Genomic DNA, 72,089 nt, shown 5'->3' on the forward strand with positions numbered 1-72,089 from the left:
GCTTGTTGGAAAGCTCCCCACCTACCTCACAGACTTGTTGGAATGGATTTGCGGATCCTATGGGACTCGCTCTTCCAATTGGCTCATTCTGAAAGTACCACGAATAAATACTGAACTGGGTCGATCAGCATTCTCCATTGATGCTCCTAAATCATGGAATACCCTCCAACAGACTTTGAAGCTGAGATCCTTTCCATCTCTTGCAGAGTTGAAGACCTTGATCTCTGACCACTGTGTCTCAAACTGTATCTGTTTTCATTAATCTATTATTTTGTATATGATTGTGTTTGTTTGTTTGTTTGTTGTTTCTAATCTAACTGTGATCTCGACGACATTGGAAATGAGGGAAACCTCAATGTATTTTCGAGAATAAATAAAGGTTTTGTTGACGTCAGATCTTATTTTACTTAACTTTGTGACATCACTCTGTTATGGATTAAGCTAAACTTGAATAACAAGCCGTTTGTTACAACTCTCTCAATAATCAGTCATAATAAGCACAGCCAGGCCTGGAGTCAAAAATTTAGATATTATTCAGAAGCCAAAGATGAGCAAGTAACACGGATGAGGAGTAGTTCAGCGACGAGGTGGAAAACTGTTGACTCAGTCATTTCCGAGGGAAATCCTCAGTCTTATGACTCCTTGCTGCTGCACTCTGAAAATGCAGCTGGTGGGTGTTGAAGTATGGGGGAGCGCACAGTCAAACCACAGTAGAGTGGAAACAGACCAGCCATGGATATGGTCAAAGGCTGGGATAACGTTGAAATAATTCTCTTCTCCACTTGCAGGTCAGGTTACACCGGTGGTGCAAGTCTGATGCATACATGTTAAAATATTATTTACAAAGACCTTATGCATCTAAATGTATTTGACCACTCTGCTTGCATGATAGCTGTTCCAGATGGTGGAATTTTTCCTCCACCATGATGGATGTACGGACAAATTTGGTAATACTTTGTTTTACTTCCTTAAAAAGGACTTCCTGAATAAGGACAGTTTGAGAAAAGGTATTATATCAGAATTGTATGATTTGCTGGCGTCTAACTCATCCGAAAATTCAAAGTATAAGTTGAATGCTTGGAAGGAAAATTTGCAATCTGAGATTTCGGATAAAGGTTGAAAAGCAGCTTGTGCTGGTGCTCATAATAGGTCTATAGATGCACGTCTTAAACTAATACAGTATAAATGGTTAATGCGTACTTATGTGACGTCAGTGGATTAAAATCGATATAACAAAAACATACTGGACATATGCACAAAATGTACAGATACTAGAGGAACCCTGTTTCATTGTATTTGGCAATGCAGGTAAATAAAAACATTTTGGGAAGAGGTAAGAATTATAATTGAGAAGATTATTTCAAAACAAATTGTACTCGACCCGAAGCTTTTTCTGTTGGGCTTATATCCTGAGATACATAGTTACAGCAAGAGTGATCGAACATTTATAGACCTGAGCTTGCTTTATGCTAAAAAATGTATTGCAATGTTCTGGAAAGACAATCAAAGTCCAAGTACTGCTCAATGGATAAGACAGATGTTGTCAAGCCTTCCACTAGAAAGGATAACTTACATATTAAAGGGTAAACAGCATATTTTTGAGAACATATGGAAACCTTTCATCAATTGTATTAAGGATTTAGAATTAATAGATGATCAAGTGAATGACTAAATTATGTGGACATTGCAGTTTCAAACATGTTGAATCTTTCTTTTTTTCACTAGGTGCTTTTCACATTCTGTATTTAATGTATTTATATACTCCAATTTGTATAGATTACCATCTATTGTAACAGGAGAAGTGTTCTTGTATTATTATTATTATTATTATTATTACTATTTTTTTTTTTGGGGGGGGGGGGGGGGGGGGGATGTAAAAAGCTGTAATTCATGCTGTTGAAAACTAAATAAAAATATTGTTGAAAAAAAAAAAAGGACTTCCTCTTCCACTCTGCAGGCTTCAAACAGCATAATCACACAAAGGAAGATTTTTTCATGACGGATCAATCAAGGGTGAGCACATCCAGCATGCCGAAAGTACGCAGGATCAGAAGTGGCTGGCATATGCAATGGAAATCCAGGGGGACTTACGAAAGGAAAGGTCAAGTGTGTGTGTGTGTGTGTGTGTGTGTGTGTGTGTGTGTGTGTGGGTGCGTGGGTGCGTGCGTGCGTGCGTGCATGCGAGCGAGCGAGCGAGAGAGAGAGAAAAGAGTGTGTGTGTGAGTCTGAGGTAGTAACAGCAGTGCGAATCCGAGTGGGATGAACTGAAGGCTGGAAGGTGCAAGTGTGTGGTATTTGGGGGTGTGAGACGAGGCAGGGGGAGAACTGATCTAGGTTAAAAAGTGTGTACACGTGAGCTTGCCTGCATGTGTTAGTGCCTTTGTCTGTGTCTGTTTGGTGTTCTCCATTAATTAGCCACAAAGGATACAACAAAGGACACACCCAACACGTTTACATGCACAGAGAAGTCGAGCTATAGTTATGGCTCAATTAGGCAATTTTATTGGACTGCTGTTCTTGTGCCATCATACACCAGCACAAGGTGCATACAAAAGTATGTCTGCCTCTGCTACGGAGGGTGGTGATATGCCTTAAGCTATTTATGGCACACATTTTGTGGCGTTTCCATTGACTAAAACCGGGACAGGTCCCCAAATTACTGAGCCGTACCGTCCCACTTTTTGGTACCCTTCTGTTGGGGTGTCAGACACACCGATCCAACCCCAGAAGGTGGAGCTAGAAACACTGCAGTCCGTTGATTGGTCAAAAGAATCGTCACTTCCCGTGCGACAGCGGAAATAACAAACATCACATAACCCCGCCATGTTTAAATCTCCAGTGGACTTCGGGAAGAAAACTTTTTTTTGGGGGGGGGGAAAATGGCGTCAAGAAACAGCGTTCCATGGTCAACCGCAGATGTGCAGACTTTCCTCCCGTTTTTCTTCTACGTTGCATTTATTAGCGGGGTACACTGTGACACGCCGCCCACCAAGTAGGGCACGGTTGGCTGTGGAAACGTAAACCGGATCAGGTGTTACAGATCCGACCCGTTCCAAACTGTACTGATCCATACCAGACCGCTTGGTGGAAATGAGCCAAAAGACTCACGACCCCCCTGCCCCTTGAAGTGATTTAATGTGGCTTCATTTAGCTGGTCTGCAGAAAATTTGCCTATCTATATGTAACCAAGCTAGGGCTGGAAAGCACACTCATGACAACACACATCTAGTTAATAAATTAGAAGAATGCTAGGAACATGAAAAGGCCTGACAATAAACTGTAGCTACAGCCACGGTTGCCTACACAGCCTGGACGGGGATACCTCAACACTGTTACTGAGCAGAGTCTTTAAATCACACTGTTACTGAGCAGAATCTTTAACTCAAGGCAAAAAGAACAAAAACATAGACAAGCTAAATAGAAAGGCAAAAAGAGACAAAAAGACACCAGAAAGACAAGCAAAAAGACAAGCAAAAAGACAAGTCAAAAGTGGCAATCTGTAACAAAATACATGAACGTTAACCACTTACATACAACAACAAACACACGGCACATTAAGATAAACAAAAACCAGTTGAGGTTTACCTCAGCTGTCCGCGACCCTATCACTTCGCTACCCCACGCTCGTACCGCGTACTATATGCGTTGCCGGCACACAACGATCCGCCAACCCGAAAGGAACACCGTCCTGCTCTGCCGCAGGTTAGGTTCAGGATAAGAGATCAGTACGTATAAAAGGCCCGCCTACTGACCAATCAATTCACTAGGAAGATGGCATGCCCATTTTTGGACAACCCCATAGAGCTAGGAGCGCAAATTGTACGAGGATCACTGAGGAGAGCAAGGGTCTTCATAGACCGGCAAAACCCTCTGTCTCTCCCGCAGGAGTCGTGCGCTGACCGTTCAGCAGACAGTCTTCATTGCATTACGTTTTTTTGCCACAGGCACATTCATGTATGCAGTCGGAGATGCCGAGAATTTAAGTAAGAACACTGTGTGTTCGGTAATTCACAAGGTTGCAGGTACACTTGTTGATACGTTGGATATGTTTGTCGTGTTCCCGGGACACTGGCTGACGCAGGCTTTAAAAGAAGGCTTCTACAAGATCGCAGGTAACCTGTACATTTAAATTTAAAATTCTTAATGAATAATCAAGATCATTTGACATACTGTTGATCATTAAATCCAGATTACCCTTTTCATAGGATTCCCAAGAGTGATTGGAGAGATTGATTGCACACACATCCCTATTAATGGCCCTTTGGGTGAGAATGAGGCAGACTACGTCAACCGTAAATCATTTCACAGCCTCAACGTTCAGGTGAATCATTAACTGGTAATTTGCAGAATCAAATGTATTTTTATCTTTTTTATAATACTCTTTTTTATTGATTTTTCAATTTTATAAACACAAACATTAGAACAAAATAAAACAAAACACATAGAAAACATAAAAAATCCCACCCCAAACTAACAGAGAGCGCTGCGCTGTACATATACATAAGACAAATAAATAAATGAAAAGACGACAGGAGACAGGTAAACATAGAGCACATGTAAGAAATAAATGAAAGGGCAAACAATCCTCATCCTCCAGGCACAGATGATAAGTTATGTCTTCAGCAAGAAGGAGTGCAGTGGTTCCCAGATCCTCCAGAACTTGTCTGGTTTTGGATTAAGGTCATGAGTCAACTTCTCGAGAGGAATAAGAGCAGAGATCTGTGATATCCACATGTCAACCGAAGGGGCCTGGGGAGTAGACCACCGCAGTAAGATACATTTTTTAGCTAGAAACAAAAGAATTGTCAACAAAGATGTAGTGTCCGAGTCGAAGGAATTGTCTGGAGTATGGTTAAGTAGACAGAAAGAGGGAGTCAGCAAAAACTGTTTACCAATCACCTTCTGGATTACAGAGTGAACCCCCTTCCAGAAAGTTTGAATGCGGTCACAAGACCAAAATAAATGGATAACTGTACCTTTATGAATGTTACATTTAGAACAGAGATTGGAAGTGTCAGGGAACATTCTCTGGAGGCGAACCGGTGTGTAATAGGTTCGGTGAAAAAATGTAAAGTTCTGTTCATGAATAGAGATTGAGGTACATTTAGGAAAAAAAACCTGCTACAAATCTTGTCCCAGTCCACATGGTTAAATGTCACCTCCAGATTGCCTCCCATTACGACTTTAGAGGGTCATAGCCTGAAGAATCAGAATAAAGTAGTGAAGTATATATCTTGGAAATCAGTCCTTTAAGAGATTTTGCCAGAATTACAATGCTTTCCAGCTCTGTCAGTCTCATGCAAACTTGCCTGTCCTCAAGAGGGACCCCACAAAGTGACGAATTTGGAGATATTTATAGAAATCTTTGTGGGGAATATTAAAATCAGCCTTGATTTGTTTGAAAGACTTAACAGAGTCGGAGACCATCAGATGTGTAAAGTTTGACAGGCCCTTAGATGTCCACTCCATCAAACCAATACTTCTAATCTGTACTAGTAAATCTGGGTTCAGAGCCAGGGGAGAATGCAAAGACATGACAGGGGAGATACTTAAGTATTTCTTCACATCTCGCCAAACCAGTAGTGTGTTATAAACCATTATGTTATTTTTGAGATGGTTTAGCTGATCCACATTATTTATAAAAGGGAGGGAGTTAAGCCTTCTGGGAAAGCAAGATAGGGATTCAAGGTCCAACCATCGAGAATCTTTTCTGTTCATAAACCAGTTTGACATTGTTTTAAGTTGAGCTGACCAATAATATAGTTGTAGATTAGGCAGGGACAAGCCTCCCAGATCCTTTGGCTTAGTAAGTAAAGAAAATTTAACTCTTGGGTGTTTGTTATTGATGTGTGAATTCAATGACTTAAAGAAGGCAGGGGGCCAAATAGCACGGGAGATTTTGAAATAGATAGTTCAAACGAGGAAGAATATTCATTTTTATAGTGTTGATTCTCCTAAGGAGGGAAGTTGGCAATGAGGCCCATTTTGTCAGATCATTCTTAACCTTTTGAATTAGAGGTGAGTAGTTAGTTTCAAACAGATTATTTAAGTCAGGGGTGACAAATATACCTAAATATTTGAAACCCCTCTTGGACACTTGAAAAGGCGATTGTATTGACATATCCTGGGGAATATAAAAATGTGTAGCAACCGACTTCCCTAGGTTAATCTTATAACCCGACAAAGCACTAAATGTGGCTATAGATTTCAGGACTGCTGGAATTGATTGCTCAGGTTTATTCAGATATAAAAGGACGTCAAATCAAATGTATTTTTAATCTGCATGCAATAGTGATAACTGAATAATTCTTGGACTACTCTGTGGAGCAGCCTTTTTGATGCTACAACCTGAAGCATTACTAACCATAAATTATTTTCCAGATGACTTGTGACCATAACTACCTTGTCACAAATGTTGAGGCAAAGTGGCCCGGGTCAGTTCATGACTCCCGGATCTTTAGGGAATCAAGGCTGTGCGACAGACTTGAGCAGGTTGATTATTGCAATTTTGCGAATTAGATTTTTTATTTAAACATTCATTGTGTGATACTGATGGTGGCATGTTTCTTGTGGTTTTCAGGGCTGTTCAGTGGGGTTCTGCTGGGAGACAGGGGCTATGCCTGCCAAGCATCACTAATGACCCCTTACCCTGACCCTGAAGCAGGACCACAAACGGCATTCAACGCGGCCCTGGCAAAGACCCGCTCCAGAATCGAGAATACATTTGGGATTCTCAAATCTAGATTCACCTGCTTGCGGGGGTTGAGAGTAGCCCCTGAGAGGGCCTGCAAAATAATAGTGTCATGTGTGATTCTTCACAACATTGCCACAATTCGAAAGGAAAGGGCCCCTATTGTGAACCCCCACCCCCCTGATGTTGTGGACCCAGTAACCTTGGACTTCCCCACTGGAAGGGCAGTAAGAGCAGCAATAACCGAACAATTCTCCACTTGAACAAAAGGACTTTTTCTTTTTCTTTCATTTATGCATCTTTATTTTTTTCTCTCATTTTCCACTCTCCCTTTCCTGTGAAGACAAACAGCTATGCATTATGTTGTTTCCTTAATTTAATTGTGCAGAAAATAGAATCAGTTATACCCTCTTCTCATGCTCCAGCTTCTCTATTTCCAGTTTTTTTTTTTTTTTATCAACAGTCTTTTATACCCCATGTCAAGCTCCAATTTTCTTTTGTACAGAGTCCTCACATTGTCAGCTCCAACCTGAAACGCAGCACAGTTTCTGCAATTCAAACACAATGCAGATCAAGCAGACAATCCTCATACAACAAGTTGTGCTTCATTACCACCTATGATCCAGTCTGCCGAGAGGTAGAGGCCTGATGCTCACTGGGGGAAGGATTCACCTCTTCCAGCTAAATTAAAATCATTGACATTGATTTAATATGACATGGGACAGTGCAAACCACAACCACCTTAGCAAGTCATCAGAGATAAATATAAATATATGAACATCCAGCCAAGTATCCACATTCCCAGGGTGTGAGTCATGTCAAGCGTCTACATGGTAAATACTTGATGAAATTTGAATAAAGAGTACCTCAAATGGTCTTTCTGAGCAAACAGACAGTGTGTCCTCATTAAGAGTTTCCACCTGAGAAAATCAAACATCTTTAGTGACACATTCAATGATCAGCAACATGAGATTACACGCAAGTGTGTGTGACATGCTGCCTTCACGGTTACCTCCAAAGGATTCAGGGTATTGGGTGGTGGCAGCAAAATTATCGAATCCCCATCAACTGCAGAAAGACAAAAAAGGTCTCTTCATGTCTCATTAAAAGCCAAGTAGCCCAATGATTGAGTAATTGAAATATATGTTAACCCCGTACAAATGCAGTCCGTCGAGAGCTGCCAGTTCCACCAGGGTCTGATGAAACCTGCACCCCTTCCATCAAGGGACAGCCTTCATTATTGTTGAGGGCAAGCTCCTCAGCAGGAGTGTAGTCCTGTGAGGGAGGGCCCCCTCCTGCCTTCCTCATGTCACTCTTTTTCCTGTTGGCTGCAGGTAAAGACATCATTGTATCTCCTATTATTCATGAAAAAAAACGTATGTAAGATAGAAATAAGTGTAGCCTACTTACCGCTTTGAATGATGTTTTTATATTTGTTCTTAACTTGTTCCCAAGAACGTTTTACACCTCCAGGGTTGCATCTTTAATAATGGGGTTAAAATATCATACCAGTGGCAATACTGCATGTGCAGAACATATTTATTTGATGTGAAATTGTAAGTGTAATTTGAATGGGATCTTGCATAAACTTTAACTTACGCATTCACGTGGTCTGCAATTTTCTGCCAACACTCCTTCCTGCATTTTGCGGCTGTGACCGTATTGCTTTTCGCAGTGATGATGTGTTTAAAATCCTCGTATTTGCGTAGAATAATTGTTTGCTCCTCGTTCGTAAAATATGCTGCTCTGCTCCCAGTGACTTTGTCCATGTTTGCGATTGGTCACAAGCTGCAAATCCCTTCCCTTTTATGTGAACGCGCTTGTGGGTTGATGAGACATATCTGGATTGACTCAACATGTTGATAACCAGCTTCGTGTGACAGTTTAGCGCGACCTCCTTTGTTAGGTTCAGTGAAGCCGGATCAGGAGAAGATATCTAGGATATGCTGAACTCGCTTCGTAGTATACCCCTCTGATGCTTTTGATAAGTAACTGTTTACTAACCCTAAACTTAGGAGTCATCGGGCAACAGAGGGCGGGAAAACTCATTAGATTTTCTATTTTCAAGGTTTTATTTCAAATTTAGCTACTATTTTTGTCTATTTGTTTTTTTGGATAAGACAGATGTTGTCAAGCTTTCCACTAGAAAGGATAACTTACATATTAAAGGGTAAACAGCATATTTTTGAGAACATATGGAAACCTTTCATCAATTATGTTAAGGATTTAGAATTAATAGATGATCAAGTGAATGACTAAATTATGTGGACATTGCAGTTTCAAAGCATGTTGAATCTTTCTTTTTTTTCACTAGGTGCTTTTCACATTCTGTATTTAATGTATTAATATACTCCAATTTGTAAAGATTACCATCTATTGTAACAGGAGAAGTGTTCTTGTATTATTATTATTATTATTATTATTATTATTATTATTATTATTATTATTATTACTATTTTGTTTTGTTTGTTTGTTTGTTTGTTTTTTTTTGGGGGGGGGGGGGGGGTTGTTTTGTTTTTGTTATGTCTTGTTTTTTTTTACTATAATAGGTAAAATGTACTATTTTTAGGTAACTTGAAAAAAAAAAAACATTCTGGAAGACATATCCCGACCCACACTTTTGGAACCCCTGCCCTAAATAAATGTTGTGTAAACTGGCAATGCACAGATCCTGAGAAAAGATGGCATCACAGCCCTATTTGCACCACAAATTGGACATTGAACATTGTGCACAAGGGTATTTAGCATCTTCTTATGCAAGCAGCAATTGTCAACAGTGTTCTTTACAATTTGTACAAAGGGATGAATTCAGAACATTTGAGTGTGATACACTAATTCGCCCATACACCGTAGTATGATCATAAAGTATAGCTAGGTTTTCTCTCTGAACATGCAGTTAAAGTTAACAACAAAGAGCAGACGTAAACAAACTAGTAGCCTGTCATCTTGCCGCATACACTACATACATAAAAATACAATACATATAACGACAAAGTTAATGGAGTGGTATCAATGTTTTCCAAACTGTCTCCATGAAAACGGACATAAGATTTAAAAAAAATCTCTACCTCTGAAGGTGTTTCCCAAAACTTCAGTTTTCTGTGATATAAAACTGTCAAATACAAGGTTTTATTTCCTATAAAAACAACATGATATGTTGAATTTTTTGACTCCCAGGAGTCATCACTAAGTTGCTGCTACTGCTTCTTGCTAATGCATTATTACAGGTTTCTCCAAATGTGTCTTACTGCACTGAATACAGCACTAGCATTATTGTCTTAAAAAGTAAAAGGTAAACGTCTGAATCTTGTTGAAGATGTTGAGCCCAATATTGAAGATCCAACCCAAACCATGACTTTCCATCCACCAGTTCATATTACATTTATAGTAATCTAGGCTTAAAGACTGATGAAGTTCAATTTTAAGCATCACCCTCAATACATAGAATAGAATACAAAAAGGCCTCTTCTGTCTTAAGATACCAAAATATTAGCTTCCTTGAAATGTACAAAACTGATCTACCACTCTAAACTGGAAGTATTAAATATGTGGATTAACCAGAAGCAGATCTGTGAAAGCACCACAAAGCCAGAAATGAAAAAAACATCAAAGGCATGACTCAACATAATGTAACATTGGATCAGCATGTTCCCAGCATGAGTCACTTGCTTCGTGTGGTGTCTCTCTCCTTATTCTGTTGTCTTCATCTGTTTTTTTCCTTTGACATTTTTAGCAGTGAGACTTTTCGTATCCACTATTCTGCTCCCGAAGCTCATAGGACACTCCAAGTTTCTCTTTACTTTTAGGTAGCACTTAAAATCTGCTCTACCACAATATTTGAGAGGACTGAGACATTCACTGAAGCACCCACACTCACACTTACAAACACTACGATGACGCCCCACCATTATCCTGCTAATGTGGAGCCTCAGTGTGGCCTAATCATAGAGAGGCAAGGGTGACTTCTATCTTTGGCATCTGTGTCAGGGATAAAGGTACAATTGATCTCGTCGTCTGGACAACAAGCACAGCTCTTAGTGTTATTTCTCATCACTGTGAAGATGTTGACTTGTAAGAGTGATGCAGGACTTTCATGTTTCTGCATCTTTTTCTTACAGAGTTGATCAGCTGAAGGAGTAAAGGGTTCTGTTGGGATCTTTTTCAGAATATTTGTACTACCATATCATTCATTTATATATGTAATCCCTAAGATTCTAATCGTAGTGGTGTTATCCAAATGCTTTTTTTCCCCAGTCTCTTTCTGGTATATTAATCTAAGAAAAAGGATGCTTTAGCTAGCAATGAAAAGAGAAAGCTCTACGTAAGGCGAGGGCTGACTATGCTAGATTCATACGGGTGACTCACAGGTAAGAGATTCCTTCCCCCATCCAAAGACAAAGTAGTAGGAGGTAATAGGCACGAAGCTGTAAATCACATCTACTTAAAAAAAGATCCAATCCATAATCTGGAAGAACACCAAGTGAGTCAAAACAAACACCCACGATGTTACATGCCCAGCAGGTACATTCTATATAGACCATTCCTAATGCCAGAATGCTAAAGTCTCTTAGAATGATATGGATGTTACTGTATAGGAAGCAACGGTGGAGCATTAGGTCTTAAGATTGTTCTCTGTTCCTGCTTTTGCATCTACAGCGGCACTGAATGATTCTGGAATGGGTTTATGTTACAGAATTACACGCATAACAAATTACTAAAAGCATTACTAGTAGACACGCAATGCTGGTTTGGTGCGTCAGCTGTGCATGCCCTCAAAAACGAATGCAATGCAGACGTGAGGTGCAGTACTGCCTTGAACTCATCATCAACATACTGTGTGAGTAGCCTCCTCGATTGTTGCCATGTCTGTTGTTTGCATCCTTTTAATAGTCTTTAAATAGTGTATTTCACTGTGCTCTGAGGTTTGTCACGGGTTGCACACGCCTCACTCACCACTGTGAACTCTACGTCAAAGCTGACTGGCCATCTCTGAGTGTGCGCAGGCATACACATTGGCTACGTCTAATTTATAAATGTCTTCTTGGCTTGGTCCCAATGTATTTATGTGTTTACCTACAAAGATCAAAAAGCCACTATGCCTTGCGCTCCTGCGACACTTTACAAATGTGTGTTCCCCGTGGCGGACAGAGTTCGGTAAGAGAGCGTTCAGTTTTGCTGCTCCTACTGCTTGGAATAAACTTCAGAAGGACTATCTCACTGGACACCTTTAGGTCCATCTTAAATGAAAGACAGACCCCAGAACAGTGCCTGTGATTCTAAATGCTGTTTTGTAATCACAAATTGCACTTAAATTGAAAATAAGTTGCACTTTTAAATTATTGTTTTCTTCTACATACTGTCTGTGTATATGTTCCATTTTGTTGAGTTGTGCTATTTATTTTGATGTGTGCTGCTGACCTCTTGGCCAGGTCGCCCTTGTAAATGAGGTCTTTATCTCAATGGGACTTATCTGGTTAAATAAAGGTTAAATAAAATAATTTTAAAAATCCCATACATGCCCTACTTACGTATATACAGCACAAGCTTCACGAGCTGCCCTCTGGAGGAATCCTCCAACAACACATGTAGTGCATAGTCAAGTTAGCATTGCACAGCTGAATGTGTCCGTGAACGCAAGGCTAAATACTCACTACACACTCTATATACGCCCCTTGTGGACCCCACTGGTTTTACCCTGAACATGTGTCCTGTTTTCTGCCAAAAATTCTCATTCTGCTGAATATAAAGTGAAACGTATCACTCACTGTGAATTATGGGGCGTTCACACAAAATGCGAATAAAATCATTTGCACAAATAAATTACATGTAGAGTCAATGTGAAAACAATATATGCGAGTAGTGGTCTGCTGGCATGAATGATGAGATTTCATTTGCATGGATGAAGCAAATTATATGCATGAAAAATGTGTAAAAGTTGAAAAATTCAAACTCCAGCAAATCTATCGCACCACTATAGCCAATCAGCGTGCCTCCAGTTAAGTATGGTGTGATTTTTGGACCAGAAAAGTTTCATTCACCGGGAATATATAGGACAAATTGATACATCTCTGTGCTGCTTCCCCGAACTTTGGGACACTACCTTCTTTGTATGGGATCAGGAAGAAACAGTCGCTCACTGTAAGGAAAGTGAGTGAGGAGTTCAGATATCTGGTAAGTTGTGAAAAACTTTGTCCGTCACTTGAATCTAGCTATTGGTTGTACTAGTAAGTTAGCTCTGCCCCCTTTAGCATAAACAGCTTCCCTATTCAATGCACTAGAGCTCAACCTTGTTTGACAACAACAGACTTGTGTGGCATGGGAGCCTCACCCCTCATGAAAATTTGCATCTTGGGCACTCGTGTACATGCAATTTTTTGATTTCAGCGAGTCATTCGCTCAATTAAGCAAGTAATCACAAAACATGTTCGAGTTTGTATTCTCGTGAATAGTGTGGTCATTTGAGTCTGGTCCGAAGCGCAGTTTTGAAGCCAATCATTGGCGGGGGCCATATTGGAAGTGCTGAACTCCATCTAACTTCTGTCGAGCTAGTGTGAGGTAAAGTGGCGGGCTTTGAGCCTCTTAGCCAACTGCCACAGTGTCCTGGCCCTTCAATCAAGTCAGCTGTGCCTCTCATAATGGAAAACTCGTCTTCGAAATTGCGGCATTAAAAAAAATTCAACCCCCCTACAGTGTGTGCCGATCAAGAGATGAGCTATCCAGACTACACTCATTTTTTGTACCAGGCTGAAAACATGTTTATTTCTGCTGTAAAGATCGTCTGTTTTGAATTGTTGTGTATTTGGTTTCCAGTACTTCTGGAGACAGTGTTGGAGCCATGAAGGGACTTCAAGTGTTTATATTATGTTATTTTGAGGTTTAGGGTAGGATATTGTTTGTATACTTTTTGTGGTGTTATTTATGGTGATTGTTTACAATATAGTTTATTGTGGGATTAGTTAATTAGGTTATTTACGGGTCATGTGTTAGGGGCGGGGATACCAAGTTAATTTAGGCCACCTGTGTCCCATTGTTGGAGAGGTAGAGAGAGAGGGGGTGAGCAGGGTCTCCGTACTTTTTGTTGACCGCTTGCTTTGCGCTTGCTTTACGCTTGTTTTTCGCTTAATGAACGCTTATTTATCACTTACTTTTCCTATTTATGTTTGTGCATTTTATTATGAGTTTATCATCCTTTTTTGATAATAAATGGTTAAACTTATTTTTGTGCATTAGTGTTTTTTGCTTTAGCGCGTCTGGCAATAACTCGGCCCAGCGTCAGCCTCTCAGCGGCTTTTGGCTCCTAGTAGTCGCTACAGACAGCCTCAAGTAGACACTTGGAAAAACTGCAGTTTCTAACACTTCCACAGTGGCCTCATTTCTCGTGGCCAGAGGTTGCCGCATGGTGTGAATGTAACATAAGCGGCATTAAATGTTACAATTAAGAAACTGTCGATCTTGTCATTGATATACTTTTTTTTTACGTCATAAAAACACATCACTGTTGATTTCAGTTTGTTTCATTACCAGCTGAAAAGTCCTAACAGGAGCTTTAAGCTGAAAATTGCCATATTAAGACATGCCATGTTGCACAGTAATCAAGTGGACACCTCAAATAAAATCTCTAAAAAGTTTAAATATGTACCTCAAAAGTTGTAGCTTACTTCACCTCACCTGCAAAAGATGGATGTCACTATAAGTTTACTGTGCCCTATGTGCTCTTCTACTTTGCCTTTATTCTGCCTATCAAAAGGTCTTGCATCCAGATAAAGCTCCTGCAGTGATGTGCATTCTCTGTTCCCTCCATTCCTTGGCTTAACAGCTGCATTGTTAAAATGTGTTATATTGTCCCATATGTTTACGGTAAACAGATAATTACTTCAGATGCTAATCCACCTTTTGTCCATATACATAGAGCCATGGGTTTTCCGCTTGGAGCTGAACACTGTCATTTCTCCTTGCTGGTGTGGCAGTGCGTAGTGAATGTGTGCGGTGAGAGTGAGGAGTCGGTAAATGCCAGCTCAGCTGTGGAAAAGGCAGTGGAGTTGTCATTCTGGCAGTAGGTCAACTTTTAATACAAGACTATATTCAAAGTTTGAGGCTTAAGCGAGTATCTGCTACAACATTGCACCTTCATGATCTTTGTCTTCAGCCAGCCTGCATAGACACACACACACACACACACACACACATTCACACTTAGGTTGTCTTATCTCTAGAACACAGAGGCTATTCATGTTAAATACAGAGGTTTGACAAACTGACACTGCAGCGTGTGTGAAACCACAACAAAAAATGTCATGGCAAGACTGAATCACACACACACACACACACACACACACACACACACACACACACACACTAATGAAATGATTATAAGGAAGGTATTTTTGGAACATAATAGTTACCGAAACTCTGACATGCTACACTGAAGAACAATGTACTGTGTGTGTACCAGATTACGAGATCTAGTGTGTGGGAAAAAAAAAAATTCTATATATATATTCTTGTTGAAATTCTTGTACAGTACACCTTTTTGTTTGCTGCTGTAACTCCATGAATTTCCCCGTTGTGGGACGAATAAAGGAGTATCTTATCTTATCAAAGCCGTGTGTGTGTGTGTGTGTGTGTGTGTGTGTGTGTGTGTGTGTGTGTGTGTGTGTGTGTGTGTGTGTGTGTGTGTGTGTGTGTCTTCTCCTGTTCTCTTTTTCCTCCAGGTGTTTCAAACAAAGAGGGATCTGTTTTGACTAAGAGAGCAAGATTAACTTTCTTTGCAGATCATCTGATTTTCATCTACTGAAATCAACAATTTAGTTTCATATTAAGTGACCTGAAACTGCAAATAAATGGAGTGACGCCTGTGAGCTAGTTCAGGCAGACAACTCGAGCTGCAATGCCATACACGTCACATGTCCCACTCTCTTATCCATCATCCAATCCTGCCCTCTGCCTCTCAAATTGGCGGTCTATTTAAACTGGGAAAAATCTCCCATCTCTCCCTCTGCCTGTCTACGACTCTGCTGCTCTGCATGCCATTGCTGATATTTCTTCTATTGTCTTGTGTATTCTCATGTGGTCACCGGCTTACCTTTTGGCTTTGTTGGTCGCGATGTCTCTTGCCGTCTCTGATTCGGAGCTTGAGTCTCGGCTTTCTGGGGAGGATGATGGGTTTATTCCCGAAACCCAGGCTCAGCCTGCCGGGGTTCGCTCCGGGAATGGATCGGATGCGCCACGTGCTCGCCGGAGCTCCCGCAAACAACTTGCTGGTTGGCCCGTGCACCGCATCCTGGGGGAGCTGTACGCCCGTTGCGTCACCGTCCCGGCCGGCCTCAGCCATGAAGAGCTCTTCGATTTTCTGCTGGTCCAGCAGGACTCCGTCGATGCCCCGGAGCTGAGTGCCGGAGGCTCTACGAGCGGCGGTCCTCCCAGGGGTAAAGGTAAAGCCCCAACCAAGAAGCGCGCTGCCCCTCGCCCTGCTTCTCCCGAGCCAAAGTTCAGCGCTCCCTCTAAGAGGCCGATGCGGCCGGATTCCGGTACCTCCGTCGACGCTGCTGTCTTGTCCTCACTTCTTGAAGTGAAGTCAGCGCTGGCCGTCATGAACTCCAGGCTGCACACCTTGGAGACCACCGCTTTTTCCTCAGCTCATCCTGTCAACATCCCGGGTCCTTCTTCCGCGTTTCCAGGTGCACCGGCTCCACCTGTCCCGGTCCTCCCTGCCGACGTCATGCCGCAAAGGTCCCTGGGGACTGCAGTCCCGGCCCCTGCCATGGGTTCCAGGTTTCTGCCCCCTGCTGCTGCCATTTCTGATTCTTTAAGGAGCCACATTCTGGCAGGAATTGACGCTAATTTGGTGAAGATTCTTTTGTGTAGTTCAGAATCCGCTGACAAAAGATTTGTGGATTGCGGGGACTTTTCGGTGGTTCTTAAGGATAGTGATCCGAGACTGTCGAAAACACTTACTCTGGCGGAATTCAATGTGGCCTTCTGCGTGTTTCGAGACACCATCTGTGAAATATATCCTCAACGTAGGGAGGAGCTCGATACCTATTTGGCAATTGTATCGGACCTCGCACTCACCTATGGAGGCTCTCTCTTTTGAGTACCACAAATCTTTTTCTGCTAAAGCTGCCATGTACATCCAGAAGTTCAACCAGAGGCTGGATTGGTCTGTACTCGACCTTGCCCTCATAAGCAGACATTTTACTGGGCATAAAACTCTGGCCTGCTCCATCTGCAGTTCCTTCTCCCACACGACCTCTCTCTGTCCAAGGACTGATTTGCCGCAACTCTCGGCCCCGAAATATCAGGCACATCCTTCTTCTGGCTGTAGGCCATCCTCCGAAGGGTCATGTACCTAATTCTTCAGGATACATGTCTCCCATTTGCAACAAATTCAATGAAAGTGTTTGTACTTTTCCTAATTGTAGATTTATGCATGTGTGTAGTTGGTGTGCGGACAGCCACCCCTGCTCTGTGTGTCCCAGGAGGCTCCGTCCTGCAAAATTGGGGAAATAAATGCGAAACATCCTTCAACTCCAGTAAATGTGCCAGCTCTTTCCAAAGCTCTGTCTAATCACCCCAATAGATGTTTTGTTAACTATCTGATCACTGGTCTAGTTCAGGGATTCCTAGCAGGACTGTGCTGGCTCCCGAAAGTAACCCATGTGTGTAGAAATCTTCAGTCGGCACTTACTGAGCCAGATGTAGTAGATGGGCCTCTGGCAAGGGAAGTTTTGAAGGGCTACATGGTGGGTCCATTCTCAAAATCTCCCTTCTCCAATTTCAGAGTGAGCCCTATAGGTGTTGCAACGAGGAAATATTCTCTCAAAAAACGACTCATTGTAGATCTCTCGGCTCCTCGCGACTCCTCAATCCCGAGTATAAACAGCTTGATTCCCCGTGAACCATTCTCTTTGTATTACGCTTCGGTCGATAACGCTGTGCAGATGATTAAATCTGCGGGGACTGGCGCATGGCTGGGGAAAGCGGATAGTTCAGATGCCTTCAAGGTCGTGCCGCTTCACCCCTCACAATGGCATCTTTTCTGTGTTAAATGGCGTTCAAAGTTCTATTTCTCTGTTAGATTAACCTTTGGTTGTCGTAGTAGCCCTCGCATTTTTGACACCCTATCCGAAGCCCTGTGTTGGATTCTCTATAACACTTGCAAACTCCCCTATGCCTTGCATCTCCTGGATGATTTTCAGGTAGTTGACTTCCCTTCTTCGCCACCCGCCCGCAGCATCTCCACAGTCAGGGACCTCGTTCGTGAGTTAGGTGTGCCTCTTTCGGAGGAGAAAACTGTGGGACCTGCCACGCGCTTGGAGTTTCTGGGCATAACTCTTGACAGCGTGCTCATGCAAGCCTCGCTTCCGCAGGACAAGTTGAGTCGTATTAGAGATGCGATTAGATCTTTGTCTGCCTCTGCCGTTCTCTCTAAGCGGGATCTTCTGTCTCTGTTAGGTCACCTTAACTTCGCTATGCGCATCATCCCTCACGGTCGCTCGTTTATATCTCGCTTGCTGGTGCTAGCTAACTCGGTCCAGAATCTGAAAGACACGGTGGTATTGGATGAGGGCTGCCGTTCAGATTTGCGTTTTTGGTCTTTGCTCTGTGATGAATGGAACGGTATTTCTTTCTTTTACAATGACTTTGTGGAGTCTTCAGATTCTCTCCGATTGTATACCGACGCTGCTCCTTCTGTTGGTTTTGGGGGTTTCTACAATGATGAATGGTTTGCAGATGTCTGGCCAGCTGAAATTCAGTCCCTCGAGGACTCTAAATCCACCACTTTCTATGAGCTTCATGCGACGTTTAACTTGGACATGCATTCTAAATAATTTTATCCTGAGAGCTACCTTTATTCCTGGTCATGCAAATCGCATTGCTGATGCTCTCTCCCGCTTCAAATTTCAGGAGTTCAAAACCATGTGTCCCCAAGCCAAGCCTTCCAGCCTGCCATGCCCTCCTTTCACTCAGATGACACTAGATTGAGTATGTCCAAGCCCCTGCAGGATCTCCTGTCATCAGCTTCCAATTATATGAGACTTGGGTTAGCTAAAAGCACCATCAAAGTTTATGATTCAGCTTGGTTTTTCTTTTCTTCCTTTTGTGCCAGTCTTCTCCTTAGCCCTTTTCCAATAAACATTTCTGTAGTCTGTGCATTTATCGTATTTTCATTTGAATCACGCAATCTTCAAATGCAAAGTATTAAAGCCATGCTAGCAGGGATTCAGTTTCATATTCGATGCCAAGACCCAACATCCCAGAGCCTCCTAGGAAATCCTTCCATTCAGCTGCTCCTCAATGGCCTCAAAAAGGCACGTCCTGCAGGCAATGATAAAAGAATGCCTCTCACCATTTCACTGATGCACAAGTTGGTGTTGAGATTAAGACAAGGCTGTTTTTCACTTTATGTCGATTCTCTGTTAGAAGCAGTTCTCTTAATGGCTTTTTATGGTTTCCTAAGGTGTGGCGAATATACAACAAGGTCTCTCTCCTTTAATCCACAGCATGATCTCACCTTTTCTGATTTGAACATTGAAGAGCACATGTATTCCATATTCTTGAAAAACTCTAAAACTGACAGATCTTGCCAAGGCACTCATGTCATAATTGCTAATACTAATACTACTTTTTGTCCTTTCTTTTCTATGATGAAATATCTGCATCTTCGTCCCCCTACCCAACAATCGTCCCCCCTGTTCATCATCAATGGTCGCAAACCCATCACGAGATCCTGGTTCTTGTCAAAGCTGCGTGTTCTCTGCCTGAGCTGCGGCCTGGAACCCGAACACTATTCCCCTCACTCCCTAAGAATTGGCGCAGCTACAACTGCAGCTCTCCATCTGCCTACCGCGACACTCAAATCCCTGGGTCGTTGGTCATCTTCTGCATATCAACGCTACGTCAGGTTTCACAAAAAAGAGATCCTGTCTGCACAAAGGCTCATGAGTTCCTGTGTCTAATGCTTAATAAATATTGCATCTACTTCGCTGCCTAATTCTGTCTTTGCATATCAGGTGGTTGCTGGGTCATAGTACTTGTCCAATTCGGCGTGCATTAAGTCTGCATTCTCTAGCTTGAATATTCCCTTGCAGCCAGGTGCTCACGGGGAATGGCCACACGGTGGCTGGAGCCAAGGCCTACACATAGTAGCATACCAGATAGTATATTCCTCTAACAGCTGAGGTGCTCTCGGGGAATGGCCACACGGCGGCTGGAGCCAAGGCCTACACATAGTAGCACACCAGATAGTATATTCCCCTAACAGCTGAGGTGCTCACGGGGAATGGCCACACGGCGGCTGGAGCCAAGGCCTACACATAGTAGCACACCAGACAGTATATTCCCCTAACAGCCGAGGTGCTCACGGGGAATGGCCACACGGTGGCTGGAGCCAAGGCCTACACATAGTAGCACACCAGATAGTATATTCCCCTAACAGCCGAGGTGCTCACGGGGAATGGCCACACGGCGGCTGGTGCCAAGGCCTACACATAGTAGATCCCACATCGGCTGCGCCAGGCTTTAAATCTTTTAAGTTTTGGGGGGTGTTTAGTATGTTTTGCTCATCACTCCTCAAGTCTGCATGTAAACTTTCTGCAGGGAGTGATGAGGCCGGAGCCTGGGCGCCAAACATGAATATGTTTTTGCTGCTACAATAAACAATTTAAACGTGAGTTGTCGCAGATGTATACCATGGGGGGGGGGGGGTTCTGAGAATTATTCATTCCAATTGGAACAACCACTAAAATCACAAGCGATTAATGGATAAGGGGTTCCTTTAATTAAACAAAGCTTTTTCATAGAAAAGTTCTTCTAATAAGAACAAGGGCAAAGGGGAAAAACGCAGAAGGCATTTTTTGATGCTGAGGCAACCAAACAATGCTGAGAACATTCAAGAGATCCACTCAGTCACTCAAAGGGAGAGCTAATAAGTCAGCAGTAGGAACTGGAGTCCAGGAGTATATATACGCTCCCAGCACCTGCTCTAAATCAGGAGCAATCAGGCACACACACCTGACCCTGCACCCTGATGATTACCTCACAGAACTCTGAGAACAGCCAGATTGACCACCCATCACACCATGCTACAAATTAAATTTGTGCAAAATGTTCATGAAAATGAATAAAAATGTTTACATTAACAAAAAAAGTTTTGCCCATCATGTTAATGACGTACATGACGTCAAGCCGGTAAGTCGGGAACCATATTCTTGCCGAGTTTCCGAGTTAATGTCCCGACTTGAGCAGGTGTTCACATGCGTCTTCCATCTTGGAAACTAATTTTTCCTATGTATCTGACACCCCCTGAATGCAGCACATTTTTAACAGTGAGTACAGCGAGTGTAACAAACTTAAAAATGCTCCCCTGTGCCTTCTTAGAACAAAATCAAGAGAGGAAGCTTTTAAAAGCTTTTAATTCATTGCCAGTGTATATCAAAGCAGGAATTTTGGAGAACAAGACAATCTTAGATAACTAAAAGCAGTCACACGTATAAGATATTGTTTGAAATTTGTAATAGTCTAGTAGTAAAGTAATTGTGTCACAGCATGTCTGCCTGTGTGATAGATTGCTGTGAAAATAATCTGTTGTATGTGTGTATGTTTGTGTGTCTTTTCCTCTGGACTCATCTGCTTGTTAAATCAAGAGTGAATATTTAAGCGACAGTCTAGACTGTTTGGGCGACTGAGGCTCAGTTTCCACTCCACTGATGTAAAAATCAGACTGCCGCTGAGCCGACAGGAAAGAGCCGTTCATTTCAGGGTGACATATTTAATCTTACATGAACAAGCTCACTGAGCATTCAGGTCAGTACAATAAAATTGCCTTTGTGCCTGCTCAGTGTCACAGAACATTATATTTTCTGCAGTGTACAATACTGAAAAGAAGATGAATAGTCAAGTCTTCGTGTTTGCCAATGAAAGTTTGCAGCTGAGACATTTAATATAGTGAAATACTGATGGGACTGTAATCACCAGATAATGCAGACGAGAAATTTCAGCCCAAAATAAAGCTCTAAATAAAATTAATGAAAAATATTTTTTGTCTAAATATCAGTGGGAGTGAAATTTATAAAAATATGTAGTTGAGGTGAAGACTACAGGCAGAGCATGGGTGGCACAAGAAATACCTGTTACAAAACAACAGGGGCAGCTGAAGAAATGTTGTGTATAAAGATAAAAACTTGGGACCTGAATATAGATTTGAAAGATGAGAGATCTGGTAAAAGTAGCTAAGTGTTATTGAAGGTAAAATACAAACAAATGAAATGTAGATCAAGGAGAAAGAGATAAATAAAGAAGAGTTTCAGGACCAGGGATGAGATGGGGAATGAAAAAGATACTAAAATAATAACTTCTGTTTCGTTATGCACTACGTAATGCACTGACACCCAATTCTGCATCAAAGTGTTTCTGGATCAAAGCTTTCTCACTCACTGGTAAGTATTAGCTCTTCCTTGCTCTTTGTGTAAATGAAAGTCAATGAATTATTCAAACACACAGTGAGCATGTAGAAATTCAACATGTCATCTGCTCATTTGTGCTGATGGTCATCCAACATTGTTTCAGGTTTAGCACAAGACGTTAGCTTGGCTAATAATGGGCTTATATCAATCACTCACAAACACGATAAACAAAAGTTGCCTAAGTCTTCCTTTTAGAATCTATTTTCTTCCAGTCTTTAAATTAAGCATCTTTTTGTAGACTGAGCAGCTGGCTGAGGTGTAGCAGCCCCTCCAATGAATGACAGTACTGTAGAAAAAGGAGAGAGAACATTGGCACAGACTGTGTGATCTTTGATCATTTATACATCAACTGTGTATGCTATTGTGGCTATTTGTAAGGCAGCCTAACGTTTAAAGATTGCATTTATTATTATTGTTTACGACTCCAAACCTTACTTGTGCTACAGTATGACACATCACTAACTGGCGTATATTTACAGATTAACCCATAGGTTCATGTTGCCTTCATGGAACCTGATTGAATTCTTATTTTCAGTCATTTTAGAATGTATCTAAAATGATTTACAAATTAACCCATTGCTTCATGTTGCCTTCAAGGAACCTGATTGAAGTCTTGTTTTCAGTCATTTTAGAATGTATCTAAAATGATTTACAGATTAACCCATTGCTTCATGTTGCCTTCAAGGAACCTGATTGAAGTCTTGTTTTCAGTCATTTTAGAATGTATCTGAAATGCGTAAATTCAGCCATCTCTTCTTCTTCACATGGATATCTGAAAATAAATACTAATGAATGTCCTTTTAGAGTCTGATCTGTTAAAAACAGTGATACAGCATCAACAATTAGCAGCCATCAGCTTTTTTTCTCAAAAAATATTTTTACTTTCCTCAAAAATGATACAAACTTTGTGGGATTTCTAAGTCGTATTTGACAATAACGTGCAAACGTGGTGGCAGGAGGTGACAGGATTGGTTGTTTGGTATTACACAACTTATCCAGACACACACCTACAGTCCCCATGGAAGGTCTCGTTATCAGCATATCATCAGCTCCCCTTGCAGTCACCAAGACCTCATTTTGTCATGCAGTTTCATTTCATCTTGAGGTGCTTGACATTTTCTGGCCTTGGCTTCCTCTGCCTCTTTGATACTTTATATTTTTTTACATCAATATGACATCCTGTCTTTCTGTGTTCAAGATTTTTTTATATAAGCCTCACACTTCAGTCTCCTAAACTGACAAAATATTACTATCTAGGAAAACATCTGCAGAAAAATGTTGACTCCACATATATATATCCAAGTGTGTTAAGAGAAAATGTATGAACTGATTGTATTTAGAATTGAGCAACGCTATGAATCAAAAACATGGAGGGAACAGAGTATTTTCAGTTTTCAGTACTTTTTTCATATTCCCAATCAAGCTGGTCTGTTATGATTGAGGTGATGGGGTTTTAGGGTGAGATATTCTTTAAGAGAATCAATACCTGCTAAAGATTATCAACAAAAACACCAAATAACTTATTCTTGTTAAGCGTAATGATAATATATTTATTTTGATTAGTTATCAGTAACTCTCCTTTACTTTGGTCTTCACAGATAAAACTATGAGCTGAACTAAAAAAGGAAACCGCATCTACACACATTAAAGGTTTCATTACTTGTCATGGGACACCCTTGTTTAGTTTTTGTATTTTCCTTGCTGTGTATTTTTTGTAGCACTTGTCTTGTGTTGTCTTGTTTTATATCTGTTTGTATTAGTATCCTTATTTAGCTTAGGAGTTTCAGTAATTATTTCTAATGTTATACTGTCAGATTTTACCAGTGTGTTTTGGTATTCCTTGTGGGTGAAGATTTTCCTTTTATATCTTGTTGTTCTTACTACTAGTGTGTCTAGTCTTGTTTAACTTCCTGTCTTTGTCTGTGTTCTCTCCCTTGTGATTGTGTGCCAAGTAGTTCCACCTGTGTCTCATTGTCTCACCTGTGTCTTATTGCCCCTGTCAGTATTCAGTCTCTGGCTGTTTTCGAAACCGCCTACCATACTAGCAGTATGTACTGATTTGGCCAAAATTCAGTATGTCGTACTTAGTATGTGAAAAAGAGCAAAATCTGCAGTGAGCCAAAACTCCCCGGATGTCTTACTGATTCAGGAAAATTTCACAGTATGCATCGTACCAGTCTGCCTCGCGTACTGTTTCCCACAATGCACAGCGCTCGTCCCGCTTTTTATTGTTTCTTATTTTTTGACAAGAGGAACTCAGTTTTTAGGTGCTGTGAAAATTATTAAATTACATATAAACCACCTCTTAACTATTGAAATTATAAGTCATGCTAAAGAAGCAGTTTCTCTATCAGCTTGGCCGTTGTTTACTTCTGCTTTCCGAAACCTGAAATGGTAACACTGTAAAATGATTGAACAGGAACGGGCAGCTTGTTAAGTAGTATACTTCATCAGAATAGCATGTCTGGCTATACTCTTCTACTTTGGCAGTTCCCTTTGGCATTTAAAAGCATTCATGTCTTATGAAAAAAGTCTAATTAAATGTGGGCCATAGATTGCACAGCCAAAGCAAGTGAGCACAACTTTTTGACTTGGCTGTTGCTGAGCAGATTCCCCTGCATACTATTCTGGTCCTCTCCTACCAGTCATGAATTTTTGATAGGGAGACCCATCAAGTCTCACTGCATTATGATGGAGAGAAATCCACTGTACTGGGATCAGCTTAAAACCTCCTAAGTCCTTTTTCATGTTTGTATTTTACCAACAAGCTATTTGTGGCTTGAAAACATAATGAATGTAATTTTTAAAACTGAAGTTTGCTGAAAAAAAAAAGTTGGTAGTGCTTAATTGTGATTATTTCATGTGAAAAAAAGTTTGAGAAAAAATGTCTGACAGCTGTACCTCCACTGACAGCCATTCAGAAGTAGACAGTCCTCTTAACCATTGACTTGTGACTATTTCTGTATCAGACACCCACGCATGCTCAATTTTAAAGAGTTTTAGCGCATGCTCAGCTGAGAGGGGGTGTCTTGCCAAGTAGTAGGCAGAAAAGTTATCTTTAGTTTTTGAATATATGAGCAAAATAAGTGACAACACAGCACATTTAAACCTGCAATGATATCACAAACGGGGGATCCTCATGAAGGCCACTTTGGAAAACACCAGTGGGAGCAACCTAACATGGTCATCAGTCCGAAAAATTCCACCCACAGTGCAGTGGTTTTCAATGTTGCCTTCAACATTTAATGATTTGACTTTTCTTGTTTGCTGGCTTTGACTCTTTGCCTGAACTACTACTTAACCTACTTAAAACGGTTTTGGTCAATGATGTTATATCTTTTGTTAGATTTGAGCTAGTTCTAATACAGATGGTTGTTTTGGGGTCGGCACCATCACTCTGCCATTGCCCATGTTGATACCACGTATCCCCAACAGGGTACCATCTCTGGTTACACCTTTTTTCGTTTGAATTGGCACAATTAAACCAATCACCCAGACCTTTGGGGCGACACTGGTCTAAATCTTGTTAACCCTTGTGTGGTGTTCGGGTCACAGTTAGACAAGGTGAAAGGAACTTCTGTAAGTATTTTAATGTCCAAAGATTTACTCCAAGAAAGTTCTCAGACATCCTTAATAATCTGCAATGCATATATAACCGTTATTACTTTCGTTTGTGTGTATGCATTTGTGTGTGTGTTGCCGCAAAGACCTCTGCTTCCTGCATTCTGTCATAGCTGAGCGGAGCAGTAGCACGTGGGAGCATGATTCCTTGTGACTGCTCTGCCTGTGGCATCCTTTCAGCATTTCACTGCCAGATACTTAACCACTCTCCATATGAACTGTGTGTGTATATCTGTGTGCACAGACTGTATTACACAGCATGTTGTATTATACAGCATTTTGAGGTGACAGAGCAATCTACCATCTGTGAGCTCTTACAGATAATTATATGTATGGTGTGAGGTTGTTCAATAGCTCATAAAAATGTGTCTATGTACTCATGTGGCAGAAGGTTGTTAAAAAGGGAAGACAGCAGAGTGCAAAAAGAACATATAGAACGAAAGAAAAAAGAGAGCAACTTAAGCACATTTGATTTATAGAGCCTTATTTTAACAATCTAACATGCATCGTCTAAAGCACATGGCACACTCTGAGTTGTCCCAGTACATTTAGCTATTTAAGCGCCACATCTAGGCACTTAGTAAGGCACAAGGCTAGAAGATGTTGTATTAAGTCCGATGGTTACTCAAAGGTGTGTTTTGGGCTGAAAATGAATCAAACCAATCAGTGCGTCTGCTTTCATTCCCTTTTTGAACCAGATGGGTCTGAAGGCAGTTAGGTTACTTTTTGTACTGTGGATTTCAGTCTTTTCACTCAAAAATACTGGACCTGAGTTGACGTCTACAACCACAGTCCATTTACAATAAAAAAAAAGAACGTTTTAAATGTATCTGATTGTGGTGAGTCTCAGTTTCACAGTAAGTAGTAAGTTACACTGAGGTTTCTGTACTAAACTGAAATATCAAGATGATGACTTCACAGCCTGTAATTATCGTAAAGGTACCTTAGGAGTGCGAGTACACATAAACAGGACATATAACAGCACAGTATGACAAGTGTAACATTTTTATCCTTGTAAGTCACAAAGTTGATTCCACAGGTCTTTCAATTGGCCAAATATGTGACCAAAAAATTATTAAGCGCAACCCTGCCCTCACAAAGTCCTTGAGTCTGAAGGCAACACCCATGCCTTTTTCCTCCAAGGTCTGTACTTAGGGAGAATTCATGGTTTACCTATTCCAGGTTAGTTGCCAGTTAGCAGATTTTGTTAGCTAAGCAGAACCAGACAAGCTTTTTCACCTTTTTTGGTTGCTTCCTGGAGATGCTAAACCCGTAAACCAGCAAATTTGTAATCTACAGCCAGGGGTCCAAAAAAATGGTGGAGACAGCTACAATTAAAATCCCTCCAAGTTTTTTTTCAACTTTAACAATACAAGAGGTGCAATCACTTCTAGTGTTAAACCTACAAGGTATAATCAGCAAGATCTGCAGCATACCTATGGGTTACAGAGCCTGGTGACTTTCAGCTGAGGGTGTAGCTGTCAAGCTTCAACTTTGCTGTGGTGTGGTGCACATTTAGCAACCAGTCATGATCAGAGACTAACATGTGGCATGGTGGACTATTCAAAAGCAAAATATATTTCCACTATGAGTTGGAAAGAGCCAAACTACAATTTAAAAACTGAATATTATACTAACATTTAGATTTGGTTTGCTTTTTATTTTTAGCTTTTGGAAAGTCTGCTACAAAAATATGAATCTGCTGAAGGTCAAAATATTATTAAGTCAAAAAGTTTAATATAAAGTTGATTACTCTAAAATGTAAGACTTGCAGTTTGTACTAGACTCACACAAAAGTCTAACTGACCACATTTCACTCTGCTCAACTCTACCACTGTCTCATTCTGGACTCTGCACTGGGACAGCCAGTAATTACATGGTGAAACATGATGACATCCAAAATCACAAACCACAATGGAGTCTTTGTAAAGGATAGTCAGATCAAGCTACAACTGAGCCATAGTTTACTGTGACTGACAAAGGGCAAACACACTCCAACAGTTAAAGGTGACATATCATGCAAAATTGACTTTTTAATGGTTCTTTACCTGAAATATGTGTCCCTGGCATGTCTACAAACCCCCCGAGAATGAAAAAAATCCATTCTGCTCCTGTTTTGATTTCTACACCTTTCTGTAAATGTGTGTGAAACGAGCCGTTTCAGACTTCCGTGTTTTTGTTACGTAACAACAATATCCGGTCTGTCACGGAGTCAGAGCTCAGAGCTTGTTCAGCCCATAGACTGTATAAAATAATACTGAATCCCTCTCCCGTTTTTCATTACCTGCACAAATGTGTGCTAACAAGGAGCTTAGGAGGGAGGCATGCTAGTTGTAGGCTGTCTTAATAAACACAAATGTCGGTTTTACTCCCCACGTCTGCAGATTTGAAGATCTAGTGGATGATTTGTATTTGTCATGGATAAGTGCTAGCGCTAATTAGCATAGCCACATAGCTACATGTTCATAGCTGTAGCTGTAGCTGTGTACCAAGACACACGTCGACATACTGACAAATAAAACAACAAGAAACACTAAATCTGTGACCAATCCTTCATAAAACGTCCTGCTGCCTTTCTGGCAGAGGTCGGTTTTAATCCCCACGTCTGCAGATTTGAAGATCTAGTGGATGATTTTTATTTATCATGGATAAGTGCTAGCGCTAGTTAGCATAGCCACATAGCTACATGTTCGTAGCTGTGTACCAAGACACACGTCTACATACTGATAAATAAAACAACAAGAAACACTAAATCTGTGACCAATGGTTCAGAAAGGTCCTGCTACAGGCGCCTCTCCGTCAGGATCAGATTCAGAGGGTTGAAGTAACGCGATCTCTGAGCAGCCGTGTATATTCAGCCAACATGTAAACATTAGATCAACGTGCTGGAGAGCCGAGGCACATCCACTTCCGGAGGGGGCGTGGTCAGAGGGAAAACAGAGTGTTCTGAGGAGGACTGAAGAAAAGGACTTTTCAGGCATGCCAAAATCTGTTTTCAAAGTGTTTTTTTGAGCATAAACTTTAAAGACATGTTTTGGGGACCTCTTAGACCAATATATATTGATGAAAAAAGAATGATATGTCACCTTTAAAATGGAGGAACAGGCTGCAAATCCAGAAACTCATGCTACAGTCCAACACCAATGCAACTGGAGTTCTGACAAAGGAAGGATGGCAAAGACACAATAAGGAAAGGGGGGAGGATTGAGAGGGATGTTTGGCATCAGTTTGTAGCCCATATTCTGACCCGTACCGAGCCTTGGTGGGTTCAGCCAAAGGATTCAGGAGCCAAACCAAACAAGAAAACCACAGTACCTCTTTTTCTCATTGTCGAACTGTGCCCAGCTGGTTTCATGGACTGTATTGGTAACGGCTTTGTCTTTCCCATGTGCCTCTTACTCTAACCCTAAACTCCTGGTGGTCTGAGCCCTGTACTCACAGCTTGACAGAGTTAATTAGTACTGCTAGCTGCACACCAAAGACCTGTAGCTAACTGAAGCTATACCTAACAGCTGTTACTAAAGCAAAGCTATCAGAAAATCACAATACATAACTCCACTTCAGTTGTGTGGATTTTGTACATGTTATGAAGATGTGTTTTTCACAGTGGTTGCTGGTGCATTAACCTCAGAAAAAGCATCATCTGGTATGTGGTCTGGCAATAAATATATTAATTTCTTCATCTCTCTCTTTTTGCCTGTCAGTAATGTGGTTGTTCAACTAACACCTCAAACAGACCTGGTGTACTTATGCTTGTAAATATGCATCTTTTGTCTTTTTTTCTGCATTTGTTTTCTGTGTTTGTGTTTAAGACTTTGCATGGCTTTAGAGTTGCAATGTGTTTGCTGTTGGTGTTGTTGCATTTTTGTTTTTATTTGTTTGTAGTTTATCTGCTTCATTTCTAAAGATAGATTAGAGAACTCAGATCAACAACAATGGTACTAAAATGTTACTCTCTTGCTACACGACAATAAATTTGAGATGTAAAAACAAGATATTTTTCATTTCATTCATTGGGGCTGCTGTGGCTCAGTGGTATAGTCGGTCATCTCTTAATTGAACGGCAGCTCCTGCAGTCACATGCCGAAGTGTCCTTGGGCAAGACATTGAACCACAAAGTATGAATGTGTATGAGTATATTAGCTAATACTGATGGTCCCTTACTATAGCAGCCTTTGCCACCAGTGTGTGAATGGGTGAATGAATGATGGTTTGTATGTGAAAAAAACAAGTTCCAAAAGTGCAACAATATGTACATTACATAATTTTAATTTGTTCAAATGTTTTGTCTGTCTTGCTTTCCTTTTTTGTCCCAGCTGAATCCCTACTTCGGTTTTTGTCTCCCTCTGTCTCTCTGTTATCTGTCTGTCTGCTCATGTTGTGAAACCAAGTCAAGGCTGACAACTCCTGCTTTGACTGAAACAACATCAACAAAGTATAATTGTATGTGTGTTTCCATGTTTTCAGGGCTGGGGATTTTTGACCTGTTTCATTGGGATTTTTCAGCTTGTAAACTTACCATCTGTTTATGACTCATTAGTAGAATACAGTACGGCATTTAGATTAGGAAATGTTTAATTGGGGACTTCTAGCATAGGAGGCTCTACTTAAGCCTGATTTATACTTCTGCATTGACCCTACGCAGCAGTGGTCTACGCGGACATGAACACTACATACTTGTGCGTGTTGTGCAGCAATAACCCGAAACACTTGAGGGCAGTTGTCTCTATGATAGTTGGGTTGCCTGTTTCCGGCCTGCAACGTTCTCTGTTTACTCTTTCACAGCCATTCCAAGCAAATTAAGTTAATTTACAGCTGAAACACTTTGCTGTTTATCATACAGCAATGATTACAGGGATAAAGAGGATAGAGAGGAGACGTCAGAGGAGATTAAATACAAGGCAGATCTTGTGAAGATCTCATGAAGATCTTGCAGTATTTTAAGTACGGACTGTTCTGAGCAGTTAACACACAAATTCAGAGATTACTGCTTGATATGCATACCCAGCCATTTGAACATTTGCCCACGTTTAGTATTGACTTTGAACATAGTTACTATATATTTAGTTTTGAAATTTTATAAAGCATAATACCCCCTTCTTAAGTTACTTTCTTTTGTTTGTGTTTGTTATAGTACAGTTTCTGTTCATTTTCTATAAGTAAGATTGGACCTCAGTAAAAAAGCTTCAACAAGAGTTGCTTAGTTATGCTAATAAGGACAAAAAAAAAAACTGATCACTGAACGCACTGTTTTTTTAATGAATGCATGGGAATATCTCCTAATGCAGTAATTTTCTTTCCTTTGTGTTTCTTTCTCATCATCCCCTTTAAATGCTTCTCGAACCCCACACATGGTGGGCACCTCCTGCTGTGACTGAAATTACTGCAGGAGATTAATTTAAGGGGTGGGGAATAATCATGCGTAAAAAACTCACACAAACAAAAAAGGCATCTGGCTATGACGAACACTGTCTCTTTCCTTGTAGACGACATTACATGTCCTTGTATCCTCGACAGAATTCTCACTGACTGAGTAAAGGCCAATATAGCCAATAAAAATCATCTGTCAATCAAACAATACATGTCAAGTGTTAATGAGTGGGACCTTTTAATGTTGCAGCTCTAACTGCAACAAAAACAGAGGCCTTAGACAAAGACAAGAGGGCAGCAGGGGAGAATAGGAGGTGTTGCTCTCTAATAAAGCTGTGGCATCAGGGTCCCTCACTTTATGACCTGTGGGATTTGGAGAGTTTGGACGAAAGAGGCCTTTGTATATGACTGTCACAGGATGTGAGTGTTTTGTCATTTCAGAACTAGGCCAGTGTGTGAGGTTCAGAGTTTATCAGAGGTCACAGGAACCTCTGAAGGAGGATGAAGCAGGCAAGCAGACCTTTTGTCTGCTGTGTAGTTAGTGGGCCTGGTTGTCTGTGAGGAAACAACAGTTATTACTTTCACAGGAGACAGGATGTCTCACACAACTGCAACAAAGGACAGCTTGTGTTGGGAAAAAACAGCGCCATGGATTTCAACAACAGAAACAACATTTCAACTGCTCATTCATCACAGCTTTTCTGGAAAGGTGCTGTTTTTAAACAAATTTCACTCATATACTGCTTATAAGAAGTGGACGCAGCCTTTCATTACAAAAGTGAAGCCAAAACATTCAGTCCTTTTACTGGTGGAAAGTCTTCTGGCAGCAAAAATGAAACCTAACAACATTAAACCAAATGGAAAAAACATAACTTTTACCATTCTACTTTAACTTTAATACTTTTCACCTCAGTTCATCCTCAGGAATGGACTTATATAGTGCTTTTCTAGTCTTTCTGACCACTTAAAGCTCTTTTACACAGTTAATGTTAGCTGAGCCAGAAGGCAAAGCTCTCAATTTACCGGTCAATCTACGTTCCAACCCTCAACTATTGTCACGAGCTGTGGGTAATGACCGAAAGAACAAGGTCGTGAATACAAGCGCCCAAAATGAGCTTTGTCCGCAGGGTGTCTAGGCTTAGCCTTAGAGATAGGGTCAGGAGCTCAAAGTAGAGCCGCTGCTCCACCGCATTGAGAGGAGCCAAATGAGGTGGTTCGGGCATCTACAGTCATGGCTAAAAGTTTTGAGAATGACACAAATATTACATTTTCACAAAGTCTGCTGCTTCATGGTTTTTAGGTGTTTTTGTCAGATGTTTCTATGGTATAATGAAATACAATTAGAAGCATTTCATAAGTATCAAAAGCTTTTATTGAGAATTACACAGAATTCATGCAATAAGTCAATATTTGCAGTGTTGACCCTTCTTTTTCAAGACTTCTGCAATTCTCCCTGGCATGCTGTCAATCAACTTCTGGACCAAATCCTGACTGATGGCAGTCCATTCTTGCATAATCAATGCTTGGAGTTTGTCAGAATTTGTGGGTTTTTGATTGTCCACCCGTCTCTTGAGGATTGACCACAAGTTCTCAATGGGATTAAGATCTGGGGAGTTTCCTGGCCAAGGGCCCAAAATCGTAATGTTTTGTTCCCCGAGTCATTTTGTTATGACTTTTGCTTTATGGCAAGGTGCTCCATCATGCTGGAAAAGGCATTCTTCATCACCAAACTGCCCTTGGATGGTTGGGAGAAGTTGCTCTCGGAGGACGTTCTGGTACCATTCTTTATTCATGGCTGTGTTTTTAGGCAAGATTGTGAGAGAGCCCACTCCCTTGACCGAAAAGCAACCCCACACATGAATGGTCTCAGGATGCTTCACTGTTGGCAAGAGACAGGACTGATGGTAGCGCTCACCTTGTCTTCTCCGAACAAGCCTTCCTCTAGATGCCCCAAACAATCAGAAAGGGGATTCATCAGAGAAAATGACTTTACCCCAGTCCTCAGCAGTCCAGTCCCTGTACCTTCTGCAGAATATCAGTCTGTCCCTGATGTTTTTACTGGAGAGAAGTGGCTTCTTTGCTGCCCTCCTTGACACCAGGCCTTCCTCCAAAAGTCTTCGCCTCACTGTGCGTGCAGATGCACTTACACCTGCCTGCTGCCATTCCTGAGCAAGCTCTGCACTGGTGGTGGCCCGATCCCGCAGCTGTAACACCTTCAGGAGACGGTCCTGGCGCTTGCTGGACTTTCTTGGGCGCCCTGGAGCCTGTTTGGCAACAATTGAACCTCTCTCCTTGAAGTTCTTGATAATTCGATAGACGGTTGACTGAGGTGCAATCTTACTCTCTGCTATAAACTTCCCTGTTAGGCCCTTTTTGTGCAATGCAATGATGGCTGCACGTGTTTCCTTGCAGGTAACCATGGCTAACAGATGAGGAACAATGGTGTCATGCACCATCTTCCTTTTAAAGTGTCCAGTCACTCAATCATGACAGATTGATTGCCAGCCTTGTCCTCATCACAATCACACCTGTGTTAATGTGTGTGAGACCTGTGTGTCATTGAAATTATGTTAGCTGGTCCTTTTGTGGCAGGGCTGAAATGCAGTGGAAATGTGTTTTTGGTGATAAAGTTCATTTTCAAGGCAAAGAGGGACTTTGCAATTAATTGTAGTTGAGCTGATCACTCCTCATAACATTCTGGAGTATATGCAAATTGCCATTATAAAAACTGAAACAGCAGACTTTGTGAAAATTAATAGTTTTGTCATTCTCAAAACTTTTGGCCATGACTGTAGTAAGGATGCCCCCCAGATGTCTCCCTGGGGACGTGTTTCGGGCATGTCCTTCTGGAGGAGGCCAAGAGGAAGACCCAGGACACTCTGGTGAGATTATATCTCTTAGCTGGCCTGGGAACGCCTCGGTATCCTTATTTAAACCGCTGTCAAGAAGCCAAATCACAGTGGCTGACAACAGCTAGTTTATTTCTCTATACATCACACTGGGAGTTCTTGCCTGTTTTTATCTAATTGTGTTTAAAATTTAAATCTAAGCATAAGAATACAAAATGCTGATTCCAAACTGACCAATTCCATTGTTGGACATAATGTATATTAACGAGTTCTAACAATAGAAGCTAAATTGGTCACTTGGAAACGTGTGTAGGTGTATCATTTCCATGGAGAGGTTTGACAAAGGCAGGTTTGTTAGTATGCTGTTATTCACCTCATCCGACATCTTCTTGCAGCAGTTTCATAACCAGCTAAAAACTTGGTTGCTTTGCCTTAACGTCGGCCCTTTTGTCACTCCAGATTTTTATGTTTTGATTTTCTTATTTCATCATCAAAAGTAAAGTAATGGAGTTAGAACAGTTTGTTACATTTCCCAAATGTTTACTAGCATTATAACAGCATAAAAGCTTTACACCCTAAGTGTAACATCAGAGGAAAATGGCCACTGTGTGATTATAGTGAATTTCCTTAAATACAGAAACGAGGCAATTAAGGAGTGGCTTACAGACAACTGTGTTTATGTCCAACCACACTCCTGCCTGGATCCCCAACCAACATCTGCAGAGAGGCAGAGAAATCTCTGTCCACCAACAACACCCATAAAACCTGACAGGCTTGAGTGGATCTACGGAAAACTGCTGACGGTTCCCCTTTCGGGAATTTTGGAAAACAAACTTCTTTGGACAACAAACTTCTGAAGTCAGAAGTTTGTGTTGTGTTTTTCTGTTTGTTTGTGATGGGCTTGAGATATAATTTTAGGCTGGAGAAAATACTTCCAAGCAGACTTCATTTTGTGGTTTGCTCTAGATGTTGGCTGTGCTGGATCTTCAGTTGGAAATTCCCTGCATGAACCCAAGTGCTTTTAAGTTCTGGTTTTGAACTCAGTGTTGAAATAAATCCAATAGTGGACTTAGGCACCAGAAACCGCATGAAACCATGAGAAAGCTTTGTTTGCTCCATTTCAAAGACATTGCAAAGCAGCTTTCACTACATTTAAAGAAAATGCACGTACAGTAAAAGCATCTTCACAGCACCGAATAAAAAGCACAGTGTTTGTGATGTATGTTGTACAACACACCAGGTTCTAAAGATGCATTTCAAAAAAGCCCGCATTATAAGTCTTTACTCTGTGTTATAAGGGCCAGTGTGACTGCCAGAGACTGTTGATGATGTTCTAAACAGAGCTTCTGTTTATAGTAGACCACATGTTGCAAGTGTGCCTTTGATCTCCAACAAAGTAATGTTTCTCACCTTTGCCTCATCCATTCATCTGTCTGTCTGTCTCTCTATCTCTCTCTCTTCCTTTCCATCTCTCTCTTTGTGTGTGTTGAAAAAAATCTTAAATGTATTATTTACAGCATAAAATCTCCGAAATTGACAAAAAAATGTCTACTGATACTAAATCCACGAAAACCCTGATCAGACTTCACTTAATTAGTACTCATAAGTATTTCCAATAATTTTTTAGATTTATTGAAGATCTTAATGGTTGCTATGAGTAGTGCTTAGTACATTTCATGTGATATTTTCAAGTATGTATTACCTGAAATTGCTGCAGGATAAAATACTTGAAAGGTGTATTTTGTAGTTTATCCTACAGTCAGTATTTTTTAGTGTGTCTGTGGTTATGAGCATGCTGTCTTCAGTACATAGACCAGTGTTCAGTAGGTGTGTGTGTGTGTGTGTGTGTGTGTGTTTGTGTGTGTGTGTGTGTGTGTGCGTGTGCGTGTGCGTGCATGCGTGTTTGTGTGTGTGTGTAGACTCTGTAACAGTTCAACATGTTTGTTCTGAACTCCTGGTACTTTATCTTCTAAACACACAATAATGTAATCTGTTTACACAGTACATGTGTTAGGTCATCCTTTGTTTAAGGTAAATAGCACACATACACACAAACACACTCACTAACCCACACCACACACACACACAGATACACACAGGTCATAGCTGTTTTGCTCAGTGCATGAGTAGAGAATGTGACCAGGTAGGAATGTGTGCAAAAGTAACCTCACATAAAGTTCTGCTGTGGTGCTGTCTTTATTATTTCCTCTTGAAAAACAGTTCTGTCATACTGCTGGCCCAGGTTTTAAATAGCATTGAGACTACACTGACTGTTCCACCATATCCTAACAGCATGCAAGCATCACATTTTAAATTGCATTATGTAGCAATGGACGCTTGCTGTCCACACTGCATCCATCAGTTGAACACGTCTGTTATGTGCTGTAAACAATCATGCTGCTATCAGCTGTAGGCTGGAGACTGGAAGGAGACGTCTGAGATGGAGTATTTTATAACTTTCAACAACCAACCCTTTACGAACAGACTAAATGCTCTGAGGTGCAATGCTCATGGTGGATTAAGATGCGATAAGATAAAGTCCTGTCAATAAGAAGGGACTGGATCTTATCCTGTCTTGATGTTGAGTCTTTGTTGATAATTTAACATATAGTGTGGTCTAGACCTGCTTTGTTTGTAAAAGCGTCTTAAAGTTGGGGTTGGTAGTCTCGGAAAACTAGCATAAATTTGAATGTAGCATGTCTTCAGGACTCCGTCTAACTCCGTTTATTGTGTACTGACTTGAAGTGGGTTTACAAAAGACCCTTTTCTGTAAAGATATTTTATGGACTCTACAATAAGTACCTGGTAACACTGATGTCAATTCAAATCACTTGATTGAAATAAGACAATAGACATCTAAGTTATGGGGGCTTAATGTAGAAGTCACTGAAGTGCTCATGCATGTGTATCGACACAACCAAAAATAACATTATAAGCATTTTTTTAATTCTTTCCTTCTTTAATATCTGAAAATGGCAACTAAAGTAGAGTACAAATGGAAGGATCATAGTTATGATCAAAAAACAAATGTTGATCACAAGTTTGATTTCATGTCAGATATTATGTGGATGTGTGGGCCCTGTAGAGATCGCCTCAAGGCCTCACTTTCTATTTTGCTGGTAGTGTGATCTTATTTTGGCTCAGAGTCGATCACAAAAAGCCATTAGCATCAAGACACCTTGAGTGCGGAGGAGGGTTTCAGAGCTGTGAGGTATGCAGACACAAACACCAGTCATGCTACATTCTTTAAATGCCAGACGCAGTTGATCCACCTGTTGCCGTGCACCTGCTGCTTCTTAGCAACAACTACATACTGCCAAGCAAGTCGAGCCTGCAGGGTCAGCTGTTTGCGGTCTGTCGCACAGACATACTGGATCTGAGATGTTGTGGTTTGGAGTGGATAGCGGAAGTGCTTATCTACAGACGTCAAATCATAACGAGCTTGGTGCTTGTAAGCAAAATCTAGAGACTGCAGTTAAGTAGTGATGGGGAGAGAAAAATTAAAAGTAACAGGTCCAGATGAAAATAAAGTCAGGTAGACACAATCACCAAAGAAATGGTGTTGAGCTTGTACTCAGGTCCAGAGTGGCTAATTGGGAGAACCAGGAACATTCCTGATGGGTGGGGCTAGTTGTAGTACCACTAGAACCAGATTACTTAGACAGTAAATGGATCATATAGTTTGCACTTAATAAGGAGGAGTACGAGCACTCATTGAGTAGAGTTTCACTACAGACCATAATGTTCTCCAACAGCCATGCGGGAGGCTTGGTCGGCTAGGTTTCCATGATTATTTTTGTTCCTTTACATTGATTGATCTCTCCACCCGTGAAAAGGTCCAATGAAAAGAGCAAAGGTGGTGCTGAAAGCTGACATAGTCAAAAGCCCATCCACCCATTATCTTTTCTATCTGTTGAGGCAGATGACTGTCTAACATGAGTCTGGTTCTGCTTGAGGTTTCTGCCTGTTAAAAGGAAGTTTTTCCTTGCTGTTGTAACTTGCGAAATACTGCAAAGTGCTCTGCTCATGGTGGATTAAAATGAGATAAGACTGAGTCCTGTCCGTAAGAGGGGAGATCCTGATCTCATAATTATGAGAAAAATTTGCATAATCACAATCGTTGCTAGGATAAGACACAGTAGGTAGTTATGGCGCTGCTTTCAGATTCTATTTGCTTTTATTTCCTACTATGGTATGAGATAATGGGTCGAATTTTTTTTTCCTTTGGTGAATGCAATGCGCATCTGTACAGTACTGTGGCCTTGAAGGTGAATACACAAATGTTTTATGATATGGAAAACAGTAAACTGGTTGCTACAACATTAGATAAATATCAATCAATCAATCAATCAATCAATCAATCTTTACTTGTATAGCACCAAATCACAACAAACGTTATCTCAAGATGCTTTTACAAGTATAGCAGGTCTAGACCGTACTCTATGTTGAATTACTAACAAAGACCAAACATCAAGACTTGATACTGTCCAGTCCCCTCTGACTGACAGTACTCGATCTTATCTCATCTTAATCCACCATGAGCATTGCATCTTGCAGTATTTAGCTAGTTACTACAGCGGCAAAGAAAACTGCCTTTTAACCAAGCGGCAACCTCAGGTCTAAAAATATGAGTCCAATGCGGAAGTGCTAAAAAGCTGCAGTTCATCGAGGATCCGCTTGAGGCTGGCTCCAGAAGTACTGGAAACCACATACACACCAATTCAATAAGACAATCTTTACAGCAGAAATAAACATGTTTACAGTCTGGTACAAAAGACGAGTGTAGTCTGGATAGCTAATTTCTCAATCGGCACACACTGTACGGGGGGTAAAAAAAATTCTAACGTGGCAATTTCCAAGATATTGAGATTACAAGTCTTCCAATGAGAGGCACAGCTGACTTGATTGACAGGCGGGAACACTGTAGCTGTTGGCTAGGAGGATCAAAGCCAACCTCTTTACGTCACAATCGCTCGACAGCAGCAATATGGCTGCCCACGACGATTGGCCTCAAAACAGCGCTTCAGAAACAGATGTGTGACGTCACGGATACTACATCCATATTTTATAGTCTATGCTTTTAACAGGCAGAAACCTCAAGCAGAACCAGACTCATGTTAGACAGACATCTGCCTCGACCGAGTGGGGGTTGGAAAGAGGGATTGAGGAAAATAAGAGAGAGAGAGAGAGAGAGAGAGAGAGAGAGAGAGAGAGAGAGAGAGAGAGAGAGAGATGATAGTGATGAGGCGGATAGTAGTAGTAGTAGTAGTAGTAGTAGTAGTAGCTGTTGCCTAAAAAAACATTGAAGAAAAATGCAAAAAATTGAATCCAGAAAACCTTAGAACATAAACAAAATGCATTTAAAACCATCTCACAATTCTGGCTTTTTATTTCAGTTATGACTTACCCGGAGATTTTTTAGATTAAGTGTAAGTTTCCATTATGTTTTCTTAAAGCTGATACTGGCTTCCAAAGACCTGAGGAAATATTTATAAGAACTTTTAAACTATTTGTGTCAGAACTTGTTTACTTTAAGTAAAGTGCAGCTGAAGGCATTTATGCTCATTTACACTGAAAAAGGCTGATAGTGCAGAATAATTCTGACATGCTCATAATTGTTTAAATAATGATACCTTTAAACTCATACTCACATTGGAAATTTGATGATTGATAAATACACTGAATAACAAGGTTGCAGAAAATAGTGCTATTTATCAAACGTATACTTGTACAGTTGGAATGAAATATTTCCAGTAAGAGGTTGTAAACTAAAGTGGGCTGGTCTTGGCTGAAAATGAGTCCCACTTCGGCCCTGCATGTACCCATTTGTTTTCTGTCAACAGTAAAGTGATTACTAACTAGCCTAAGGTCAGAATGTTTATTATTTCTTGGAAATATCTTCACCTGCTCTGTGTCACTCCCTGCTTTGCTCATTGGCTGTTGCTGTGTGACACAATAATACTGTCATACTCATGCATGAGAGCCCACAAGTTGTATTTTCCAGCATGCATGTCTGTGTCAAAGTGCTTTGATGCTTTGAGTATAAACTCTGGAAAGAACCTGGCTTTATGTTTCCTCTACTTTGTGTCTTTATGCTAAGCTAGGGTTGGGGACATTATGTCTGCTCTTTACACATGAAATGTATACCCATCTTCTCATTTCAGTCCTGCAAGTAAAGCAATATCCCCTTAAAATATTTCACTTTGAAGTTATGTGACATGAGATTAAACAACAATTTCACTAGTGTCTAACTTTACCAACATTTTATACACTGCAACAAACAGCACCAAAGCTGCATAAATGTACCTGTGGGAATAATGAAAAATGTAACCTTTATCACAATGAACTTACACCATACTTGGATACAAACACTTTAAGTTACACTTAATTTAGTGTAATAATGCAAATGGCTAAAATGAGACCCAACCTAGCTCAGTGGATCCCCTTTTCTACATTGACAGCCTGATAATCATAGGTTTATACCTTCTTATCTGAAAACTTCAGCTGACACTCAGTTTTTTATATTCATTAGTGAGCTTATTCATCACAACGAGACACACACTCACACACTTTGCAGTTTTATATCTGTGTTTTCTCCCTCCAAGGCTGAAGCCCTTTGTTTTTCTGCTTAGATAGTCTGACTCATCTCTTCCCCGAACAACAGACCTTCTGTCCCACCACCACAGACACCCACACACACCAATGATATATACACACTGTATGCAATAGGACTAACAGCTGTTGGACAAATCATCAGTCTACCTGGCAGAGCAATCAAGCACAAGCACATTGTGAAAGACGACACGTTAAAGATCAGATTTCATTCTCAGCAGGAGTTTCGATGCGAGAAACAGACAGATGAGTGTAAATGAGTGTGTGCTTGCACATGTGTATGTCTGACCATCTTTTTCCAAGCAGGTGGTGAAGCAGGGGATTCCAGGTTTGCACTGGTGCTCATCACAAGAATACAATATAAGCATAAGCACTGAGATGGGGGCATGTGCAGTTGTTCAGAAAACTGAAGAGCAAGACTCATGTTGAGAAAATTGGGCTGTAAATCCAAAATTTAATTTCCAAGCATTACAAGAACAAAAGGCAAAACTTTCTTCATAAAGCTTGCTAAGAATGCATTTATCAGCCAACACCCTGTAATTACATAAAGTGATACAGAGAAATCTCCTCCACAGAGCTGGTAATGAACCTATGACTCTGGCACTCAATCAACAGCAGATTGTAGCCTGCAAGTAGTTTTTCCTTATATGCAGATAAGTTGAAGACATGGGAGCTGGAGCTTTACATCAAGTGCTATGTGTGTGCATGTCCAAATGTGAGTATGCGGCCCACTTTGCGATATGACATCACACACTGTGACACCAATATCACACCGTTTCAGGTGCAAAGTACAGAGGTGTAGTGATGGCGGTACTTCATTCCAGCACTGTTGCAGAGTTGCAATGTGCAAGAGGCTCAAGAGTGGGAAGCAGTGCATATGCAGAACTGGGGTGCACCAGCTCTTGGTTTATCCATGATTGCCTACTGCTTTCAAGCCTGTAAGTTAAATTGTAGATGCTATATAAAGATAACATCGCCAGTTAGCATTTGAACATTACATTTTTTCAAGTGTGCGCCCTTGTTCAGCTTAAAACATTCTGAATGTGGACTCTTCAGTGTTCTCCATTTGATCTACAGCATCATCAGTACTACTTTGATTTTTGTACTGTAATTGTGATTACAGAAAATGGTATCTTCATCTGTTCCCACAATGGGAGGAACCCATTTGTTGTTAACTGTGTCATGTTACAGATGATGCCTGCATGGAGTGTGAAGTGCAGGCGACAGTCAGCTGAAACATCAAAATAATTTTCCCAACCTGTCACCAGACAGAACATTGGAAAAATCCCTTGAAATCAGTGAACATTTTATTCATTCCAATGTATTTATTAACTCTCTACAATGTTTGCAAAAGGTGAATGTTACAAAACTCAAGATGCAAAACTTGGTTTGAAATAAGCAAAAATATTACCTGCCAAACGGGCAACCCCAGTCTTTATCTCACTGAAACATTTTACAAAATACTGTCTGTTATCCCCCTGAATGAAAGTGCAACAAAACATGCAACCATCACAGGATTAGCCTTACCCGAGTCTTCTCTTACAAGAAAAACTAAAGGGAATTTCTAGAGATCAGACTGAGATGTGACAGCATAATTGTTCAGCCTGTTATCTCTGAAAGCTCTGCTGGGAGTACACACCTGCAGGAAATCTTTGTAAAAATCAAATGCATGGTGGATAAGCTAGCTGTGTATTTGAATTTCTTGTTAGACTGACGATGTAGAGAAGAAGGGACTTTTCTTGTAAACACAACAGCAGTGAGATATCTCAACATGAATATCAAGTCAACAGGAAGTGCCCAAAAACAGGCTTTTGTGAAATGTTTAATGTTCTATGATAAGCTCATTTCAGACAGCAAGCTATTGGATGTCAAGTCAAGCGCATTCTAGCCCATCCTCTTGACTGCTTTATATTTTGTAGGTAAAATCAGTTGTTAGTCAGCAGAGGAGATTCTGAGTGGGCTATAATAAGTCTCTGGAGGAGGGTTTACCTGCACCAGTTCAAGAGTTGTGAATCATAAATGTTTGAGCTCTGTATAGAGCCTAGGACAATTCTTTCTGTCATGATATGATATGTCATTATGTGTGCCTTACAGGACACCGTAGTCCCGCAAGAGTTATACGTCATCGTCTGTTATCCCACGAGAGTCTAGTTTTAGCAAGTTAGCAGTTACGTGTGTGTGCTCAAGTAATAAAGAGCGTGTTCAACCGTCAGTGGAGTCTCACTTCTTCGTGTAACATTACTACACATGTCATGGATTCAGAAGTGGCCAAGAGGACGCCAGCATAAGGAGCAATGGCAAAGCTCGGACCATCCGAACCTTTGACTTGTCCCGACCGTCAGAATGGCCGATGTGGCGCAAACGCTTCGACTGCTATCGGATAGCTTCGAAGCTGGACAGAGACAGCGGGTAAGTTCAGGTCAACACGCTTCTCTACGCCTTGGGGAGAGAGGCAGAAGCAATTTATGACTTGTTCGTGTACAATTACACCGGGCGGCACTCGGATAGCGACGGTGAGACGGCTGGCCCGGAGCTTGAATATTCAACAGTGATTGAAAAATTCAGGGAACATTTTGTGCCCAAGCGCAATGTGATACATGACAGAGCATGTTTTCACAAGCGCGTGCAGAAGCCAGGCGAAGCAGTGGAGGCTTTTGTCCGAAGCCTTTATGAGCTGGCACAATACTGTGAGTTCGGGGGCACAAAAGATGAACAAATCAGAGACAGGATTGTGATTGTGATTTTGGACACTGATGTTTCCCATAAGCTGCAGCTGGAACCGGACCTCTCGCTTGAAAGGGCAATTCAGATTGCATGCCAGAATGAACAGATCAAGCAGCAAAGCACGAGTTTGCGCGCGGACTGCGCAGTGGACGCGGTAAAACAAGGAAGGCGGCAGTTTCAAGCAAGAAAGCCCGACAGTGACAATAAATGGCGGAGAAAACCAGAACAGAGTGAGTCTTGGGGTGCATCTCAAAGCTCTAAACGTCCATCCTCGCATCTCTTCCTCGCGTTTTAGTCCCGCCCACCAGAGATGCGAGGAAATGAAACCAGAGGAGAGAGGAGAGAGGATATTTGTATTTAGAGAAATGAGACGTCCTCTCCTCCGGAGCATCACGTGAAGCGACGTCGGTTTGTGATGACGGCTTTAACAGCTGTTTGTGTCTACACACATGTTCACTGTGATAACTCTGATTAATATAAACAGTAACAGAGCTCTGTCTCTGTGTTTACCTGTTTAACACACACCTGCACATGAAGAGAATCAGCTCTCTGTTTATTCTGTCCTAAAGCATCACGGATCGATTCACCGGTAAAATGCCTCATTATTAAATTATTTATTACTTCAAGGGAAAATAGAAACCATGCAACTCTTTTCAAACCCCGTGCTCATTAATGATCAGCCTCATATTAAACTGTAATAACCTGATAGGAAACATAAAAAGTGTTTTTACTAACAGACAAACTTTACTGTCAGACTTCTCTTCATGAAGAAAATTAGAACAAATGGGGAAACTAACAGGAGGAATAACTGATCATTGATATATATTCTATCAATGATATTAGACTCTATTACTCTATTTCGTTAGACAGTGAATCTGACAAAAACAATCAGATATAACATCCATCCTCTGTAATGTTGAATTTATGATTTTGCGATCAGTATATTGTTTTTAAAACTCACATCAAACACTTTTTAATCTCAGCTCATCACACACAGACTGTTTAGAAACCGACGGCTGTTTATGATCTGTTTCAGGGCACCCTTAGTGACTGTTTTAAGGTCCGTCTTTTCTCTGTTATTAAACTCAGCTGATGTTAAGTTTCGGTTAAGTCCGAGCCGCTGTAGCGTCCAATCGGTGAGTGATATCCGATAAGGGGGCGTGTCTGTCAGAGAAAAGACTTCCGCAAAGTCTGCTCTCGTGTTTCCTCGATTATCCCTCCTCGGATCAGTCTCCTCGCTCCTCTCTCCTCTCTCCTCCAGCAGCGTTTAGAGCTTTGGGATGCAAGTTAAAATGGCGCGTCGGTAAGTACTTCCGGTTCGGCCGAGGAGCGAGGAGACTGCAGTTTAGAGCTTTGAGATGCACCCAAGGTGTTTGTTTATCTGTTCCCGTTGCAACAGAAATCATGGAAAAACATATCCATGTCCAGCTAAAAACAAGAGATGCAGAAAGTGCAATAAAATCGGACATTTTGAGTCAGCTTGTCAAACCAGAGCACTGAAAGAAGTGACTGTATCATCCAACAGTACAACAGACAGAGACATGTTTTTTCTTGGTGCAGTAACTGATGATACACCAACGGTAATTGAACAGCCTGACTCTGGGAACGAGTGGATGGTGGAGTTACCGGTAAATGCTGGCACAGTGAAATTCAAGATCGACACAGGAGTGGACATTACAGTAATGGCACAAGCCTCTTTAAATGCTCTGCCACAGCGCCCTCGGCTGGTTCAAATGAGGAACATACCACCCATTACCAGTCTAGGAGGCAAGGTACAGCGTGTAGGCAAGTTTTTAGCTACAACTCAGTACAAGGGACAGAAACACAGGTATTGGATAACTATCATAACAGGCCCCTATGCTCAAAACCTGCTTGGAGGGAGTGTTGCCAAAAGGATGGGCTTGGTAAAGAGAATAGACAGTATAAATGCAGTCGTGTTGGAGGACGTGTTTGGGGACATAGGTCTGCTTGACTGTGATCCAGTTAAGATTAAACTGAAAGCTAATGCAGAGCCATACTCCCTGACAACGCCACGTAGAGTCCCATTCCCTCTCCCGCCCAAAGTTGAGGCAGAACTGAAGCGTATGCTGTCCCTGGGCATAATAGAGGAGATAACGGAGCCCACAGACTGGTGTGCTCCAATGGTCCCTGTGGAGAAAAAGAACAGGAACCAAGTGCGCGTGTGCGTCGATCTCAAACGTCTGAACAACGCTGTGAAGCGTGAGAGGTACATTCTGCCAACTTTGGAGGACATCGCTCCAAAGCTGGGTGGAGCAAAAGTGTTTTCTACTCTGGATGCCTCATGTGGATTCTGGCAGATCCCTCTGGAAGAAAGCAGCCAAAAACTGACAACCTTCATAAGACCGATTGGTAGATTCTGTTTCCGACGATTACCGTTTGGAATCACATCGGCTCCAGAAATCTTCCAGAGATAAATGTCAGCCTTGCTGAAGGGCCACAATGGAGTCGTGGTGGTGATGGACGACATCCTCGTTTTTGGGTCAAACAAAGAAGAGCACGACAGACATCTCAATGCTGTTCTGAGGACTGTTAGAGACAGTGGCTTAAAGCTCAATAAAGCCAAGTGTCATTTTGGTCAGTCAGAAATACAGTACTTTGGCCACATCATCAGTGCAGAAGGCATGAAGCCTGATCCAGAGAAAGTGAACGCAATCACAGAAATGCCACGTCCCACTAACGTGGAAAGTCTTCGTCAGGTTATTGGCCTCATTAACTATGTTGGGAAGTTTCTTCCAGGTCTCTCCACAAAGCTCCACCCGATCACAGACCTGCTCAAGAGAGAGAACGAGTGGGTGTGGAACGAAGAACAAGAAAAAGCGTTCAGTGAGGTTAAAGCTATGCTTGTGTCAGCCCCAGCGCTTGCATATTACGATGCTAATAGAAAAACACTCATAAGTGGGGACGCTAGCAGCTACAGTTTAGGAGCAGCTTTGTTACAAGAGCATGACGGCATGCTCAAGCCAGTTGCATTCTGCTCCCGCACGCTGTCTGACTCTGAGCGGAGATACTCCCAGATTGAGAAGGAGTGTCTCGCAGGCGTGTGGGCCTGTGAACATTTTGCACGCTATGTGCAGGGCATGGACAGCTTCCACTTGCATACAGACTACAAGCCACTGGTTCCCTTAATAAACACATATGACTTGGATAAAGCTCCTCCCAGGTGTCAGAGACTTCTCATGCGCCTCCTGAGGTTCCAGGTCATAGCCGAGCATGTCCCTGGGAAACAACTGGTTGTCGCAGACGCCCTCTCCAGGAGCCCATTGGCTGATGTCGGCGACAGCCACACAGATCAGGAAGTACAGGTATTTGTCGAGTCAGTAATAAGCAATACACCAGTCTCATCACAAAAGCTTAGTGAAATGCGAGCAGCCACACAGCAGGATGGAGAGCTGAAAAAGGTCATTGGCTTCATCCTGCTGTGTGGCCACCCAAGACAACACTGCTTCCTTCTGTACATGCATATTACTCTGCACGAGCACACCTCTCAGAGACTGACGGGTTACTGTTATACCAAGACAGGCTTGTTATTCCCACTGCACTCAGACCTGACGTGCTCAAACGGCTACACGAGGGCCACCAAGGACTAGCAAGATGTCGTGCACGTGCCACGTGTGGCATTATAGAATCTCTTAAGGGATCAGTTAAGATACACACAGAGCTTATTTCTAACTCATCTGGTATATAAACAAGAATCATATTTTTTTTGTAAATTAGGGGTTATGCAACTTGCTGATTATGTTATACTCTGCTTCAGAATGGTATACGGTGGCACCTCCTATCTATTGATTACATAGATTGATAAACAAGTTCTCGATAAATGGATGACCTTGATTACTCCCTGGTTCTTCTGGTTATATACAGCATGAACCCCTGTCATCAGTCCTGCCAAACCTGTACCCCAGCTGAAACCAGCACTGATCTGTGGTTTTATTCTCTACTGCTGGGTGGGTGGTGTTATATCTAGAAAGGCCTGTTTTCATCACCTGCATTCAGGTGTGAGTAGCTGCAGGGCATTGTGTAACACCCCTTTTACGTCAGTCCAACTGCCTGGCTCCTCCCCTGGTGTACTAGCTGGGTAGTTGCCAGTGAAGTGAATGCCAATGGAAAGATGATGAGGGACAAAAGAGGGGGGAGCTGTCATATCAGTGTGGTGTTACCTGAGAAACTTGACTGATCTGGAATTTTGGCCTAAGGCACAGTTACTAGGTGTGTTTAAATGTGACAAGCTGATAGTGTTTCTCAAAAACACAAGGGACAGGGTATTTTGTATTATATGTATTTGTGCTAGAAAGACAAAACAAAAATAATCCAGTACTTGTCATGCACTCTGAAAAATTACCATGTCTTTAATTAATATTACAGCTTTTTATGTCATATTGAGAGAGAAAGGACAGTGGAGAATTAAGGAAATTAAGAAGAAAGAGTGGGAAGCGACATTACTCAAACCCATGACCCAAATTTGAGGTATAAAGCTTCCGTACATGGGGTTAATGGTTTAACAGTTCGACCATACGGGCAGCCCAACAGTTCTCTTTTTAAAACAACCCTGCCAACTCATAAATAAGTTGAGAGAGCAGCATCAATGTGTTTATATCAAGTTGTGAAAAAGTACAATTACGACTGTATTGTATTAGGAAAGGTGCTAGAGGCTTCCCTGTGAGTGTTTGAAATGTTTGGATGTGTTTTGAATGTTGAAATGTCAGAGCAGCACATCTTTGACATGATTCAAATACTGAGAAAACGCCTGAAACTATGAGGTCATTACCTTGAATAACATTTTCTTCTTCACTTGTATATTTACACAACAAGTCGACATGCAGTGCAATCCATATGCAGGGCAGTGTATTTCCCATGTTTTGTGCACAGTTAATGGCATGGACTCTTAAGCCTCGGGTCCACGGGATGCGTGGCGTTACTTTACGGCTGCGCCGTGAACTGCGCAGCCGATATGTTCCCATTCTAGTCAGTGCTCTAGGGTCCACAGGGCGCGTGGTGTTACGTTACAGCTCCATCTAGGCAGCGTGCCACCGCGCCGCGCAGCTCTGCCAGAATAAGCACAGAAAAGAACGACCTGGACAGGAAGTCAGGCACGAGGATTGCATGCAACATCCGGCAGTCTCAGAATAAAACACCATATACGGACTCCCGACCGTTTAAAGATCGTATAGATCAGAAATACTCGTTGATTGTGGATGTAAGCTACAAACAGCCACATATCTGTGATCCAGGTCGACTACAACAGGACTTTAAGATGATAACTGTGTCGGAAGGTAACAGAACAACAAAAAGAGCCGAATTATTATTATTAAACTCATCCAAACCTGCAAAAACGAGACTTAACAGTTCTGCAGCATATTCAGTGATGATTAAAGCACAAAAGTAATGGGATACTCTCCAAATGAGCAGAAATTCAACCACAGAAAGGCTCTGTGACCTGTTGTTTGTCTGTGGTTCTCTCTATGCTGGATCCAGCTGATCCTGCCTGCTCCGTCCTGCGCTACGCTCTCAACTCGTGTCCTGTGGACCAGGGCGCGAGCCCTTGGTCGGAGCAAACATGCTGCGCAGCTGTAACGTGGCGCACACGCATCCTGTGGACTCCCCCGGTTAAAGTAACTGATTCATCTCCTGGTACAGATAACCTGAATGGCAATATTTTTAAGTCTGTGGCTGGGTTTTTTTCCAAACCAACATCTCACATTTTAAATAGATGTCTACTCAGTTGAACATTTCCTCAGCTTTGGAAAGAATCTAAAATCATACTTTACTAAAAGATGAAAAAGCAGAGCTGATGGCCTCCAATTGTAGGCCTATTAGCATACTTCCTGTGCTGAGTAAGATACTTGAAAAGATTATCTCCAATCAAATGTTACATTATTTCAGCAAAAATTGTCTCTTATCAGACTCACAGCATGCCTTTAGACCAGTGTATTCTACTAGCACTGCATTAGTTCATATGACTGATCAATGGTTGACATCTATGGATGAGGGTAAGCTGGTCTGTACCTTGCTCTTGGATTTTACTGCAGCATTTGATGTAATCGACCATGATATTCTTATTGCCAAGCTTAAGTGTTATGGCTTTTCACCTTTAGCTCTTGCCTGGATGGAGAGCTACCTGTCCAGCAGAACACAGCAAGTGTTTATTAATGGAAAGTAACTGAAAGTAAAAATATATGTTGTGGTATTCCTCAAGGGAGTTGCTTGGGACCATTTTTATTTTCTATATTTATAAATAATTTACCTTACTCTGTTAGCATTGCCAATGTAGTTATGTATCCTGATGACTCAACTCTGTTCTGCTCATCTCCAACACTAGAAAATCTTAGAGAGATTCTTCATGTAGAGTTATTTAATATCTCTAACTGGGGGAAAATGAACAAACTAAATATTGCCAAAACTTATTTTATTGTTTTTGGTAGTAGAACAACTGTTGCTAATGCTTCAGCACTCAAATTATCTATAGATGGGATGTCAGTCGAGCAGGTTACTAAAACCCAATTATTGGGAGTTATTCTGGACAACCTTCTATCTTGGTTGGACCACATTGATTATATTATATCCAAGATGGGAAAGAGCATTGCGGTCACAAGGAAATGTTCTGCTTATGTTCCACAGTCTGTTGTGATTGATGTTGTTCGGTCACTTGTGCTGTCACAATTGGAGTACTATCCGGTTATCTGGTCTTGTGCTGCTGAGAAGCACCTTAAAAGACTTCAACTCGCACAGAACAGAGCTGCCAGATTAGCGCTACATTGCAATTTCCGTACCAACGTCTGTGAGATGCACAATCAGTTACATTGGCTGACAGTGGAGGAAAAAATAAAAACAAATATCTTGAACTTCATGCATAACACAGTCTGGAAAAGCACCCCAACCTTCTTTCAAGAAAAGCTGCTGTACATAGGTTCGTGCCACAAGCACACTACGCGTCAATTGAGTTCAGAGCTTCTGGCCTTACCAAGCCCAAGGACAAATTCCTTGATGCGAACTGTTTTATATAGAGGATTTACTTCCTGGAATATGCTTCCCATCACTAATAGAAAACTCAAGAACAAAATCTCTTTTAAAAAAAGTAATCAAAAGGTTTGTTTTAAGCTTTAGATAGACTCAATTATTATCTGTTGTGAACTTCTGACTGTTTCTGTATTATTTGTATTATTTTCTATTTCTCTTTTAGATTTTTTTCCCTCATGGTTGCTATGGTTTATTTCATGTTCAGCAATATTTTATTATATATTTTAAGATGTTTTGAATTGTGATTGTAAATTACTGTTTTTTATTGTTACGTGTGGACCACAAGAAGACTAGCGACCACGTTGTGGAAGCTAATGGGGATCCCAATAAAGAATAAAGAATAAAGTAACAGACAATCTCCATGGGCCGTCCTTTGCTGCAACAATGCTAATACATGCTCACATCACATGCTTTTGGGTCTAATACAACTCTTTAAAAAAAAATTTTTTTTTAATCTAACACAACCAAATCTAAGCAGGCTCCACTGCATATTGTTGAATTTTGTTCTCCATGAGTCAAACACCTCTGTTCTCTACTCAAGGTGTTGTTAGTGTACCTCAGAGAGGACTCTATGACATTTGAATGTCAAATTAGTAGACCCTAAGATCTGAATTAGTCTCCTCAAATGCTTGAGGTCTTGAGACTCTCTTTTCAAAGGAGCTAAATAAAATAAGAACCTGGCATCTAATGTTTGAACCTGCATCTATGTCTGTTCCCCATGAACAGTATAATGTATCTGCTGTTTATCTGTCAGGACATGTAAGCTGGATACTCTCCAAGACTGTTCTTCCTGAGGAGACTCAGGTCCTTCAGTGTCTGCAGCAGGCTTCTGAAGACCTTCTATCAGTCTGTGGTGGCCAGTGCTCTCTTCTTTGCTGTGGCGTGCTGGGGTGGAGGTATCAAGACGGGTGAGGCCAGCAAGCTCAACAAGCTGGTAAAGAAGGCCCGCTCTGTGGTTGGCCTAGAACTGGACAGTCTGGAGTCAGTGGCTGAGAGGAGGTTGATGGACAAACTGCGAGCCATCCTGGACAACCCCTCTCACCCTCTCCATGATGAGCTGTGGCTGATGGGGAGCTCGTTCAGTCAGCGCATCATTCCACTGAATTCCAAACTGAATTCAACACAAGTAAAATGTTTTGATGGACGCTTTTCAAATCAAGGTCCACATTAAAATAACCAAAAATACATGTGTGCCCAGCTCGGATCGTCGTACTGTCTATTCTGTCAGAGTAATTTGCTGTATTCCATTGGTGTGTCTCAATTTACATATATTATGAAGTTAAGTCATCTGGTCAAACAAACAAAGGAACCAGTGCTGTAGTCAAGACCAAGTCATGACCAAGACCAGAGTGTATTGAGTGCAAACCAAGATTAAGACTTTGAAGGGGTTCAAACCAAGACAAAACCATGGCATGGCAACACTGCAAGACCCAAACAGTGTGAATCCCACGCTGCATGACAATCTCCCAATAAGGTTTGGAGTATGGAAACCACAAGCATGCCACTATTTGATGTGAGAATACCACATCACTGTGGTTATAAACCCCACAAAAAAACAAGTCTCTTCCTTAATCTGTTTGTTTGCTATGTGTATTGTCTCTTTAAAGAAGTGCACCATGAAAATGCCTTCACAACCAGGGCATTACAGAGTTATTTCAATGTGGGGGGAGATGTACATTTTTGAAGTATCCAGGATTCAGTGTGGTAAAGATTGGGTGATTTGGGGAGACCAGAGAAAAGGATCTAATGACACTCAAGAACTAGCACATGGGTTGGACTGATATACATTCAAGGTTTACCTCAGTAAAGAATGGAACATTTTCTTTTCATGTTAAAACTTCACAGATAGTGGTGACACAATGTTTAAACACACTCACATCTATTTTTGGGAGGAATGTCTCATCTGAAATTGTGCGTGAAGATGGAGCCTCCCTTTATACGGGAAGGCCCGGGTGGACAAACATGAAGATACCCATCAGAAACCACAACGCCTTCTAAAAATACCATGCTGCTCTGAGAGTGGAAACACATCAGAGAGAAACATAGAAGAGCAGAGAAGAAGAAAGTCAACTCTCATGTCTATATTGGAAAAGAGAGAGTTATATGAATAAACTGATTAGCTTGTGACACAACTTTTTTTTTTATCCAAATTTATGATTCCCTGTTTGTTAACCTATGCGAGGAGCTTTATCACAGAAATAAGTGAAGTAAAATGGAAGACGAAGAGTGGTGAAGTAGAAGTAAAATGTAAAGTAGATCCAGAGCTTGACATCTTCAGTCCTGATTCGGGGTCGTGTGGCCTGCTGACATCATTACCCGTGATATATGAGAGAGACCAGTCTTGACCACAGTTAAAGGAAAACAGCTTATCCTTGCTGAATGAAACCATGTGTAGGACTGGAACGTCTGTATACCAGCTTATTTTAAGGATGTTATTTACTGGTGTTGAGGATGCTACATTGAAACAGTAGCTAACATAGCTATTTCACATGGAGAATCAACTATAGAGTAATACAACTAAGTGACAGGCCTTAACCAAAAGAACTAAAGGGACAGGTTTCTTTGAAGTCTAGTTTAATGAGGTGATTCTCCCTCTCACTGTTTTATTAATGCATAATGGTATGACTCATGATCTGCACAATGAATATAGCACACATTCACACTGACATTGGTGTTTGGGTTAGTCTTCTGTAAATTAGCTAAATGATATGAGAAAGTTGACTCTGTATGTAGCAGTTAATAGCCTAGCTTTTGCGCTGGCTGTCCGCTCTTTTGCTCAACAAGTGGGCTGAGCTGACCAACATTTCCTGTAGGAAATGCAATACTATCAATAGGTACTTCATACAACCCCACACAAAAATAAAAATAAAAACCTATTCCTTTAGTGTTGCCATTTTTTAAATTAAAAAGCCTGCTAATGTCAATGACAAAGAGGTCAGTAGTAATTTGATTAATCAATCATCTATACTGTCCCAGTACACATTAAGCTCATGTAAAACTGCACGACCCCCCCAGCAACATTAGAGGGGGAAAAAAAATCAACGTCATGAAATAATTGCTTGAGTGGCCATGATTTATTAATTGCAAACACCCAAACAAAAAGACACATTTTTTTCTTGGTTCCTTGTCTTGAGAGAAAGTGACAGATTATCTTTTTTGTATTCTGTGATCAGAGAGTCAGAGACAAGTAAATAAAACAGAGTCCACAGAAGATAAAAAGGTCAGAGGTTAGAAAAACTGCTTTAAAGGGAGTAGTGTGAAGGAAAGGTGCCAGATGTAGGAGACAAAGACACAGGATGAAAGACAGAAAAATAAGAGGGAAGAAAACTGTCCAACAAGCTGCCAGATTAAATCAAAGTCGGCTCTGGTTGGCTTAAGACTTTTCATGTGGAGGGTTTTCCTCAACATTCTGCTGACTCACTAATCCTGCTATTTACTTATTATGTCAACAGCTGAGTCGCAGCAGGAGCAAACCTCCAATCGGGATAATTGGATTGACTAAGCATTAAGTGGGCACGAGAGGGTTTGACCAGTGATGTGAAGCAGAGTCGGACGCAGTGTTGACAGTTTCTTTGACTTTATGCCAACGCTTTGTGTCTTTGAACATATTCACAATAGAAATTAATAAGTAAAGAAGAACATGTTGGCATACATAGTAACGTGTACAAAGTAGCTTCACTGGTCGTCTGATCTAAATATCCTCATCCCCTCATACTCGCCTGATGCTCAACTGCTGCTTTCACACATCAGCTCACATGACTTGTTGCGAAAATTTTACAGACAGGATGAAAAGTTGGTCTGCTTGCGTTCACACATTCAGCCCAACAGTTGTTGATGTAACCTTCTAAAAGTGACACAACTAAACCATCAAAGGTGGTTAACAAATAGTGCTACGAATGTGGAAGAAAACAAACTCACGTTTCCACAGACTGAGGTTTCAACTCATGTTGATAACAGTTAAAGACTTGGTGAGCTGTAAAATATAAAAAGCTTGCCATTTATTTTGAATATTCTTTGGGTGAAATCTAATTTAAAATGATCTTTTCAAATTATCTGAAAGATAAGCTGTACTTAACATTAAAAACAATTTAATATTTCATTATACTAATGCTATTTGAACTTTTGTCCACATGAGTGCTAATATAATCAGCACCCCCCATATTTTCTGAAAGCTGTTACCTCTATTGGTAGGCTGTACATTGGTCTTGGAATAAGAGATAGAACTACCTCATAAAGAATAACCAAACTTAAAGTCTAATGAATCCATATTTCACAATATATTGCATTCTATATTTAATGCTTGCTGCACTTTGTCTGGTGTCATATGGCTCTTGGTATAAAGAGGACTTTGGGATTAAGCTGCGGGTTGTAGCATATGGCAGAGGTGACTGATGGGGGTTGGGCATGTGATCTGACCCTCAGTATTTAAAACTCTTGGACTGGGTAAATGGACCAATTATGAAGGTGAAAGCCACTTACATTATTGCAATATCAATAGGAACTTATTTCACTAGGCGGCTGTAACGACTGTTTAATGTTGGTGTGTACTGATGTGGATATTTGCCTTGCATGTTACACTGCTATGTAAAACCAAATAACATGAGACATCTTTAAAAAGGCTTTAAAATGTGTTTGTAGCATATTTGTGAAAACGTCACAATTTGTATTTTATTTCAATTTTTCATTTTATTTTGCTTTAATGATGTAATTGACTGTGTTTTATTCCTATCTAACCTTCTTTGTTTATTATTTTTTGTCATCCACATTTTTTCCATTCGTAGAGGCAATTACCACAATTTCACTCTGTTATGTTATCTATATATAGCATATATATGAATGTAAAAAAAGGGTAAGAAATGCAAAACAATTTTAGCTTTAGAAGTTAAGCTTTACATTCAAGAAAAAGCTTGTCAGTAGTGTCATTTACTGTTGATTTAATCTTTTATCAGGATTGTGTACAGCAAGTTTGGTGAAGACGACTGGAGAAGGATAAGTTTGGAATTGGTGACTGCCTCAGTGTTGTAATATCACAACAACATGTATAAAGACATTTCCATAACATAAATGCAACAATAAAACTAGTTATACATACATCTTGGGTAAGCATAATAAAGTAAAAAGCAGCAGACTTTGCAGCATCGCCCCGCCCATTTGGCCACCTCAAGTGTTCCAGACTAATAACTTCTGTGAACGCATAACTTCTCCGACTCTCCATGGACTTTATAATTTGGGCTTGAATGGCAATAGTCTGTTTGAAGTTGGGGTTTGCATGTATATACAGTGTTTTCTGACAACGTAGAGACACTTTTAGGAGTGCAGTGCCTGTGCTTTAACCAGGTGGAGCCAATGGAATGAGTGACTCTGTTAACATGCTGATATTTAATTATTTTTAAATAAATTTGAATTCTTCAGAGTAAGTATTTTCCAGTATAATACAGATTCATGGAGTGTGCTCTTTTCAAGATGCTACATTAGTTCTGAAAACTCAAACTCATACTCCCCTTGGCAGTGTAGCTTTTTTGTGGTTAAATGCCCCTCTGACAACACAAACGTTGGAACAATAGTTTGGCTGGCCACCAGTCAGGCAGTAGTAAGAGTTAAGGCTGATTTATACTTCTGCGTCGCCCTACGCAGCAGGGGCTGACGCGGACATGAGCCCCTCATACTTGTGCGTCGGTGTGTCTGTGTCGCGCAGCAATTCTCCGCCGAAACGCCTGAGGGCAGTGCGGTCTCTCTGATAGCCGGTCGCCTGCTTCCGGTCCCGCTACGATCTCTGTTTACTTTTCCACATCGATTCAGAGCGTGTTATGTTAATCTACAGCTGATACATGTTGCTGTTTATCATACAGACATGATAACATGAAGAATAGAGAGGAGGAGATGAAATACACGGCCGATGTGTGGCCGATGTCCGGGACCCCGGAAGTGCTGTGAATGCGGGAAAGACAAATCCGTCGAGCGGACCAATCACAGAGCATGCGGTCCGCGTCGGCTCTACGCGTAGTTACATTTTGGAGGAGGTGCACGTCAGCTACGTGCGTAGGCCTCTGCGTAGGTACGGGAGCTACGCGGACCTACGGCGTAGGTTACGCCGTCGATTCGACACAGAAGTATAAATCAGCCTTTAGACTGTAGGTCTGAGTATCACCGTAGAGTGGTTGAGGTTACAACAGAGGGGGGATGGGGGCTTTGGTGGGATATCAGGGCACAGCCCAGACGTATCATGTGGGTGGGGGTGGGCTGCTCAGGGAGCCCTTTAACATTCCTTTGAGACTGATAAACAACTGATACTTATCACATGGGAGCTTTGGTACTTTTAGCTTGTGAAGGCTCTGTGTTCCAGGGATACAGTGTTGGCTTCCAGTGTTTTGGCACATGCCAAAACTATTTTTTGGATGATGAGCATGGTTTTAAAATGTCTACTTGTGAATATGTTAGTCTATGATGGCTGAACTGCTTCATCTTAAAGACCACATTCACAGCTTGTGAAGGGTTAATTAGCTTGGAAACTTGACTTAGTTTATGGCTTGTTTTTATTTATTGTTTTATTGTTTTTATTGTTTTATTATCCTGTGTTTTAATTGTTTTTATGCCTGCGTTGTTTGTCTATTTATGTACAGCGCTTTGTTCCGGCTGTGGTCGTTTTAAAGTGCTTTATAAATAAAGTTGAGTTGAGTTGAGTTAGTTTGAGTTTCTCTGATAAATCTTTAAGGTCCAGGGAGGTTTCTAAGATTATCCTTCATGGATATATTCAGTAGGTTACATTTTGGGGTCATGACCTCTGTCGACTCACTGAAAAAAAGTGTCATGTCTGTCAAATTTCTTTTATTTTACACCTTCATGTCTTGTCTTCCTTATTTTATTTTGAAATCACTAACCCTTGTCTCTGTTTCAGTTGTGTTCCCGTCTGGTCACACCTGCTCCCTGATTGTTTCTCCCCACCTGTTTCCCATCACCCTCGTTACCTCTTGTATTTAACCTCATGTTTCTCACTGTCTCGTCACCAGTTCGTTGTACCTTACAGTCTACGTCCCAGCATTCTATCCTCATCAATAGCCCACATGACGCAGTCTAGCCGGTTTCTGATCTCCGCCTGCCTTTTTCAACCTCGCCTTTTGCCTCAAGTCTGTGGCTGTTTCCGAAATCGCCTACTATACTAGCAGTACGTACTGATATGTCCAAAATTCAGTATGTAGTAAGTAGTATGTGAACAAGAGCAAAATCTGCAGTATGCCAAAACTCCCCGGATGTCTACTGATTCGGGAAAATATCTCAGTATGCATCGAACCAGTCTGCCTCGCGTACTGTTTCCCACAATGCACAGCGCTCGTTCTGCTTTTTCTTTTTCCTCATTTTTTGACGGGAGGAAATCCGTTTTTGGGTGCTGTGAAAGTTATCAAATTACATATAAACCACTTCCTAACTTTTTAAATCATAAATGGATGCTAAAAAGGCAGTTTATTTATCGGCTTCGCCGTTGTTTACTTCCGCTTTCCAAAACCGGAAATCCAGCAAAGTCTGGCTCAGCATGCTGCATGACAGATCGAACAGAACAGTTATACTACATACTAAATTCAAACGCAGTATGTAGTAGGCAATACCTACTGCCTACTACATTAGTAAGTAGTATGTAGCAGGCCGTTTCGGAAACAGCCTGTCTGTTACCTTGGCCTGATCTGACTGCCTTCCTGTGTACCGACTCTGCCTGTTTTTTGATTAAACCCTTTGCCTTTTGGAACTCTGGTCTGGTGTGTTGCATTTGTGTCCGCCTTTCTGTGCTCAGGTTCATGACAAAAAGGGCTTACCAAAAAGGACTTAAAGGGCTGAAAGTGCTAACCAAAGTCTGCTTGACTATAGCCTCTTACATATTGCAATTCCCGCAACATCACATTCATCGCAACAGCGTTTTAACAAAGTCAACAACGCCGTAATAAGGGCTTCCCACTGTACAACCTCACGTTACGTTACAGCGTTACGGAAGAGCGAGAGGCAATACGTATACACACACACACACACACATACATACACACACACACACACACACACAAACTCAAACACGCACAGTGTGATACGTGAAAGCCTATTGACAATCCAGCAGTATAGAAATCTCTATTGTCCTCTTTTTGTTCCCTTATAGCATGTGTTTTGCATTTGTGTGTCAAGTGTACAGTATCTGTATGAAGTCTAGTTTGCACACAACCTTGCTTCCGTTGATATTTCCTCAGACTATTCATAATGGACCGGACCTCTTGTGCATGATACTTAGTATTATGTGCACCCAAAGCAAATACATCAGTAAATCCACAAAATATTGGGGAAAACAAACTACATAACATTTTTTAATAACTCGTTGGCAATGGACATGACAAAGGAACTAAAAGTCTAGTTTAGGATCACTGACCTTTTAGTTTAATTGATCAACCCTCACAGTGGGAAACTAACTCAAAAGACAGGAGAGAGACTAGAAAACTTGGAGAGAGATGGTGGAAAGACATGCAGAAAAGGGCTGTGAGTCTAAATCAAACCCTGGGCGGTCTGCTTTAAGGACTATAGCCAGCGTGCATTCGCAAGAGATTTAACCACTGAGCCAAACTGGCTCCCCGTTGACGGCAATTATAATCACCAAGTTTGTCAGGTCCTACCCATCCCAAATCATAGGTCTGTCTCCTCTGGAATATGAACTAGATCTAGTGTTGACTTGACGTCAGGTTAAAAGGTTGTTGTGTCCAGGTCCCTACAAGTTTGCATCTTTTGTTTTGTACCTTTAAATTATTCTGTGCATTTATTTGTCTTGTATGATGTAATTCAATATGTCTCTAGGTTTAGAACTGGCTGTCTCAGAAAAGAAAAGTCTGCAACTTTTTGTTTTTCTTTACAAGCTAGCTTTCTTTTTTTGATGCATCAAAGCTAGCTGACAAATCAATAAAAAGGTTCAGATATTCCCATCATGTTCTTATATACTAACATGGCTATGTCAGTAATGTTATAACTGAATCACTTGTGATTGTTGTACCTTTGCCAATGTATTTTTTGTGTGTGAAATCAATAGAGACTCTTGGTACTGCAGGTGTAGATGTGCATGAACAATTAAGACACACAAGGCTCTTTTTCTTTTGAACTATATCAGTAAATGGGTTTGGTATGAGGCGTTATAAAGATGGACAGTCTATCTTTTGATAATTTTCAAAGCAGATAAAACAAACATTAAAAAATTTTGTAAGAATAATGATATGGATTTATGAATCCCACAAATATTGCAGTTTGAAAAAAAAGTAGTGTATGTCCCTTCTAAGGTATGTGGTATCTGAGCTGAGCTGAGCCTGACGTCATTAAAGTTGAAATGTTATCAGTCAGTGGTTTCACTCAAGGAAGGCTCCTCAGCAAGGTAAAAACACCTCAAACAGGTCAGTAATTTGAGCCTGTGTATTTGACACCATGATATAGTGGAGTGTGGGGGAGCAAGATGACACAGAGAGAGTGAGAAGGGTGATGATACAAAGCTACGTTGAAGAAATAATAGGATGACCTACTGATAAAAAGTCAGGCCTGAGGATACTGACATGAATCCTGTTTGATGCCTGTGTGACAACAAATACAGCTACAGAACATAACCCTGTCTTCTGCATACCCCCCACAGTCATTTTACCCCTTATATATACTATCTATCAGCAGGCTCACACTCTGAGAGTAATAGGACGCACTCATACTAGGCCCAGTTGCCCTGTGCTGTGCCAAAGCACAATCGTTCCCCTTCCCCAGTCCCCCAGTGGCCTGCACTCCCATTGATCCAAGCTCAACCAGGCCTGAGCGCGATTACATGTAATCACCTCCTCACACACACACACACACACACACACACACACACACACACACACACACACACACACACACACGGCTTTGATAAGATAAGATACTCCTTTATTCGTCCCACAACGGGGAAATTCATGGAGTTACAGCAGCAAACAAAAAGGTGTACTGTACAAGAATTTCAACAAGAATATATATATAGAATTTTTTTTTATAATAATAATAATAATACATTTTATTTAAAGGCGCCCTCCTCGGCACTCTAGGACACCGCACAGATAGAAATATATATATATATACACAAATTCACATTAAAGGAAACAAAATCAGAGTCAGAAATGAAAACAATATAAACTAACAAGGGGTAAGAAAAAAATAGAAACAATAACAAAATGACAGAGCAATTGGAGTCAGACGGACTAAGCGGTTTTGAACAGATATGTTTTGAGTTGTGATTTGAAATGGGGGAAAGAATCTGTGTTTCTGAGTTGACGTGGCAATGAGTTCCAGAGACGGGGAGCAGAGCGGCTGAATGCTCGGTTCCCCATAGTGGTGAGACGGGCGGAGGGGACAGACAGGTGTATGGAGGAAGAGGATCTGAGGGAGCGGGAGGGAGTGGGAACATGGAGGAGGTCGGACAGATATGGGGGGGCAAGGTTGTGGATGGTCTTGAATGTCAACAGAAGGACTTTGAACTGAATGCGGAACTGAACAGGGAGCCAGTGGAGCTGTTGGAGGACAGGAGTGATGTGGTGGATGGAGGGGGTTCGGGCAACGATACGGGCAGCTGAATTCTGGACCAGTTGGAGTTTATGGAGGGATTTGTGAGGGAGCCACGGGGTTGACAGGTGTAAACAAACCCACTAGGAGTGGATTCATTCAGCTGGGAAAAGTCGTTGAGCTGTTGCCATGTCTCGGTTAGACAGAGAAAGTCCAGCTTACGGTCGGTGAGGAGGTCCTGGATGAGGTGTCCCTTGCCCGTCAGAGAGTGGATGTTGAGCAGAGCAAAGTTGAGTGCGGTGTTGTCGCAGCTGGTGGTGGTGCTAGCCGACCGGGCTAGGCGGGCTAACACGCTGTGGTCAACAATCCGGCTGGTGGAGCGTGGAGGGCGTCGGGAGCTGGACCAGATGGATTTTATTGCTGTTGAGTTGTTATGGTGGAGATTCCGGCGGGACCCTCGGTGGATGTATGTATTGCCGGCGGGGCTGGAAGGTGATGTCCGGGTAGAGATGGAGTGCCGCTGGCGCAGGTCCAGGCAGGTGACAGCGCAGCCGGAGCAGGTCAGCAGCAGAGTACTGGTGTAAGCCCGTCACTGGACGGTGAACAGGCAGGAAAAAGAGCCAGACACATACGAGCCAGATGTATGTCCGACCGGCCCACATTGTGGAAGAGGACTCAGACAGCGTCGATTTCCTGGTAGACGCCAGGTGAGGCTCAGGCCGGGACAGGACAGGTAAGCTAACAATAGTTAGGCTCACACAACCTGTAGTGCCGACAGATTTTAAACGCGTTCCAGCGAAGGCAATTGCAGGGTCATAGAACCATAAAAAGTTTAAAAAGTTACCGGTGAGCAGCGGCAGCAAGTTGCGCCAGCGTTCACTCGACACCGGAAGTCAAAGCACTTTTTCATCAGAGACGACAGATTGGCCATAATTCTCCTGTCAGCCACCACCTTCACAGGGTCCAGGACTGAGCTGGCCTTCTTCACCAGTTAGTTCAGTCTTGCGCTCCTGTATCCTGTTTGCCCACAGCAGGTGAAATCCTTCCAATGTGGCGTTCGTGTCCGGTGGTAGCTATCCATGACACTATGATCAATCAAGGTAAATTTCATTGTGTAAGTGAACTAATTGATTTATTAACATGATCTTGCACTGAGTGACAATATGTCAATGCCAACCTGCTGCATGTAGGAGGACAGGGGGAGAGGTTCAGTATAACCATTGATGACATGCCCTTGTGCTGTGGATTCACTTGCAGTGGAAAGGTGATTTCCTTTTGCTTTTGTTGAGCAACCTTTACAGCCTGATAGCATTTGGGTCCTACTGTTTTCTCTTGACATTATGACATTATGCCGATGTCACCATCGTATGCTGTCATAAAAAAAGTGTAGACCTCTGGTAGACAATCCCACGTTTTCACCATTGACTGTATAAATAATGGACATATTATACGTGAGGTCACCCATCTGTTTCTCAAGCGTTGTTTTGAAGGCAATCGTCAGCAGGTGCCTTATTGGAAATGCTGAACTCAACCTAACTTCTGTTGAGCTAGTGTGAGGTAAAGAGGCGGGCTTCGAGCCTCCTAGCCAACAGCTACAGTGTTTCCGTCTGTCAATCAAGTCAGCTGTGCCTCTCATAATGGAAAACTCATAATCTTAATATCATCAAAACTGTCACATTATGTAAAAATGTGTCAACCGTACAGTGTGTGCCGTTCGAGAAGTGAGGTATCCAGACTACACTTGTTTTTTGTACCAGGCCGTAAACATGTTTATTTCTGCTGTAAAGATCGTCTTTTTCAATTGGTGTGTATGTGGTTTCCCAGTATTTCCGGAGCCAGCCTCAAGTGGACACTCGATAAACTTTCTGCATTGGCTTCAATTCCCGTGGTTGGAGCTTGCTGCTTGGTTTTCACATACAATTTAAAAGGAAAAAAGGTCTTGAATTTGGAGCTGTATACCAGTGCTTGTGCTACTGCATGAGCAACCGTACTGCCACCTTTTCCAAACGTGCCAAGACCAAGGAATTCTACCATGCTTGAGGACAGTACAGAGCACCCACACTGTCAAACACAGATTTCCTATTGTGAGTGCTCTCTAAAATAATTTAAGTGTGTGTGAGTGGGTGGAGGGGTTATAAATATCTTCGACTTTGTTAGATTAGCCTCTCTATTTAAGCCTAATTAGATATCCATCTCTATCTCCATCTCCATCCATCCATCCATCCATCCATCCATCCATCCATCCATCCATCGATTCATCCATGATGAGGGTTGAAGGTAGAAATGAATGTTGATATATTTCAATAAATTAGAGTAGATAGTCTATAAATAATTACAAACACAACTTACTTAAATGGAGAACATGAGGCAATTACTGCAAAGTTTGTACTTTGTACAAGTTTTCTGGGTCTGGGTACAATTACAAACTGTAAATGTGAAACAAACCAGTTTTTCCTAAACACTTGTGTCCATTTTCAAAAAACATTTCTGTCCTTGCATCTTAATAAAAAAACAACAACAAACACGACAAAATGGAATTACAACCTCACTGCTATTAGTAGGTCAATACTCAAGTGTAGAGGATGAACCAGTTTACTGTAAATGTGCCAGGCCTGCAAATACTGACAAATCAGAAGTCCTCTAATAAGGTACTATTCCCTTAGGTGTGCTAAATAATTACTTAGCATTCTTAAAACATGAGAGTTAACATTCCTGAGCACATATTTAGGAATCATGGCCACTCTCCCTCTTTGCTGGATTTTCATAGCAGTTAAACGGGTTTAAAATGTAAAAGTTTTAACAAAAGTATCATGTTGAATATCTATGTAGCTAACCTGCACTGGTGATTATCAGTCTAACTCATGGACTTGTTCTACAGCTCTCGAGTATATGAAATCAAAAGGGGATATTGTAAGTTAGTTTATTTGCAATATGCAGAGTTGAAGAGTTTAAAAGCACAGACACCTACACTCTTATTTCAGTACGGACATTTACACAAAGCCAACTTTTGCCATGTTGTTGAAACATCTACCAAGGCCCCAAATTTTACAATGACCGGAGCAACATCACCATCTTGATTGCATCATTTTATTGAAGTAAATGTATTTTTCGAGTCATATCTATCAGCTTTTATGCCTTTACTCAGAGGATAGGACAGTGGATAAAGCAGGAAACCAGGAGAGAGTGTGGAGTGGTATGCAGGCCAAGGGCAGCATGACTTGACCACTAGGCCAAACTGTCGCCCCAAGGCAAATGTACTGCATTGGATTGTTATCATCCCCTGTGACAGCTGTAATCCTGCTTCTGTAACAACTTGCAAGTATGAATCAGTCACCATCAAGTCTGTCACACCCCACTAGTGTTTGTTTCCAGCTGGCAGGATGCACCACTGAAGTTTGTAAGAGCATGTCATGACAGATCTGAGCAAATCATTTGTTTGCACCTTTTAGTCAATCTGGTTTACTTAATCCTCAGCTGTGTTTAACCTACATGTGAAAATGACACTTTAATTAAAGAGACAAGTCTTGGAGTGTTATGAATTCTTGCTAAATAATTTATTCATATCTTGACATTTACAAAAACAAAATGTACACAGGGCCAAAATGCTTTCTTGTTTGAACAAGTGACCAACAAATGAACTATTCAACCAACCCTGAAGTACACCAAACTGAAACAAGCAAAAAGCTTTGGTAAAGAATGATAAACAGTTTGAACTATCACGGCTGGATTCAGCAGCCTCAGTCTGATGTGTTGTGTTGCTTAGTCCCAGCAGCAAACCTGGCGTAATCCTGGACTTTTTCTAACCCACAATAATATAAAAAAAACTCCTATTTTGGTCACCAAAAGTGTTGTCTTAATATTCCCAAGCAAATAATCAGGTGAACATCATGCAACATAAAGATTTAGATTCAAGTGTGACATTAAAACGTAGTGAAAGGAACAGTAAGTGTGCTCAGGCCAAGCCTGCAGGTTTCTGTTGACAGTACAGTCTGCTTAAGAAATCCTATAAAAAAAATAAAATCCTTCAACATTGGAGTGAGTGCATCAGGAAGTGTTCATATTGCACAGGTTTTCTTTGTCTTTCTCTCTGGAGCTGTACCTCTCTTTGCAGTGATCCTTTCAGGATAAGGTAGAGTGCCCAGAAGTCATCACAACATATGTCTAGAAGGAGGTGAAGGAAGGTGTTAACATTTGGCTCAAACGTCCAAACCAATGTTCGAAACTTCCCAGATGACACCCTGACTTGGCTAGCTTCTCTCTGGTGTCACCTATCAAAGTTCCAAAGTGTCCCAGGCATGGCTGCTGAGAAGCTCCTCAGACAAGAAGTGGTTCAAAAAGTCACCTCTGTCAAAGTCAGCCTATCTATCCTTCTTCTCATCTCTTCTTTTTGCTGTGTCTGAGCATCTTCTTCCTCTTCAGGATCATCTCGTAAAGTTTCTCCAGGCCCGGCTGTAAGCCCTGACCGTCCAGCGCTGAGCAGCCCTGTGTGTGGTGCAGCGTGGACGAGCTCAGTTCATGGAGAGCGAGCACCTTCTCCAACTGAAACACAGAGGCATGGGACATGACGTTAGTCACAATTCAACCTTCGGTCTCGTACATCCTAAATCTCACTACTAACCAAGTGGAAACCTGTGGGCGAAACAAATGCGCTGTGGAAGTGCCAACAACTGCAGATTAGCAAATAGGGTTCCATTAAAGGAGCTAAGGGGCTCTGAGAAGCTGCTTAATCCAACAAGAAAGTTGCCAAGTTTGCCACACTGCTGATCACTATCACCTGTTTATCCCACAAGAGGATAGGGAGGTAATAAAGTTTGACTTAACCTGGCCTGATTTGGGTACTTAGGAGATATCAACACTTAGTGCAAGGGCTGTTGGAAAAATATAACGTTTGATTTGGTTTTGGATTAATTGTGATACAAAAAAAAACTAATTTCTTCTTATGTTTACAGTTAGCAATAACTTTCAGTATCCCGGTACCCAAAGAGTCGACTTACTTACTTACTACTAACAAAACAGACACCCCTACACTAGCACACTTGGTTCAGCCCAGTGTGACTGATGCAGACTCTAACAGGAGGAGAGAGAAAAGGTGGAGAGAAAGCTGCTGCATCTGTTAATGTTTAGGTTTGGACCAACCCTGTGACAGTGGCTTTTTAAGCCTAACATCTTGATTTGCTTACAATAATAAGATCAAGCATATGAGCATGGCCATAAAAACAATACAGAGCATCTGGAACGTTTACATAGTCCAAGTTTCCACGTGCAAAAAATGGATCGCCTGTTACTTCTTTTTGCTGCTTCACCAATTAACAAAATGAATACCACATCTGTTGAAATACTCCCCAACAATTTGAAAAATTATTATCTGTTTTCATGTGTGCAAAAGTAATCACCTCTGAAGCAGACATGGCTCCTATACGATCCTGTTTGTTCGCCAGAACCAGCACAGGCACCCCCTGGTTCTCTGCAGACCGGGTGATCCTGTTGAGCTCCACCTTAGCCTCCTCCATGCGTTCCGTCTCAGCAGCATCCACCACAAACACAAGTCCGTCCGTCCTCCTGGTGTATGACTTCCAGAGCGGCCTCAGTTTGTCCTGTCCGCCTACATCCCAAACCTGGAGCATGGTGCTTTTGGAGTTTCCCATAGGCACTTTAATCCGCTCCATGTTAAACCCTTTGGTGGGGATGGTCTCAACAAACTCCTGCAGCTTGAGTCTATAAAGGAGGGATGTTTTCCCTGCAGAGTCCAAACCAATCACTACGATATGTAACGACTGGAAGTTCGGGAGAAATGGGGTAGTGGGGGCGATTTCTGTTAACTGGTTCCCCATATTTAGGTCCTTTAAAGCAGAGAAATCCCTCTAAAGATTCATAGGACTAAATTATTTCCTTCAGCGGGTCATCCCTTTGTCCTTTTCTCTCTCTTTGCTCGTACTAAGGCACTTTGAGGTTTACAGGAAGGACAGCGTGTTTGACTGGAGAACAGTTCACACTCCTGGCTTCACTTCAAAGGTTGATGCAGGAGGACATTGGGCTGCAGTAACAGAAGACCTGACAGAAAAAACAGAGGGGGGAGGAGAACATGAGTCAGCTATTATTGCAAGGGCACTGTGCTGTAAGTAATTAGACTGACTGAGATCAGTGCAGCTTCAATTCCCACCATGCAGAGGTTGGATGTGAATGTGCCTTTTTATACTTTGGCATGATGGATTAAAATGTGCATTAATTCAATGTAAAAGGTGAAACACGTTTACTTATAAAAGTTGTTGGTGCCAAACATGCATCTGGTACCACCTAATATTGTGGATCATGTATCTGCAAGACTGCCTATCTTTCGGGCCATGTATCCGATGAAACAACATGCATCATAATATCCACTGCAATCTAATATCTGTGTTCAGGTCTTGAGTGACCCAGCACTTGGTACTTTGATCATTATTGTGGTGATGTTAATTGTTGATGGTGATAATGGAAGGTCTTAAATGGTTGGTTGCTTCATTGTAGATGTTCCTTATTTTATATATATATTTTTTTTAATTCCTTATTTACTTTTGTGCATTGCCTTTACACTGCTTGGCAGTACCTGCACCCAAATGGACTTGAAGCACTTTGTTACTCTTACTGATCTTGTTTCATCTTGTCTATTTCTTTGCTTGTGTTGTTCTTGTTCTCGTATGTATATCGCTTTGGATAAAAGCGTCTGCTAAATGACATTGTAACATTGTAAAATACTGCAACATATGTGCAATTTTCGACTCATTCTACCAAGAAAATATTGAAAAACCATCTGTGCAAAGGAATCAACATTTGCATGTTTTTTGTCAAACGAAAAAACACTTAAACAACTCAATTCTGCGTTCAATATTGCTAATATTAATCATAGACTGTAAATAAAAAGATATTAACCAGTTGGCAACAGAACATGTAAAAGATGTGTATTTGAGGAAGTCTACTGGGACATGGCTTGAGTGGTTTAGAGTGAAAAGTACATGGAAGGATTCAAGAAAAGTACTTTTATTAGAAGTAGCCTAAAAACGTTTATCCTAAAGGCTTTGACCTCGAATGTTTAGAGACTGCATTGGTCGGGCAGAGAGCATTGTCAAACTGAAGCCTAGTGTTTTCTGGTTCTAGCAGTATCCTCCACGGACCTAGAAACACTGGGATTACAGAGAGTTTCCAGCAGCCGACGTCAAGGTTTAGACCGTAATCCGGTTAAAAACAAAGCCTCCTGACACCAGAAACAACAAATACGGGCTCAATGGAAAAGCTACATTTGTACGATTAAACCTCTAGTTCAGACAAAAAAGATTGAATAAAGTAACGAAGCTCTTATTGAGAGAAAAATAACCATCCTCTCTGGATAATGCGCTGAGCGGCGAAAGCATCACGGGATTGTCCACAAGCATTCTTAGTGAACACACGTTTTTTTTTCGATGTTTAGTAAAAACGTTCAAGTATCTCACCTTCAAGGAACTCCAAACACAGTGAACTTCTGAATAGTATTTTCAGTGCGAAGAATTCCAATGATATCCAATTTTATAGTAATGTAATCCCGATAAATTGGTTCTCATATGCACAACGTTTAGCTGTGTGTTCTCAGTTTGTCCGACGAGTAGTGTGAAGCACTGAGAGACACAGCGCCGGGCAAAGCACTCCCAACCCCCCGCTGATGACGTTGCAGCAGCGGGAGGGACAGAGAGAGTATGGTCTATAACACTAATTAAACTCTATTGTGCTTTTTAAGAGCTGTTCTATTCAGTGTATGTGTTATACTTCCATTTAATGACAATGTGTGGCCTTGTTATTTCAAGTTTGTTTTAAGAGACAGGTATATAATTGATCAGTGCTTTTATGACCACAACTCTCCTTTTCGATTGACATTGGTTTTTTTGCATTTATTGAGGAGCACAATGAATAACTTTTTTATTTTAATATTTTTCTTTTTTTGTATCTTACATTTTTTTTTCTTTAAATACAAAAACAATTAAAATTATTAAGCTGTCTCTCATTTAATCTGCCTCCATCTCATAATTTTAAACATCTATATCCTGTATTTTATTGTCAGCAAAAGTCTCCAATCCTTCAATATGAAACTTAAATATAAAAGTTATTGTCGAAATAATATTAGTATAAGTCTCTTGACTAAGATTATCAATGCATTAATGTTGAAATACTCAATTAGTCTATATTTATTTATCCTATTTATTTATTTGTTTATTTATTTATTGTATTAATCTGACATTTTAATCTGACAAATTAGTTTTTACTTTTCTTTCTACTCCTATTTTATTAATTTCACTGTATTTAATCTATATTATTTTTAAGTATTTTATTCATGATCACATCTTTTATTATCTTAACATTTCTGTTGTTTTCTGTCTCTCTGTCCTTATGTAAAGCACTTTAGGCTGCTGAAAGGTGCTAGATATATAAAGTTGAGATTAGTTAAAAAGACCTATCCTTGGTGCATTACATTTTTAAACGTAGTCACAGATTTTGGATGTTAATCAATGCTTAAAAGTTATTTTAATATGTTGCTTACAACTATGTAATATATTGTTTTGCTAAAAATTGATACTTACTTCTAAAACACAGAGGAATAATCTATTTAAAGATTGCATTCATGAGCCTTGTTCCTCAAGCATCCTCCATTGCAAAATAAATGGTTCCATAACTGGAATAATGCTCTTGACTAGATCTTACAGCACTGTCAAGCATCACACGTCAAACATCAAGCAGTAATATACCATTACAACATTACAATCAGTGTGTGTGTGTGTGTGTGTGTGTGTGTGTGTGTGTGTGTGCGTGTGTGTGTGTGTGTGTTCATCATTAGTTAGTGCATAAGCTTGTGTAATTAAATGAAATGCATTGTGAAATCAAAGACATCATTGATTTTATTCCAGTAGCATCAAATGGATTTCTGATAAGTGGCAGAACTTGTGTCAAAATGTGATCTCACATTGTTTAATGATTTCCATTAAATGGGAATAAAATCATATCCGTTCATGACCCTGAGGGTTGGTGGGAATCAAGCATGGGTTTTGAAATTGGAAGGTTCTGTGCTTGAGCTTCCCCCCTCCAAAGAGCATGTAATTTATCACTGTCACAGGAGCTCCTACTTTACCTTTCCTTCTTGAACACCTCTTAGTTATTTGATTAAGGGTGTCACAATGGAGTGTTCTTTGGGTCAAGGTGAGGTTCCAAAAAAGTAAAAGATGCTTGCTTTTCAAAATTAGAAAAATAAAGGCCTAATCATATGCACCAAATGTAGCTGTGTAGACTTTTTGTAAGACTCTGAAGAAACTGCAAGAAAAAAACTATGCAAAAAAAAGTGATACCAGAGTAATACAGATTAAAAATAACTTAAGTAGCCATCTGTAAAAGTTCCATCTCATTCACAGCAGCTCATGGTGCTGCAAGGTCACCATGAATCAGTGTGAACTATCAATGACATAATGGCTCTGCTTTATGGATTTGCATGGTAATGGTCTACATAGTTCCTCTTTGTTATGCAACAATAGCTGTGTGGGTCTATGCAAGTGTGTGTGTGTGTGTGTGTGTGTGTGTGTGTGTGTGTGTGTGTGTGTGTGTTACAAGTGATGACCTGCTGAATGATGAATTGGATGAGAGGAAACAATGATGTAAATTATTCCCCTGTTGAAATCCAAGCATATAGATGCTGTGAAGGTGATTATTTCAATGGAGGATAGTTGGAAAGTTGATCGCTGTCAGCATCATGGAAGCTTTGTCAAGTGTGTCCAGGATACACATTATTTCAAAATGTACAGAATTCTTCTAGAGGTCACAATCATTCTCACAAAACATCTATTCTGGTTTGAAAAAAGGTGCTTTGCTGCTCGATTTTCATTGCACGGTGTATTAGCGCACTCTGCTGTCGGCAACAGGGATGGACATAACTGTCACATAAGGTTGTCTAAGTTGTTTGCCTCAATTTTCAAATGGTTATTCAATAGTCTGAACTGTCTGTTAAGTGCCTTGACACGTTTAAGAATTTGGCTAAAAAACTGACACTTTATACCTTCTGATGAAAACTGAGGAAGATTCTTCTCCAGTCGCTCTTTTGTGTAATCTGCTGAGAGGCATTTATCTGTTTTGCTATGAAATCTGCTAATGACTGGTAGATTGATAAATTCATTGATATGGCCAAATAGTTATAACCATTTTATATGTTACATTAGCATTATTCCAACTGCAGAAACCCTTTTTATGACATAATAGAAAAAAGTGTCAGGAGTTTCATGTATTATATGACTGTGCTTGTACTGCGTAATGGAGGCCGATGTGGGACTTTTTTAGAATTGTTGGCATCCAAAGGCTATGTGCTATGTGTGTTTGAGTGTTGAAAAAATTCAAAGATAATTTTTTTTATTGCATTGTGCTGTGTTTTTACAGAAGAGGATAAGGGCCACTGAAAATAAATAAATAAATGGTGCAATATTGTAACGGGTTAAGTTAGGACCCACAAGCAGTATCGGAAGCCAAGAGATCAGTTGGTAATGACCTTTATTTAACAGTTCATCAATAGACACGGGCAACAGGTGAATAGTTTCTCTACCTCGAACACAGGTAGGGAATTGAGTCTCTCGGGCAGGGCTGGACTGGGACCAAAAAATGGCCCTGGCATTTTTGGCCATTGCGGCCCACCATGATTATTTATACGATATGCGAAAGCACACGACATACCAGAGGATATATGTGCACATTGTGTTGTTTCAAAAATTAAAATAAAGCGCAGCAGCCTACATGGAAGAGAGTAACCATGTTAAAAAATGGATACACTCTTTCACTACTCACAGAGACTTTCATCTTGGGAGAGATGGCCACAGTGTCATAATTTCCATCTTGAAGTGAAAGTGGATGTCAAAGAAACACTGCTAGTGATGTCTTTTCAATGTTTAATGAAATATATTGTGTCGTGTATTGACAGCCCGTGATGTGTAGATGCAGAAGGAACTTCGTGACACTGGCTTGCTTTTAGAGTAATAGGTTTATTACAGGAAAACAACACCAGTATCGTACAAGCATTCTGGACTGCTTGGGAAGACGACTCGGCCAGATTGTGTCTCTCCTCCCTAGGCCACTAAACATGTTCTTTATATAGGTTTAAGTAATGTCCACGACGCACATACATTTCTCTTAACATCTGGTTCACATCCAGCAGTGGACCTCAGC

The 72,089-nt window shown here is 41.1% G+C and overlaps 3 protein-coding genes across 3 annotated transcripts; 2 read left to right on the forward strand and 1 right to left on the reverse strand.

The window, feature by feature from the left end:
- Positions 1–3,771: 3,771 nt before the first annotated feature.
- LOC117831926 (putative nuclease HARBI1) lies at positions 3,772–7,023 on the forward strand. The gene is given in 5 exon segments (XM_034710834.1): positions 3,772–3,875; positions 3,877–4,112; positions 4,206–4,321; positions 6,382–6,491; positions 6,579–7,023. Coding segments are annotated over 5 exon segments (942 nt in total). The 3' UTR covers positions 6,955–7,023.
- A 10,407-nt stretch (positions 7,024–17,430) lies between these two features.
- LOC117832365 lies at positions 17,431–18,522 on the forward strand. Its single transcript, XM_034711455.1, has one exon. It carries the CDS (start codon positions 17,431–17,433, stop codon positions 18,520–18,522), a length of 1,092 nt encoding a protein of 363 aa, XP_034567346.1.
- Positions 18,523–64,425: 45,903 nt separating this feature from the next.
- Positions 64,426–68,599, reverse strand: LOC117831837 (ADP-ribosylation factor-like protein 4D). The gene is made up of 3 exons (XM_034710718.1): positions 68,357–68,599; positions 66,287–66,944; positions 64,426–65,432 (listed from the first exon to the last, which is right to left on the reverse strand). The coding sequence occupies exons 2-3, from the start codon at positions 66,722–66,724 to the stop codon at positions 65,268–65,270; spliced, it is 603 nt and encodes a 200-aa protein (XP_034566609.1). The 5' UTR covers positions 66,725–66,944; positions 68,357–68,599; the 3' UTR covers positions 64,426–65,267.
- Between the last annotated feature and the right edge of the window lie 3,490 nt (positions 68,600–72,089).

Source organism: Notolabrus celidotus, chromosome 20 (genome assembly GCF_009762535.1).
Source record: "Notolabrus celidotus isolate fNotCel1 chromosome 20, fNotCel1.pri, whole genome shotgun sequence".
In the NCBI taxonomy this organism is placed as follows: domain Eukaryota; kingdom Metazoa; phylum Chordata; class Actinopteri; order Labriformes; family Labridae; genus Notolabrus; species Notolabrus celidotus.

What these genes read in the sequence shown, in the direction of transcription:
- LOC117831837 (XM_034710718.1), bottom strand. Translation starts at nt 66,724, where the DNA reads ATGGGGAACCAGTTAACAGAAATCGCCCCCACTACCCCATTTCTCCCG. An exon ending in GAGCCATGTCTGCTTCAGAG is followed by an intron (nt 65,433 to 66,286) that starts GTGATTACTTTT and finishes TCTGTGTTTCAG; the next exon opens with TTGGAGAAGGTGCTCGCTCT.
- LOC117832365 (XM_034711455.1), top strand. Translation starts at nt 17,431, where the DNA reads ATGGTGGGTCCATTCTCAAAATCTCCCTTCTCCAATTTCAGAGTGAGC.